At 48.7% G+C, this 69,851-nt stretch overlaps 2 protein-coding genes across 10 annotated transcripts; both read right to left on the bottom strand.

The window, feature by feature from the left end:
- Positions 1 to 204: 204 nt before the first annotated feature.
- ATP5MC2 (ATP synthase membrane subunit c locus 2) lies at positions 205 to 9,808 on the bottom strand. 6 transcript variants are annotated; one of them, XM_045466761.1, is made up of 7 exons: positions 9,683 to 9,808; positions 7,898 to 7,997; positions 7,102 to 7,234; positions 4,324 to 4,393; positions 3,023 to 3,100; positions 2,274 to 2,467; positions 205 to 467 (listed from the first exon to the last, which is right to left on the bottom strand). In XM_045466761.1, exons 1-7 carry the CDS (start codon positions 9,791 to 9,793, stop codon positions 353 to 355), a joined length of 801 nt encoding a protein of 266 aa, XP_045322717.1. In that variant the 5' UTR covers positions 9,794 to 9,808; the 3' UTR covers positions 205 to 352. The 6 variants fall into 6 exon arrangements, with proteins under 6 accessions (XP_045322717.1, XP_045322716.1, XP_045322721.1 ...); XM_045466760.1 differs by having other exon boundaries at positions 3,011 to 3,100; XM_045466765.1 differs by lacking the exon at positions 9,683 to 9,808 and adding an exon at positions 9,288 to 9,295 and having other exon boundaries at positions 3,011 to 3,100.
- Positions 9,809 to 38,670: 28,862 nt separating this feature from the next.
- Positions 38,671 to 57,030, bottom strand: CALCOCO1 (calcium binding and coiled-coil domain 1). 4 transcript variants are annotated; one of them, XM_045466768.1, is made up of 17 exons: positions 56,913 to 57,030; positions 54,559 to 54,735; positions 54,120 to 54,222; positions 52,675 to 52,865; positions 49,579 to 49,737; positions 49,023 to 49,171; positions 47,023 to 47,113; positions 44,141 to 44,296; positions 43,693 to 43,947; positions 43,097 to 43,222; positions 42,506 to 42,601; positions 41,748 to 41,856; positions 41,323 to 41,522; positions 40,793 to 40,899; positions 40,461 to 40,532; positions 40,187 to 40,248; positions 39,692 to 39,808 (listed from the first exon to the last, which is right to left on the bottom strand). In XM_045466768.1, the coding sequence occupies exons 2-16, from the start codon at positions 54,712 to 54,714 to the stop codon at positions 40,206 to 40,208; spliced, it is 2,013 nt and encodes a 670-aa protein (XP_045322724.1). In that variant the 5' UTR covers positions 54,715 to 54,735; positions 56,913 to 57,030; the 3' UTR covers positions 39,692 to 39,808; positions 40,187 to 40,205. The 4 variants fall into 4 exon arrangements, with proteins under 4 accessions (XP_045322722.1, XP_045322723.1, XP_045322724.1 ...); XM_045466766.1 differs by lacking the exon at positions 40,187 to 40,248 and having other exon boundaries at positions 38,671 to 39,808; XM_045466769.1 differs by lacking the exon at positions 40,461 to 40,532.
- Between the last annotated feature and the right edge of the window lie 12,821 nt (positions 57,031 to 69,851).

The following is a 69,851-nucleotide window of genomic DNA, read 5'->3' on the forward strand; positions in this document are numbered from 1 at the left end:
CAAGATAACAGGCCATCCCCGGTGAAAATTATTAAAAAAGGAGTGCTAATTTGAATAAAGCTTTCCTGACACAGAGAATAAAGAACAAGTGAGCCCAGACTCATGGTGAACTTAGAACTGTCACCACCCTCCAGGCCTTACACTCTCACCAAGGCACTCAGCCAACTAAGGAGAACAAATATACACAGGAGACACAAGAAAAGATCTTATTAATACAGTATTTATTTGTCTTCCCTCTGTCAAACCCTGAGCCAACCACTTTCCCCAGGCTGCCTGGGGAGGTATAGGAAAAGGAACATACAGGGCAGACGTGACACGGGAAAAAGACCTATGGGAGGTGGAGACGGCTCCTTCACATGGCGAAGAGGATGAGAAAGGCCACCATCAGGCAAAATAGCCCCATGGCCTCCGAGAGGGCAAAGCCCAGAATGGCGTAGGAGAAGAGCTGCTGCTTCAGAGAGGGGTTCCTGGGAGAAGGGGAGGAGAAAAGACTGAATTTCTAGTCCACACAAAGAAAAAGATAAACATCAAAGGTGGGCTCGGGGAAAATTCATCTCCTCAAGCTCATCTTATGTAATGAGTCTCTCATGGTGGCACCATCAGGCCCCAATTCCTGCTGGATCCATCAAGGGCTCTACAGAGACTGAGTGATGGGAGTGGACAATCCAAAATTCTTTAACATGGCCCAGGTACAAACATAACCTCCTCTAGTGGATCACCCATAGCATAACTCAAGGCCTCTGGGCCTGGACCTTTAACTATCCAGGGCTCAACCAGGATGGAACAGGTATCCAGAGTGGCAGAATCTATCAGAGCAGTGTTCTGAAACTTGAAGGAGCAGAACCCCAATAAAAAAATGTACAAAAGCCGAACTACAATGTTAAAAAAGTGGGGGATTTTAAAGGTTTGGTCTCCTCTTTATTCTTTAGATGGTCTTTGGGCATACTTCAGAACTCTATGGCCTGATGAAACACAACCAGAAAAACCCTCTACAATGGGGTTTTTCTAGTGGTGTTCCATAAAGCCAGGGGACACACTACCTTCTTTCACTTCAAACTAGTTAAAGATTTTGGGCTTTAAGAAATGCGGGGGGAAGGGGGGGTGCCTGTGTGGCTCAATCGGTTGAGTGTCTTGACTCTTGATTTCGGTCATGATCTCACGGTTGGTGGGACTGAACCCTGAGTCCAGCTCTGTGCTGCTGGTGTGGAGCCCACATGGGATTCTATCCCTCTCTGTCCTTCCCCTGCTTGTGTGTGCACATACTCTCTCTCTCAAAATAAACTTAAAAAAAAAAAAAAGCCTACAAATGGTCTGTGGGGTTTAGATTATGAGTCAAAATGGGATAAAGGTAAGTCTTCCAACTTTGAAATTCAATATATAATTTCTATTTCCCTTACTCTGTCACCTCTGGAAGCCTTGATGGATAAGGTAAAGCAACGCCAGCTTTTAACAGAACTGTGGATGCAGAAGCAGTCAGGCTTGTTTCATATACATCCTAAAAAACAAACCTATTTCCTCAAAGGCATTAAGAGAACTTGCAGGTCTCTAGAGGATTAATTTAGTTCTAACAGTGAGTTGCCAGGGGTTGGTGGGGACTAAACAGTCCCAAGTGTCAGGAAGCTGTGGGGCTGGCTGCAAAGGCAGTTTTCTCAGGAGTGATGGGGGGGGGGGGGGGGGTGTCGGGTCGGGAATTCCCAGGGATGGGGAAAAACAGTAAAGAAACCACTATGCTGACTTGAGGCTCTAGATCAGTGGTAGCCAACTTTCTCCGTAAAGAGCTACATAGTAAGTGTTTTAGATGCTGTGGGTCACATACGGTCTCTTTTTCATGACCTTTTAAAAATGTTAAACCTGTTCTTAGCTCAGCTATACAAAAAACAGGTGGTGGCTCGATATGGCCCTCCACCTCAGTTTGCTGACTCCTACTCTAAACCAAAGCTTTTCAATGGAATTTTCCAATATGGTAGCCACTAGTCACACGTGGCCACCTAGCCACATTATAAGTACACAAAATTTAAACTTTGTGTACTTTTAGTTAATTAAATTTTTATTTATTTTTATGTAATGTCTGTGCCCAATATGGGGCTCGAACTCATGACCTGAGATGAAGAGTCACATGTCCTACTGACTGAGCCAGCCAGGTGCCCCTAGTTTACTAAAATTTGAACTCAAATAAGTTCATGTGGCTACTGAATAGGACATATAGCTCAAGATCCCCAGATATTTCTGCCCAGACCTCTGGAAACAGAGAGCCAATGGAGGGCCCAGCTTACCTGGCATAACCAATGATGAGGCTCCCAAACACAGTCCCAATTCCAGCCCCAGAACCAGCCACCCCAACTGTGGCAGCCCCAGCCCCAATGAACTTGGCTGCTGTGTCGATGTCCCTTGAAGCAGCGCTGGTTTGGAAACCGCGGCTAGGAATAAGTGAGGTCAGGGGACGTGGGGCTGCCCAGCTGCTGAGGCTCTGTGAAGAAGATGCAGGTAGAGGATAAAGATTTTAAGAAATCCCTTTTTTCTTTCAGAAAGTTTTGTACCATTTAAACCCTTTATGCTATCACATTCATGGCTTCTCCCCCAAACAGAAAAACTTTTAACTCCCTGGAAAATCCCCTAACATGCTGCCAAGCAGAACTCTTTGATGCAAGAGGTAGACATCGAATACCTTCAAAATTCAGGTGTGCTCTAGAAGTGTAAGACTGAAGACCTAGCCTGTTCTTGGTGCCCTGAAATCATCGTCTTCCTGGAACCAACTGCCACCAAATGAAGTCAGGAAACCAGGTCACATAATGGTAGTTATCAGCAGCACACATGGGCATGCACTGCCGGTGGCAAAAACTGGAACACTAGATCATGTGTGGTATCAACTGTCCTCCACTCTCACCTAAAGCCAATGGCCTTGATCCTTCAGTAACTTTAGTCTGTGATGATCGTCCTCAGCACTCCCCCTACTGGTGCTGCCAGGTAACCCTCTTCCCCCCTCACCCCCAACCACAGGCCCAATTTCCACCTTATAAGGTACCTCATCTGTCAGTATCTCTGGTGGTTTTAGTGCCACTGCAGACAGTGATCGGCTCAACAGCTGAGAGGTGCTCCTGACCTAGGGGGAATGACACAAGGGCAAGAGGGTCAAGGATGGCTGTGGAGGAATTTCAGAACCACCCCAAGTTGTTTCGTGGATGCCCCATTCATTCTCTTGATCTTCGATCATTCTTTTACCTCCAGTAAATTTTAGACTCAAGAACCAAACCAGTTCTCTTGCTTCCTAGGCTTCTCCTTTGTTTTAAGGGAAGAAACGTACTTCCTTTCGGGCTATGAGGTATTACCCACTCTCACCATACCCTTTTACAGGCCTCTAGAACAGGAAGAAATCTAAGCCTCAGAAGCATTTGCTTCACTCAGTGAGAGAGAGATATTTTGGTAATGGCCAACCCATAAGAGGGAAGCCAATGATTAGAGGAGCATTTTTCCCTAGACACATCCTTCAGGAAAATAGGCACAAAGATCCACGTTCAAAATTCACCCCTTCTCGTAGCCTTTTCTGACTAACTCCAAACCAAAGCAGACAACATGGTAGTTAACAGCCAGGGTTTTAATCAGACAGATCTAGATTCTAATCTTAGCTTTACTTCAGCTGTGTGATCTTAGGACAAGTCACTTAAATCTTTCTAAGCCTGCTTTCTCTTCTACCAAATTGGAATGCTGTACCTCAGGGTTGATTTGAGGAATAAATGAGATTATGTATACAAACTGGTAAACTCGGGTGCTCAATCAATGGTACCCCCCCTAATAATAATATCACTCCTTTTCACTTACAGATGTATAAACCAATTGCCTCCACCATCTAATCTATAAATTCTTCCATGCTGTTGCTTGTTAAGTCAAAATATTTTTCCAACGTGTATTTCCGTGTGTTTCAACTTGCCACCCAAATTGAAGCTTCCGGAGGGAACTCCCAGGTATGACTCTGACACTCAGCGCAAGATTCTGAACACAGCGTGTACTCGGTCCAAGTTAGGCTACCTACTTCATGCTTACCATTCCTGGCAGGGTTCCAGTTTACAGGCACACAGAGTTTCAAGATAGGAATAACCTGACCTTACTCGAGATTCTCATTTACAGTCTTCTAACATAGTTGGATGAAAAGAATTAACTGGCCTCCAAGGGATCTGAGACAGGGGTGCCTGGTAAGCATTCACTCTCTGCTGTCAGGCTAACGCGGCAAAGGACCTTCCCTCAACCTAGCTGTGAAGAGCAACGTGTGGCAAGGAAGAAACACGATGCCCCTCTTCAAAAACTTTCCCAGAAAAGGCAAGCACTCACCAAGAAGGGGGAGGAGACGAACTTTGCACAGGTATACATTTTCAGGGGATGAGGGGCTGTGGCAGGAGAGCTGGAATTACAAAAGTAGCGCTGTAAATATTGTCCTTGTTCATCAAAGGGTATCTTTTTTTTTTTTTTTTTTTTTAATTTTTTTTTTTTTTCAACGTTTATTTATTTTTGGGACAGAGAGAGACAGAGCATGAATGGGGGAGGGGCAGAGAGAGAGGGAGACACAGAATTGGAAACAGGCTCCAGGCTCTGAGCCATCAGCCCAGAGCCTGACGCGGGGCTCGAACTCACGGACCGCGAGATCGTGACCTGGCTGAAGTCGGACGCCTAACCGACTGCGCCACCCAGGCGCCCCTCTTTTTTTTTTTTAACATTTGTTTTTGAGAGACAGAGAGAGACAGAGCATGAGTGGGGGAGGAACAGAGAGAAAGGGAGACACAGAATCCGGAACAGGCTCCAGGCTCCGAGCTGTCAGCACAGAGCCTGATGCGGGGCTCGAACCCATGAACTGTGAGATTGTGACCTGAGCCGAAGTCAGACGCTTAACTGACTGTGCCACCCAGGTGCTCCAAAGGATATCCTTAATAGCAGAAAAGGTGCTGTTAAATTTACATGGCCCAAACAGCACAGTAAATGACCTCAAGTCATCAGCAGAGACAGAATTAAAACCCTGAAGTCAAGGGACAGCTGGCTGGCTCAGTCAGTTAAGTGTCTGACTCTTAGGTCATAATCTCACGGTTCATGGGTTTGAGCCCTTGCATCAGGCTCTGCACTGACAGTGCAGAGCCTGCTTGAGAGTTTCTCTCTCTGCCCCAATATCCCCGCGTGCACATGTGCACACACACTCTCTCAGAATAAATAAACTTAAAAAATAAAACCTTAAAGTCAAGATTTCCTCCACACAGCTTCCAAGATTTCCTTATAATCAAGTGACTCCCCCTAGTCTGAACAAGCAGCCACCTGGTCTCAGCTTTAAGATTTGTTATTCATTTCTATAGCTTCACGAGTTGTGGTCAGAGGAAGTTCCCGTGTCTTCTGCCTAAATTTTCCTTACTCTCTCTAAAAGGAACTCTTCTCAAGACTTCACTGTCTGGGACTAAAACTGCTGCCCTTTAAGGACTCTTGGGAGATAGTTGTTGGTGGCCAAGACCCTGGAAGGATCTCCAAAAATCTTTTTACTGAAATCCCTGGAAGTTATTGGACTCCTCAAAAGACTTCCATTTCCTACATTAATTAACAGGGCGAGGCAGACCCAGGAAGAATCCTGCCTTTACTCTAATTAGCCACGACTGTTAACGTATTCATTTGCACCATCACACTAAGAGGCATTCTATTTTGTATGCTGAAGACCTAAAACAGAGCTGACACCCTGTAGGTGCCTAAGTTAGTAGAAATGATCTGAGAGAGGAGTGGGTGGGTTAAAGACCTACAAAAAAGAATTTCTTCAAGGTCCATGTGAACTAGTTACCTGAAGGTAGGGATGGTATATGTATTAAAAAATGCATATTAAAAAAAAAATACATATTCGGGTGCCACTTTAGACCTTCCTGGACAAGCTCTCTGGTGATAAGGCCCAAGTATCCTATATTTCAAACAAGCTTCTCAAGTGATCCTTAGGGACACTGGGAGCACAGTCTTTTTTGTTTTTGTTTTGTAACATTTATTTATTTTTGAGAGAGAGCACAAACAGGGGAGGGGCAGAGAGGGAGACACAGAATCCGAAGCAGGCTCCAGGCTCTGAGCTGTCAGCACAGAGCCCGACGTAGGACTCGAACCCATGAACCACGAGATCATGACCTGAGTCAAAGTCTGATGCTTAACTGACTGAGCGACTCAGGCACCCCAAGAGCACATTCTTAAAATCAGTCCTGAAATGATGGTGGTGGTAGATCCAGGACTTGAAATCTCACACTTAATACTTCTTAATATGCTACAGGTTGAAATACTCAGGATTACTTAAACCTGTTAAAGGACACTTCCTTAAAGGAGTTGTACTCAATATTTTCCCAGGTTACACCTCTGAATCCAGAATCTTAGTCACTTTTGGATTAATCCATGCCTTCAACTCTTGTCCCCTGTCTTAAACTGCCCATAAGTTAACTCTATCCTAATTCTCCTGCAGACTATAAAGGTTTTCTTGGGTCAAAATCCAAAATTTCCCTAATATTTTAAAAAAGAAGGGCTCCTGGGTGGCTCAGCCGTTTAAGGGTCTGACTCTTGATTTCGGCTCAGGTCATGAGCTCGCGGTTGGTGAGATCCAGGCCCACATCAGGCTCTGAGCTGATGGCATGGAGCCTGCTTGAGATTCTCTCTCCCTCTCTCTCAAAAAAATAAATGAAGAGGGCAGGGCAGGGGAGGGGAGGGAAAAGCACCTGGCTGGTTCAGTCAATAGGGCATGTGATTCCTGAGTCCTGAGTTCAAGCCCCAAGTGGGGCATAGAGCTTACTTAAAAAATAATAAACAAATAGTTTTTTCCCCCAAGGCAATTAAACCTCAATATTATCATTTATAAAATATAGCTGGGGGGGTTAAATAACGTGTAAACAGCTGAAAGTAGTGCTGACGTGTTACAAGTCCACAACGAAAGGTGGCAATTAAGGGAGCCCTGCGCAAAGTACAGATGCCTCCACTGGCCACCTAACCAGGCAAGTCTGGACCTGTTAGCTTAGGACACCTCGGACCACAGCCTCATCCAGAATCAGCGGGCCTACATCATCATGAGTTTATTCCTTCGTGTAGATCAGCCGAATTAGGGGGCTGCTGACTTACCCATTCCCTTCCTTAAACCTTCTTTTCCTCTTGAGAGCAGGGCCAGGGGACTCTTGGTAGACCCATGACAGGAAAGCTGGCCGGTTAAGACTATCCCAGGCTGCCCCACACGACTCTCTTGAGCCTGCTGCCTCTAACAGAAAACCTCGCTATTAGCCCACCACTTCTGTTTCCTCCAACTTCACTGGAGTGGAAGGAGGAGAAACTGGGAGACAGCCAATGGTTTCAAGGAAACCGGCCTCTTTCCTGCCATAGGTCTCCCCAGGGCACAGCCTGAACGGAGAGGGTGTTTTGGCTGTTTTGTTCTACCACGTTTACTTTTACAACAGACTATCTGCTCTCTCCATTGCTCGTGGCATCTGAAGTCCTGGGGCCAAGTCTTGCAGTTGCTGGGTAAGAATGGAACGAGTCAGAAAGCGAAGGGAAAGCAATAAAAAGGAGGAGCGAGCCGGAGGTTTGTGACAACTCTGAACAGTCAAGAGGGTGAGACGAGAGCGTCTGCAAGGGTCGGGAGGAAAAGGTGAAAACAAGCCCTCTGGGATTGGACTTTCGCCGGCTCCAAGGCGGTCTTCCCTCCCCCCTCCCACGAGACATCCAAGATGGCGCCAGGCCCGCGCGGTTGGAGGTCACGGCACGCGGAAGGGGCAGCCCTAAGGCGCGGGAGTACCAGGCCCAAGGGAGGGCGTCAGGGCCAGGGTGGGAGCATGCAAGGTAAGGACCTCAAAGGACTCGTGCGCGGTGGGGTGTCCCGCGCGCGTGCGCGGCGCATCGCGGGCGCGAGGGCCCAAGGCCTTACCTGCTCCCAGTGCACAGAAGACAGAGAGGGGCGGGGGGAGGGCGGGAAGAGCGAAAGGAAGGCTCGGCGCAGGCGCGGCCTGAACCAACGAGTCGTTCTTCTAAGGATAGAAAAATCGCAGCGTTGAGGGTCGGCCCAGGCGCCACAGCGCCGCCTGCCAGCTTTGTGGCCGCATTCGGCCAGTCGCTCCACCTGGTGTTTGAGAGGAGAAACTGCAGGCGGAGCCGACCCTCTACAGAAATGAGGACAACTGCAGTGGAAACGGATCTGTAACGTGGCCGGCGGTTTGGTCGGCTCGGCGTTTGGGATCTTGGGACTCACGTCCCCGTACCCAGCATGTGCAGTCACATTGTCAGCCCCGCCCACACCAGAAATTCAGTGTTAAATCACAAACACCGGGTTTGGGGTTCGGTGCCCAAATGTGGCAGAAGGAAAATGAAGTCATGGGACTCCTGTCTTCTGTCGCCCAGGGACCCTGACTTTATGGATGGGAAACCCGTTCCGTGGGCGAATAGTCAGCAAAGTGCCCCAGCTGCCTGTGGCCGCCCCGCCTTTATTTTCCTCTCTGTCTTTCTTATTCTAGCGATCAGCCGTGAGGAAACCAGCGTCATCGAACCAGAAGATAGGGGCTAATGATGATTGTGACTCAGGCGTCCTGACACTAAGCCTTCTCTCCGGAGTCCTGAGACAGTCAAGGAATAGTAGGCACCAGGGACCTGTGGTGAGGCTGTGAGGTCACTGCAGGCATGCCCGGGCCTCTGCCCAGGCTCCATCCGTGGGAGTTAAGCAGTTCCCCATGAGGTGCTCTCATGGAAGCCTCTCCGCTTCTCCCTCGTGCCCTTTTGCTCGTCCTTTCCAAAATAAATTGGCGGGGGGGGGGGGGGGGTGGAGGGGGGGAGCTCCGGCCCTCATCCCTTCTTCTAGGCCTCTTGGTCTCGGGAGACAGGTTCTGAGCAGCCCCCTTGGAAGGAGGGCAGCAGGGCCTACCCACTTTTCCTCATGCCCAAACCCCAGCTACCCAGGCATCGCGCTTGAATGCAGCACGAGAAGGACGGGGAAAGCTCACCAAACCCCCATAAAAAATAAAAAATAAAAAGAGAGCCGCGGCTGTAAATAAAGCCAAATCCGCCACCCTCTGAGGGGCCGTTTGTCCTCCCCTCCTTGGCCCCGTCCTTCCCGCCGCCCCCTCCCGGCTCCCGGGCCCCGCGGCGCCCCGGCCCCGAGCTCCTCCATTTAATCGGATTTGGGAGAAGGGGAGGATAAATCACGGCAGCAGCTTTACGGTCCCGGAGGAGAGGCGAGCCGCAGCCAGGCACACCCCGGCCGGCGATAAAAACCGCCGCTGAAAGCCCACGGAGCAATTTCCCGGGACCCCGAGCGACGCCATTACAGGAATGTAATTTTGCCCGGATGAGGCCCCGAGTTTAATTATCCTCGCGGAGGAATTTCAATGCGGCCAATCCATCTTGCAGGCGGGCGGCAGAGGGATTTATATGGGCCCGTTATTTCACACCGATCCTCCATCTGCATTTTTATGGCCCTGAGCTCCTGAAAGGGAGGGGAAAGAGTGGGGAGAAATCGGAGACGCGGGCGAGGAGAGAAGGGTGGGGGACTTCCCGCCTTTCCTAAATCCACGATTCCAGCTCGGGCGAGGATTCTCCCTGGTTGCCCTGCGATTCCCCGATATCCCTTCCGTTCCAGTTTGTTGACTCGGGGTGGAAAGGGGGTGGGGGTAGGTGAAGAATGGAGCTGGGGATCGTTGGGAGTCAATCAACAGGTATTTACCAAGTACCAATTGGTGCCAGGCACGGTGTCAGATGCTGCGAGCAGAGAGGGAAGCCGGGCCGGCCAGGATCTCCCCTGAAGTCCCCAGACACCCCCCGCCCCCCCGCCCATCCTCAATTCCTTTCAGCTCTCAGTTTCACAGCCTCCCAGGCAAAAAGTCCTCCGTCCTCAGGAGTCACCACCACCGAACGGTTGTTGCAGCTGTTTGTTGAGACAATTCAGACCCTTCTCGGATATCGCCGACAATCCCAAAGCGGGATTGGGACCAAGGGGCCCACGAGGAACCTAAGCTGGCTCCTCCCGTAAACTGTTAGAGCCTGCAATGTTTAATTCTCCCCTACCCTCGTTCAGTGGTGGGCTCTGGATTCACGCAAACCTGGGTTTCCAAGCCACTGTGATCTTGGGCAAGCTGTTTAACCCCTCTAAATCGATTTCCTCCTCTGCAGATTTGGAATAATAATAGTGCTTACCCCAGAGCAAATATTGGGATAATAGATGTGAAGCTTTTAGCAAGGTGCTTGGAACTCAGTAAGAGGTCAATACATGACAGTAATAATAATAATAGTTATTGTTATTGATATTATCATTAGAGTTGGGAGCATTGCAACTCAATTCTGCACTGCTCCCTGGAGACTCGATCGCAAGGTCCCTTCAATGATATCTCCTGAGACTCAACTTATCACTTACAGAACTTTTCCACCCTCATAAATCATGCAAAACAAGTTATTTGACAGGTAGGTGGATGGAGAGATCTGTGGGGAGGGCCAAGTATTCGGACGGCTATTGCTACCAGGCCTGAAGTCAGAAATTCAATCAGTAGGGAAACAGACTATGTAAAAACGGTTGAGCTACTGAGGGAAGAGTGAATTTGAAGACCACAAAAGAGAACGTTAGCGAAGGTCGAGGGATCTTCTTAATCCAGGGCTTGGGAAAGGGTCCTTCCTCCACTTCTGTGAGGGAAAACTAGGATCCAGGAAGGAAAGGGTGTGGAGCCAGACTATCCTTTCCAATCAATCCCTTTCTTTTCCTACCAGACCATGTAACAAGGTTGGCCTGATTGGCCAGTTTTTCTAATGACTGTTAGTGGCACATTCTGACTGGTTAGCAGCCTCCCTGCACAGTGGTGACGAAAAAATGAGATTGATCTTTTCTTTCTTAGGATTGGTTAACAGCCCTCAGGGGGGCCAGAGACTCATTTTAATTGACTCGCTAGGCTAGGAGGGAGGTCCAGCACATCTCACATGGAAATTCTGGGTGTTCTTTTCCACAAAGGTCACCAAGAACGAGTCTTGATTGGCTTATGCATGTTTGCCTTCGGACGGGAAACACAATAGCTCCGAGAAGAAAAATCAAAAGGATCTCGAAAGGCATGCTATAGTTCAGTTTGAAACCCCAAACAGAAAGATGGATTCACAGAGAGAAGCATAAGACGGATAAAAAGAGAGAGAGAGTAGGACACAGAGAAATGCAAAGAAAAAAAAATTGCCAGAGAGAAGAGGAAGTGTTTGAATAATTTATTTTTCACTTCTAGAGGCTAGGATGAGGCTACTTTATGATGCGTGTTGCTAGATGCACATGTCACCAGCACGTGGCACAGAACAGCTGTCTTGGGAGCAGGAGACTGGGAGTCTAGTCCCAGCCTTACCACTAACTAGGTGAATAACTTTGCAAGTTACTTCATCTCTCAAAACTCTAATTTCCTCACTTGGAAAAATCAGGGAGAAAAGTAGGTGGTTTCTGAAGCTCTCTCCAGTGTTAGCTTTCTAGGATATTCTTTCATTCTGTTAAACAGGCACTTTTGTACAAGTTGAAAGGGCTACCTTTGTATTACCAATCAGGACTATTCTTTGTTTTTTTGTTTTATTTTGTTTTGTTTGTTTTTAGTTTATTATTTTTTTAGTAATCTCTACATCCAGTGTGGGGCTCAAACTCACAAGCCCAAGACCAAGAGTTGCATGCTATTCTTGACTGAGAAACCCAGGCGCCCCCAACAAGGACTGTTCTTTTTATTTATTTATTTTTAACCTTTACTTATTTTTGAGAGACAGAGGGAGGCAGAGCACAAAGAGAGAGGGAGACACAGAATCCGAAGCAGGCTCCAGGCTCTGAACTGTCAGCACAGAGCCCGACGCTGTGCTTGAACCCATGAACTGTGAGACAATAACCTGAGCCAAAGTCAAGACGTTTAATCTGTTAAGCCACCCACGCGGCCCCCCCCCCCAACAAGGACTATTCTTAAGTCTTGAACCCTTCTATTTGCGATTGTTAATTTCAAGCTCCGGGGGCCAGTGGGTGCTGACTGATGGATTTCCTATTTTCTCATGCCAAATCAGTTCCCCAGGATAGCAGGTGGTGAGCCATCAGTAAACCTCCCTATTTGTGGAGGAAGAAAACAATAGATGGAAGGAGGGAAAGAATCAGTAGTATCCAGGCTTCTGAGGGAGGGGCCAGTGGGACAGTTGGTGGCAGAAGGACAGGAATTTTGAAGTTCCTTTTTTTTTTTTTTTTTTTAACGTTTATTTATTTTTGAGACAGGGAGAGACACAGCATGAACAGGGGAGGGTCAGAGAGAGGGAGACACAGAATCTGAAGCAGGCTCCAGGCTCCGAGCTGTCAGCACAGAGCCCCACGCGGGGCTAGAACTCACAGACCGCAAGATCATGACCTGAGCCGAAGTTGGCTGCTTAACCGACTGAGCCACCCAGGCGCCCCGAAGTTCCTTTGAATTTGTATGATGAATTTGTACAGGTCCTACATATTTATCTAGAAGCCATGATTAAGTATCTATGTAAACATAGATTTGGTGCTTGCCGTCTGGTGGCTCCTAAGCCAAGGAACACACACAGACAAAACAGAAAATAAAAGTCACTGTGATATAATATGAACAGCTAAGGACACAAACCAGAGATCTGAATCTAAATTTTGTAATACTACTAATTAGTCATATAACTTTGAGAAAAATCACTTCACCTCTCTGGACGTCAGCTTTCTCAGCTGAAACGTGCGTGCGGGAGAGTCCTAGATGATAATTAAGTTCTTTTTTCAGCTTTAAATGTAAATAGCATAGCTTTGTCCTTTCTGGGTTGCCCTTGTCTCCTGTGACTTCAAATAAGCAATCAGTGTTTACTGAGCATCTACTACGTGAAAGGTATTGTGCTTCGTGGTGTGAGTGGGAATAAAACCAATGTGAATGCGAATAAAAACAGTGTGAATGGGAACAAAAATAATGGGAATAAAAATTAAAGAGGGGGTGCCTGGTGGCTCAGTCAGCTAAACGGCCAACTTCGGCTCGGGTCATGATCTCACCGTTTGTGAGTATGAGCCCCACTTTGAGCTTCGTGCTGACAGCTTGGAGCCTGGAGCCCACTTCCAATTCTGTGTCTCTCTCTCTCTCTGCCCCTCCCCTGCTCACACTCTGTCTCTCTCTCTCTCTCTCTCTCTCTCCCAAAACTGCATAAAAGCTAAAAAAAATTTTTTAAGACAAAAAATTGTCTTCATAAATTTATAATCAATAAGAAAGACATATGCACATATAGCTATGATATGCAACAAGATTTAATAGGTTATTTGCGGAACCGATGTTGAGGAGGCAGTATGAGTTCCAGCTAGAATGAGCAAGGGGACACCATGATTAAAATAGGTTTTTTTTCTTTTAAAAAGGTATGAAATATTTGAATCACATGAAAGAATGCAAGTAACATATAGGATTTACTCAACAGACATTTGTTGATCTCCTATGTTCCAGGCACCGTGCTAGGTGCCTGAAACACAGACATGAACAAAATAAGACAAAAATCCTTGTTTTCCATGGGTGCCTGGCTGGCTCAGTCAGTAGAGCCTGTGACTCTTGATCTTGGGGTTGAGTTTGAGCCCCACATTGGGGGTAGAGATTATTTAAAAGAAAAGAAAAATATTACCAATGCCACCGAGAGGCCCCACATACTCCTCTCTTATAGTAGCCCCCGAATTTTATGTTTATCATTGCAAGATTTGTCTTCATATTTTTGCCATATATTGTTTATTTTGGCTCCCCTCTTTTTATTTTGTTACCATGCTAAGAATGATATAATATTGTTTGTAGACTCCCTTTGCTCGCGCTTTTCATTCGACATTATCTTTCTAAGATTCATCCACGTTGATGTAGATAGCTGTAGTTCATCCATTTTCATCGATGTGTAATAACCCACTCATTTTTTGCTCAATTCCCCTGTTGATGAGTATTTAGGTGTGTTTCTAGCTTTTTGCCATTACAAACAATACTGCTCAGAACATTTCTGTACGTGTCTCCTGATATACGTGAGCAAGAGTTTCTGCATAAAGGGAATTGTTAGATTGTACAATATGAACTTTTCCAGATAATGTCAAATTGCTTTCCAGTATTTATGCCCACCAAAGCATCTGAGTTTTGGTTGCCGCCTTATCCTTACCAACTTTGGTATTTAGCTAATCTGTTGGATATAAAATGATATTTCACAGTGGTTTAAATTTATACTTGCCTGATTTTTTTTTTTAATTTTTTTTTTAACGTTTATTTATTTTTGAGACAGGGAGAGACAGCATGAATGGGGGAGGGTCAGAGAGAGAGGGAGACACAGAATTTGAAACAGGCTCCAGGCTCTGAGCTGTCAGCACAGAGCCCGATGCGGGGCTTGAACTCACGGACCACGAGATCATGACCTGAGCTGAAGTCGGATGCTTAACCGACTGAGCCACCCAGGCGCCCCTATACTTGCCTGATTATTAATGAGGTTGAGCATCTTTTCATATATTTATTGACCACTCATGTTTCCTCTTCTGTGAAATGCCTATTCATGTATGTCCTTTGCCCATTTTCCTACTGGGATATTTGTCATCTCCCTATTGATTTTTAGGAATTAACAAAATACGTATAGCCTAGCACTGATCTTTCGTCAGTGGCCGCTATCTACTTTCCAGTTTGTAGAGGGCTTGGCATTTTAGTAAAGGCTTAAAGGATGGATGGTTTCAGTTCCAGCTCAGAGTCCTCATTTAGTTGGATTAATTAATTCTTAATTCATTCATCAAATATTTATTGAATGTGTAGCCAGACATCATGCTGGATCCTGAGCATACAAATATATCCCACATTTGCTCACTCCTTACCACTTCCAAAATCTAGTGGGGTCCAAGCCACTGACAGCTCTTGCTGGACCACTACAATAGGTTCCTAGCTGGTCTCCCGGATTCCGACTGGTTTTGCCCCAATCTACTCTCCACACAGTAAATAACTAAAGTGATCTTTTAAAATGTAGATCAGATAATGCAACTTAAAACCTCCCAATAGTTTTCCAGGGCTCATAGAAAAAATTCCAGGGTTCAGCTTGTTCCTACTGATTCTCAGACATACCAGCTTGTTCCCACTCCAGCCCTTTGCTATTTCCTATGCCCAGAACATTCTTGTCCCCGATCATACACTCTCTCATTTTATTTAGGTCTCCCCTCAAAGAGCACCACCTTATAAGGCCTTTCCTGACCACCCCATCTAAATAGTCACTACTTTCTCTTCTTTAACTCCTTTCTTCCTTTATTTTTCTTTTTAGCACTTATCATAGTATATTATTAATATTCTTCTTTTTTTTTTTCCTGTTAGAAGATAAGCCCCACTGGACCAGGGACCTTCTTTACCACTGTATCCTCAGCATTTGGAATAGTGTCTGGAATACAGTAGGCTCTCAGCAGAAATTTTGTGAATGATTGAACGGTGAATAATATAGAGTCCTTGCCCTTAAAAAGTTTATAGTTTAGGGGTGCCTGGGTGGCTCAGTTGGTTAAGCAGTTAAGCGTTCGACTTCAGATCAGGTCATGACCTCACAGTTTGTGGGTTTGAGCCCCGCGTCGGGCTCTGTGCTGACAGCACAGAGTCTGGAGCCTGCTTCGGATTCTGTGTCTCCCTCTCTCTCTGTCCCTTTCCTGCTTGTGCTCTCTCAAACTAAATAAATAAATGTTAAAAAAAAATTTGTTTAAAAAAAAATTGAGAGTCTATCAGGGAATACAGAGAATTAAAAGGCAAATCATTTCGGGGCACCTGGGTGGCTCAGTCGGTTAAGCATCTGGCTCTTGATTTTGGCTTGGGTCATGATCTCATGGTTCCTGAGACTGAGCCCCAAGTCAGCCTCTGAGCTCTGCTTGGGATTCTCTCTCTCTCTCTCTCTCTCTCTCCCTCTCTGCCCCTCCCCTGCTCAAACACATGTGCATGACCTCTCTCTCTCTCAAAACAAAGAAACAAACTTAAAAAAATAAAGCAAATAATTTCAACGCAGTGTGATAGTATTGTAAGAGGGGTAAGCATTGGACACTATGGAAATGAGGACATGCATCCCAGTCCTGAGGGAGGACATAGGGAGGACATGCATAGGGAGGACATGCATCCCAATCCTGAGTACTAGTAGTCAAGGAAGACTTCCAGGAGGTCACATTTAAGACCCACATGGAGGACCTGCATAGGGAGGGAATAGAAGGATGTTCCATAGAGAAGGAGCAGTAAATATAATGTCTTCGAAGTGAGGGATTACATGGTCTCTTCCACAAAGGGCAAGTAATTCAGTGTGGCCAGAATGAACAGCTTTGAGTGTAGGAGGGCGCAGAGAGGCGAGACTGGTTGTTAATGGCTAGGTCTTGAAGGATCTTGAGCATCAAGCTAAGACATGTGGATTTTATTCAGGAAGCAGCAAGAAATTGTTTTTATTTATTTATTTATTTATTTATTTATTTATTTATTTATTTATTATTTTTAATGTTTGTTTATTTTTGAGACACACACACACACACACACAGCGTGAGTGAGGAGGGGCAGAGAGAGAGAGAGGAAGACACAGAATCCAAAGCAGGCTCCAGGCTCCGAGCTGTCAGCACAGAGCCTGACGCAGGGCTTGAACTCATGAACTGCGGGACCATGACCTCAGCCGAAGTTGGATGCTTAACCGACTGAGCCATCCAGGTGCCCCAATAAGGAGTCATTTAAACAAAAGAGTGAGAAGCTCTTGCATTTGTTTTTATTCTTTTATTTTTATTTTTAAGTAATCTGTACACCCAATGTGGGGCTCCAATTCACAACCCCAAGATCAAAAGTTGAATGCTCCACTGACTGAGCCAGCCAGGCCCCCCCGAAGCTCTTGCATTTTAGATTTGTGCTTTAGAAAGATCATTCTAGCTCTAGTGTGGAGAATGGATGAGAGTGGGAGGACTGGGGGCATAGCATTCAATAGGAGGCTGTTGCCAAAATCCAGGTGGGAGGGTGCCTGGTTGGGTCAGTCGGTGGAGCATGGGATTCTTGATCTTGGGGTTGTGAGTTTGAGACCCACTTTGGGTGTAGAGATTACTTAAAAAGAAAATCTTTATGAAAAAATCCAGATGGGAGATGGTTTGTGGTGATAGTGGGAACGGAGAGAAGTGGGCAGAGCTCAAGAGAGCCAGAAGGAAGAGCGGATAGGATTCACGGCTTGTTGTGGGGATGGAGGAGAAGGGGAGATGAATATGGTACTTGGTTTTCTGGCCTGGGTCATGAATGATGCCATTCTCTGGCTCTCTCCAAAGCCTAGTCCTTTTCCTTTCTAGGAACCGCCTGATGGGCTCTTCAACCTAGGAGCTCTGCTCTCTAAAACCTGGTCCTGTACCCAGTGACCCTGCATGAATCTAACCTCTTCTCTGGGTTCTACTCCCTCCATTTTCAACACACTGAATGAAACAGAAAAGGCACCTGGCTGGCTCAGTCAGGAGAGCATGAGGTCCATGTTGTCATTCCAAGCCCCACGTTGGGGGTAGAGCTTCCTTAACAAAATAAGAATGAGGGACACCTGGGTGGCTCAGTCGGTTAAGTGTCCAATTCTTGATGTCAGCTCAGGGCATGATCTCACGGTTCGTGGGTTCGATACCCGGGTCAGGCTCTGAACTGACAGTGGAGAGCCTGCTTGGGATTCTCTCTCTCTCTCTTTCTCTCTCTCTCTCTCTCTCTCTTTCTCTCTCTCAAAATAAACTTAAAAAATAAAAAAAAAAATATATATATAAATGAAACTGAAACCACCATCTAGATAACCCTGGTTCTGTCCTTACATTTTTAAAAAAAGATTTTTTTTTTTAAATTTTTTTTTTCAACGTTTATTTATTTTTGGGACAGAGAGAGACAGAGCATGAACGGGGGAGGGGCAGAGAGAGAGGGAGACACAGAATCGGAAACAGGCTCCAGGCTCTGAGCCATCAGCCCAGAGCCTGACGCGGGGCTCGAACTCACGGACCGCGAGATCGTGACCTGGCTGAAGTCGGACGCTTAACCGACTGCGCCACCCAGGTGCCCCTAAAAAAAGATTTTATGTTATTTTTAAATGTTTGTTTGAGAAAGACAGAGACAGAGACAGAGTACGAGCAGGGGAGGGGCAGAGAGAGAGGGAGACACAGAATCCCAAGCAGGCTCCAGGCTCTGAGCTGTCAGCACAGTGCCCGACATGGGGCTCGACCTCACAAACTGCGAGATCATGACCTGAGCCAAAGTCAGACACTTACCTGACTGAGCCACCCAGGTGTCCCTAAAGTTTTTATTTTTGTGTAATCTCCACATCCAATGTGGGGCTTGAACTCACAACCCCAAGATCCAGAATTGCATGCCCTACCAACAGAGCCAGGCAGGCGCCCCTGTCCTCACTTTTCCAAACCCTGCCTGAGTCCCGAGGCCTGCCTTGTGTATCAGATTGGGAGTTCCTCTAAGAACAAGGATCTTCCCCAATATTTCTCTATAGAGGGTAAGACAGGGTTGTGGCCCATGGGAGCCACTCACAAGTACTATAGGCCACCTGAAGACTCCCTGACATAAAGGACAGAAGAAAGGAGGGACAGAGAGTAAAATGAATACAAGCTGCTGTGTAAGTCGGCCACAGTGTCTTCAGGCTGGGAATAGCAGAAATCTTGGTGGCTGTGAGAGGACAGAGGCTAGGAAACCAGTGCTTGCTCTTGTAGTCAGCTGGAAAAGTTTCAGGGGAAAGGGGGATCTGGGAAGCTGTAAGAATCAAGAGGGGCAAGTCTAGGGCATTCTGGGCACAAAGGACAGAATGGGAAGGGCAGGAGGAAAAGAGTCAGTGTCATAGTGAGACTAACAGGCTTACCCGTAACATTTGTGGGGCCCAGGGCAAGATAAAAAAAATATATATATGAAGGCCTACATACCAAATGTCTAAATATGTAAAAGTTATAAATCAAAGGTAACAAACTGTTAAATAAAATATGTTCTGCCCTCTTATCTTGACAACTATATCAATACCAAATGGAAGATTTATATTCAGAATTCTGGGACTTTCTGGCCCCTCGTCTGACCTTTAGGGTTCTCTTTCCATTCCAGGCTTTGTCCTGCTACCGGAGGGGCCTCACACAAAAGTGTGTGCTCAGGGCAACCACACATCTGAACTCCATCCACACTCCAGGCCCACAGGGCTAGTGAGTGGTGTTCCCCCAGAAGCTCCTTCTGTGCTTTTAGGAGATTGGACTCAGGAAGAAGTCCTGAAAGTGGGCTCAGGGGTGCTTGGCAAGGGATTCTGGTAACTGGAGGACAGCTCAGAACGGGGGAGTCATGAGATCTGGTCCCCTTGGCCTGAAGTTATCCTCACTCTGGAGGAGGAGAGCTTCTAAAACAGGCCAGGACTAAAGGCATAGACTCTGGGATCCTATAGATTGGGCTCAGATCTCTATTCTGATATTTCCTCTTCTGTGAATCTGGGCGAACTCTCTGAGCTTCAGTCTCCTTACTTATAAAATGGGGATAATAGTAATAATATCTCCCCCCACAGGGTTACTGTGAGAATAAATAAGCTAATCTGTACCAAACATCTGGTATTTAATAACAACCACTCATTCACATTGTTTTCCTTCCACATGCCCCATGCTTTCCTCAAAGCAACCATGGAGGCTGGGGAAAAGATAGGAAGTTTTTCTCAGGCAAGGCTGTCTGCGAGGAGGGGGTCTGGGAAAAAAGGAGGTTACGAAGGAAAGAGTCATAATCTAGGCAGTAATAATCCCATCTCAGGCTAGGACCATGTGGGAGAAAGAGGAAGAGTAAGTTGTCTTGGATGCAGATAAATGAGAAATAGTAATGGTGTAATTGCTTTCACAATCTGTTTGTTTTGTTGGCAGTCGCAGCCGTTTACTTGGTTTTCAGGTTAAGATAGGGGAAGAAGGTGTGAATGATCTGACATAATAGAAAATGCAAACATTATTATTATTATTATTTTTTGGTGACCAGAAACACAATCAGAGAAACACATGGTTGTGAGCACATATGGGTTCTGCCTTTCAAAGTCGGAGTCTGACCTCCTTATTAAGTTGATCTTGTGTTGTTCTGGAACATGTATAGATTCTTACCACGTGCTGTCACTCTTGCTGTTCCTGCAGCTGGGCCTCCCTCTTTCTCCTCAACCATTCCAAATTCTAGTCTTTATTTCAAGTCCACTCTTTTCATATTAGGCCTCTCTCCCCACCACCCTCCCCACATTCCCTTGAGCTCTTCCAAATCCATATCGCCTAGAACGCATTGACACTCTTGATATGTTTACTGTCTTGTATTGTTCTTACTCTTTCCTGTGTGCAAAGTCTTATCTCCCCAATTAGAGCTTAAGCTGATTAAGGGAAGGAACTGTTTCTATTTTTCTAGCATTTCCCATTTGTCTGTGTCTGTGTACTCATTCAGTATCACTGATTGTGTTCCCATGTGCCGGAACTGTGTTGGGTGCTGGGGATATAAAAATGTTTCTCTCTTGGGGCGCCTGGGTGGCTTGGTCGGTTGAGCGTCTGACTTTGGCTCAGGTCATGATCTCGCGGTTTGTGAGTTCGAGCCCCGCATTGGGCTCTGTGCTGACAGCTAAGAGCCTGGAGCCTGCTTGGGATTCTGTGTCTCCCTCTCTCTCTGCTCCTCCCCTGCTCATGCTCTGTCTCTCTCTGTCTCAAAAATAAATAAAACATTAAAAAAAATAAAAATAAATGTTTCTCTCTCTCTCTATACACACACACACACACACACACACACACACACACACACACACACATATAGATACAGATATATATATATAGAGAGAGGAACTAATAATGTAATGACTCATGGTTTGATAACTGCTTCTAAATGTGTTGCACACATGATAGACCATCAATATAGGTTTGATAGATTGAGGGACCATACTTCTTTTCAACTAGACATTCAACAAATGAACAAATGCATTAAATAACCGAATCCCCTGATACAGCTGTTCCAGGTGTACCCTCCTATGTGAATCTGGCTCTGGCAGACTTAAAGGTGTGAGACTGGTTTGGGGGGAGAAATGATCTTTAGGGTTATCAAAACAGATAATCTTTCAAAGGTGGTGTTCACTGCTTCCCTTAAGGCCTCGTGGTTAAATCACAAAGCATTTTACAGGCATTGGTGAATACCTTTGCATCATTCAGGTTGGTGAGTTATGAGAACTATGTCCACCATCATAATGAAAACAGTTATTATGAAATACTTATTATGTGCTAGATGTAGTGCTGATTTCTTCACATGCATTATCTAAACCCTAACAATAATTCCATGAAGTAGGTAGGAATGATTATTATCTCCACTTTGCACGAGAGGAAACTGAGACACAACTACTAAGCAGAAAAGATAGGACTTGAATCCAAGAAGTCTGATTTTACACTGTGCTGTCTACATGTGAATAGGGAAAGTGGAGAACTGAGTTCTTAAGCTGACCCTGCCGCTTGCTTGCTGTGTGACCGGCACAAGTCATTTCAGCTAACTGATCATCAGTGCCTTTTGCTCACAGAGCTAAAGAGTGATAACACTGGTCTTAAAGCCTATTCTTTTGAATTCAAGTCCTGTGCTCTTTCTACCAGCCTCGACTGCCCAAATCTTGTGGTGATCCCTTAACTCTCATCTTTTACCTCCTTGTGGTATCAGGGGCAGCTTGTGGTACTGTCATTCATGAGATGGGTATCCTTTTTTCATAAATTGTATATGAAGATCTTAAAAAATATTTTTTTAAACATGTCTATTTATTTTTGAGAGAGACAGAGAGTGAGAAGGGGAGGGGCAGAATCTGAAGCAGGCTCCAGGCTCCGAGCTGTCAGCACAGAGCCGGAAGCAGGGCTCGAACTCACGGACTGTGAGATCGTGACCTGATCAGAAGTCAGATGCTCAACCGACTGAGCCACCCAGGTGCCCCTATATGAAGATCTCGATGGCTTCATGAAAGGCTTGGCTGATGGGGAGCATAGCGAGAGCTGCAGAAGGAACCCTGAACCCAAATTCTGTGACTCCATCCCTTAATTGTTAGGTTTAAGTGAAAACATTTTCCAGTATACAGGATGCTTGCGATCAAGGAAGCGTTCAGACAGCACATAGGAAAAACTAAGCTATGATCGAAGGGCAGGTGGTCAGCCCCCTTCAGTCCAGGCTTCAGTCAGTCGAAGCCGTGGAGCTTAATCTACGTGGGCAGGAGATTGAGACCAGGTAGCATGGAAGAGCAGGCACAAATGCACTTCTCTGAGGAGCCTGCACACAGAAACCGAAGCTGCCGAAAAGCTCCATTTTGTCCCTCCATAGATGGGATTTTGTCTCCTACGTATGCAGACAAAGGATGATAATTATCTGAACAAGTGTGCGTGGTTAGCTGGCATCAGTCAGTATTCTAAGCTGGTGTGCTTAAATAAAAATTGGTTTGCTGTACCCCTCATGTTATTATTTGGCTCAGCTCTCCCTCCTTAATCACCCTTGTTTGGGTACCAAGGGTAGCTGTGGGTTCTGTTCTCACTGGGGCATCTGGTTGGGGTGCCTGCTAATGTCCTTTCCTAGGCTTCTTTAACACCAGGTAACCTGGCAGGATGGCCTTTATGTCCCTGCTCTCACCACCTTCCCTAGCCTCTAATCTCATCTTGTCATTTTCCACAATCATTTGCATGGTTCTCCTGTATGCTTTTTTTTTTTTTTTTTTTTTTGCAATTTTCTTCTTCATCTCTGCATAAAATTCTACAGAGATCAGGGAGAAAAATCTACTAAAAAATTCTCCTTCCCTCCCCACCTCTCTCTCTCTCTCTCTCTCTCTCTCTCTCTCTCACACACACACACACACACACACACTCAATGCACAGTGGCAGACAGACGTAAGCTCTCCTCTGACCTTACTTACCATGCCCCCAAATATCAAATCAAGATCATTTCTAAAACAAAAAACAAAACCCCAAACTCCCCAAACAAAACAAAGAAATGGTAGGGGGGAACCCTTAAAAAATCACTCCCCTTCTAGGAGATGAGTCCACTCTTTTAGAGGGTCCACCTTAAGTTACTAAAGGACTGATTTTTATTTTATTTTTTTTAGGTTAAAAAAATTATTACTATTAAAAAAATTTTTAAACATTTATTCATTTTTGAGAGACAGAGAGACAGAGCACTAGCGGAGAAGGGGAGAGAGAGGGAGACAAAGCATCTAAAGCAGGCTCCAGGCTCTGAGCTGTCAGCACACAGCCCAATGCAGGGCTCAAACTCACAAACTGTGAGATCATGACCTGAGCCGAAGTCGGATGTTTAACCAACTGAGCCACCCAGGCGTCCCCCTCCCCCGCTTTTTTAGATTTTTAAAATTATTTTAAAGTAATCTCTATGAACCCAAAGTGGGGCTCAAACGCACAACTCCGAGATCAAAAGTTTCATCCTGCACAGACAGTCCCTAAAAGACTGAATTTTTGAAGAAGCTACTTCTAAGTCAGGCTGCAGCTGAGGGCCTGGTGACCTGTGGTTTGGGGTCCTACTTCGTGGGTATGTTATTTGTTTGTAAAGGTGTTTTCCTTAAGCAGAGTAGCTTTTTTTTTTTTTTTTTTTTTTTAACTTAAATGTTTATTTATGTTTGAGAGAGAGACAGAGTGAGAGCAGGGTAGGGGCAGAGAGAGAGAGAGAGAGAGAGAGAGAGGGAGACAGATTCCTAAGTAGCCTCCAGGCTTCCAGCTGTCAGCACAGAGCCTGACACCGGCTCCAACCCACGAACTTCTGGACCTGGGCCCTAGTTGAAGTCAGACGCTCAATCGACTGAGCCACCCAGGCACTCCAGAGAGTAGCTTTGATTTTAGGTTGGAATTCTAAGGGTGGGGGGCGGGGGGGGGGCGGGGAAAGGCCCTTGGGGGGATAAGGAAAAAGTTCTGTTCTGACCACTAGGGTAAGGGATTCAGAAATAAGTCGCCGTCTCTGCCTTTCTGGGAAACCCCAGGCTTTGGGGGCAGACTCTGGGTCAGATGGGGTGAATCAGAGGAAGGGACCAGGGAACAGTTAAACTCAGTTTATAAACAAACACACAAACAATTGCAAATGAATTCACGCCGGGACAACCGTCAACTTCAAATGCAGAACAGAACTGGGAAGGGAGTCGAGGGCGAGAGGGCAGAATTTAGAGAAAATCTGGGAAAGCTTCTCGGAGAAAGCGTGTGCAGAGACGTTGCCTGGGAACCGCAGCTGAAGGCTAGGCACAACCCAGCCGCCTTCCCCGGGGTCTCTGCCTCGAAAGGCTCTCGCTCAGGCAGCGGGCGAGGTGCTGTCTCGGCAGGCCGGGCTCCCTGGGTCCTTCCACCACCTGACCCCGCCGGCTCTCGCCTCCTTCCTCGCCATTCCCGCGGCTCCTTCCTCCACACACGCTCCTCCCGGCTGCCCCTCGATAATCTCCTGACATCTCTTCAAATCCAATTATCGAATTAATTGACGTGCTAACCGAGAGGCAAACAGAAAGGGGCGGCAAACACCGGGCGGTTCAGATTTATCCTCCGGCCTCCACAAGCCCCGGCCGGGCGAGATTTACTGGGCCTCGAACACGGCGACAGTTCAAACCTTTGATTAATCATGTTTTTCTCCCGGCCCCATAATTTAGTTGCTCTTTTTCCCTCCCTGCCTTTTTTTATCAGTGGAAACAGAGACGGAGTCCTCATCAGCTTCAATTACAAATATTAAGCCCCCGGACAGCACTTTGACAGAGAGGCGGCCAGCCCCCCCTCCGTCCCGCCCCCCTAAATCATCCCCGAATTAACATCACAATCGGCGGCTGGCGTGCGTTCAGATTTAAATGGTGGCATATTGTTCGCGGACGGTCTAGTTCAGACCGGTGGGTTCGCAGCTCCCGGCGGCAGCCCCCGCCTCCCCCCCCCCCCCCCCCCGCCCCGCAGTCTCCCTCCGGCCTCCCCGGAGGCTGTGACTCAGGAACCACGGGAGGCTCCGGCGCCTAGTCTCCAGCAGGGGAGGCTGCAGGCGGGGGTGCGCTGGGGTGGGGGCGAGAGGGCTGGGGAGAGGGGTAGTGTGTGGAGGGCGGGTCACGCGGAGGGAGAGGAACTGCAGAAGCGGGGTGACGGGGGAACCGGGTTTATGCATGAAGGTGCAGAAACCGCGCGTTTGGGAACGCCACCACGCCGCCCTTTGGGGGTAGGTTATGGCCGCCTTGAGCCCACGCAGGGTCTGCAGGGCCCCCCTTGGGTCATGGTGCAGTGGCCAGGAGGTAGGGCGTTCTCTTGTTCTTTGAGTGTTGCTGTAATGAAGGAAGAACGGGTGGCAAGATTTGTTTCCTGAGCCTATTAGGGAAAATTTGCTCTACACCACTGTCGGAAGTCTTGAAGATAGGTCTCAGAAAGGACTTACTTAGTGGGAAGACTGATCGTGAGGTTGAAATACCTCATGGGGATTTTTCGGGTTAGAAGACCCCGGAAGTAGCCAGAATTCTCTGAAGGCGTTTGGGGAAAAAGATACAACTGTTTAGCTCTGTCCCACTAAAGCGGAGGAGGAGAGGGAGAGTCATTCCCCTGACCACATTAATCCTTTAGGAATAAAGGAGATCGGGAAGAAAAATGTCAATCCAGGAGTCTAGGTTTCCAGATATTTTCTTATCCACCTGCCTCTTCAGTCTTGCCTACATCAATCTCCAGGACTCCATGTCTGCCTAGCAACATCACAACCAATCAAGATGCAATTAAGCCTGGCCGCTCGGCTCATCCTTTACTAGGATTGGCTGCTCATAGTGTGCGCATCCCAAGTTTTCATTGGCTGACGGCCACCTGTATGGAAATGAGAATTACACGGGACTCTCAGCCTCTCCCTGCAGTGTGGACCTGTGGCTTACTGCGTTGAAACCTGCAAGCTCAGAGCGAGAACTCCTGGGCTCGTTTCTTTGCCTCTCTGCCTTCTCTTCCCCCAGAGAGATCTCCCGAACTTTTCCTTTTTCCCTCGGCGCCTCTGCCTGAGGCCTAGTCTGAAAGAAATCCTACCAAATAACGCAGAAATAATGCGGATTTGTATGCGGTTTGCATCTTCTTTGCATTCTCTCGGTTCAATGGCAAGATTTTGCCCCTTCCGTCCAAAGCTGCCACAGTTCCTGCTCCTTTCTCTCTTCCTTGTCCATCTCAGGGGCGGCTTCTCCTTGTGGAGTCCCTCAATTCTTGCCCTTTTTTGCCCCAAACCCTCCCTTAGGGCTCAGCTCCACCAATTCCCAGTTGCCCCCTCCTCCCACTCAGGATGCAGGATTCTCGCACAACAGTCTGAAGAACGGTTTAGGAGGGAGTTAGACAGGGAAAGGACCCCCCCCCCACACAACACACACACACACACACGCACGCACGCACACACACGCACGCACACACACACCCCTCCATCCTCGCTCCCCATCCATTTTCTCCGAGGGAGCCGAGTTTGACAGCGAATTCATTCCGAGCGGGGAGGGTGATTTATTCTTCAAATATACCGACAAGTGCGGGCATGATGGAGCCCATTAAAATGTTGGGAGATTGTTTTTATGATTGAAGTCTGTATTACTCCAACCATAAAGAAAGAGAGCAAGGAGTCATTAGCATTTTCATGATGGTGTATTTCTGCTTGTCTCCGCGCCATCACTCATCTTTACTGCCCGTCCCTTTGCTCTCGCTCTGCTACAACGAGGAGAGACTGCAGCCTGAGTTGGGGTTGGGGGTGGGGGAGGCGGGGGCCAGAGATGCCCCAGCCGCTCTGCCCTTCACGCCAAATCCTCACCCTCCTTGGGACGCAGATCAGGGGGTGAGAGGCCAGACACGGAGGATGTGCCTCAGCTTTCTCATGTGGGCTCCTCGTGCCCCTGAAGGATGAGAGAAGGGGTCCTGACAAATGGTGCTTGGAGATCCAGGCAGACCGGTTGGGGAAGAGGATGCACCCCTTCCTTTCTTTGGCTCTTCCCTTCCCGGCCTGCACACCACTTAGCGTTCATAGGGGAAAAATCAGGAATTCTTGGCTGAGTGGCCTGGGCTGGAGACATCAAATAGAAGAGGCCAAGAGGGAGGAGACCCCAAGTCCCAGACCTTGCTCTGGGATGGGTCTAAGCCTCCTGTCTCCACCCTAGTTCCGCAGCTCCTACTCCTTCCTAATTTCCCAAGTCCTTGATTATTTTTACCCAGCCATTTACAAGACTCTCCAGTACCCCAAGGAACAAATTCATATCCTCCATGAAAATGAGGAGATCAAAATAATTACTGCCAAGGTGAGAGCTTGAAGAGGGTTGACTATGAGTAAAGTGGTGTCTCCAGGTGAACAAGGACTGTTGGAATCACCTATCTTTTTTTTTTTTTTTTTTAATTTCTCTTTAGTATTTATTTAGTTTTGAGAGAAAGAGACAGAGCATGAGCAGGGGAAGGGCAGAGAGAGAGGGAGACACAGAATGTAAAGTAGGCTCCAGGCTCTGAGCTGTTAGCACAGAGCCTGATGTGGGGCTTGAACTCACCAACTGGAGATCCTGACCTGAGCCAAAGTCACTGAGCCACCCAGGCGCCCCTGATGAGATTCTTAAATAAAGAAACATTCTTTCCAGGTTGGGAATGACCACCCTGCATATCCAGTTGCCCCAAATTGTATGGTGGCACTTGAGGGAGTTGGTTGGGATAAAGGCTAGTTAAGAGGTATGGGGACATGGATGTGTTAGCTAGCAAGATGTTGTCAGTGATAACGATTAGTGGACTACTTTCTTCCTGATCCAGAACTTTCTCACTGATGTCTCACAACAACTTGAAAGGTGGGTTTCATGACCACCATTTCACAAATGGGGAAACCAAGGGTCAGGTGAAAGTTGTAGGGTGTCCAAGGTCACTGAGCCAGTAAACAGAAGATTCAAGGTCTGAACCATGGGCTGTTTTCATTAACTGATGCTGCCTGAGAAGGAGTTTAGGGTCTGGAAAGTGGAAGCCAGGATGACCCCCTGGGTCAGAATGGGGGGACAGAACACCCCATTTACTCAGAGGGAAGTGGAGACCATCTAGTAAGTACTTACCAGGAATATACATACATTCCTTGGCCACTGGTCTGGGTAGTTGGGTACCAGTTGGCATTGCTGGGATTAACTCCTCTCTAATCGTTCGGATAACATTAATTGAACACCTATTATGTGTCATTTTTGATTGGCCACACCTCCCCCCCAGGCCTCCCCCTACTCCATTGAGATAGGAACCAAATAGGGCTCTGGTTTCCTGGGCAGGGGTGGAGGCCCAGGCAGCTGGACCGAGGTGGAACAAAGTGGGGTGTGGAGGTGAGAGCCCCCCTACAGCCTGCACAGTGCCCAGAGGCGGCTACAGCAGCGGCCCCAGATTTACAGCTGCCCTGGTGCTGGTGCCATAAAAGCAAACGATCCTTCTCTGTACTAATTTCTGTGTAATTAGATCTCTCCTGGCATGGAAAGTGGGGAGTGGGGGCAGCCAGGAGGGGAGGGTGCCAAGGACTCTCCACAGAGGTGGGAGGAGGGGCCACAGGATACACATGGCTTATTGTGGGTCTGGTTGGGCACTGTGATGAGATGGGGAATGCAATGCCTCACACTTGTTAGGTAAGGAGGGAGATGGGGCCTGATGTGACCACCCCTTTGTGCCCAGGATGGGGGGAAGATAAGCCTGGGATCGGGTACAAAGATCCTGAAGCGAGAAGAATAACTCCTGGCTCGTCAATGTACACATGGCAGGTATTGAAACCCTCAGAGGAGCTGCACACAGATCTCTCCACAGGCAGCTAGATACCAAAGTCCCTCAGGCCGGAACAGCAAAGAACTCCTGCAGATGCATCGTATTTACATCCACATTTAGAAAACAATAGATACTTTATATCTCCACACTTACCTGCTGACAGCAGATACACATCTCTCTCCATCAAATGCTAAAATTACAGCATAGGCTCTAAAGAGGACTCAACAAATGTTTGTTCCCTTCTTTGCCCCCACCCATTGCTTGCCCACCTCTTGGAGACAGAATTAAAGGATATAAAAAGCCCTTTCTTTAAGGTTTTCTTTAGGATACTCGAAGGTGGATCTCATTAAGCTAGGAGAAAAGAAAAAAAAAAAAAAAAAGGATTGCAGAAGAAATCAAGAGGAATGTGGGGCGAGAGAAGGAAAGATCCTGGGGTCTTGCCTTTCCTTAGGAAGAACAAAGTCTGAGAGAGGAAAAGAATACAGTTGTTATTATTTCTATGTCCCCTCCCCCCACCGCCTCCACTCCATGGTGACAAACAATGACCGCGGGTAGGGCAGTAATGCCATTTGGAACAACGCTGCTACCAGCTAAGTATTACTTGTGCGTTGGAGTGTGTTTGTGGAGGGGCCTCGGAGGGCCTCTTCTCCAATGTCCCTTTGCAGCCTCAATTTCTGTCACAGTGAGCTTGCCAGGGAGTCGGCGGCTTCTGCTTCAATCCTCCCGCTGAAATGGAGCTCTTTACTTCATAAACAGTTTGCCCCGTCACTGGACTGCTGTCGGGATCAGAATATTCGTTCGTGGAATTGAAATCCGTCTTCTTCTTCATTTCAGAATATACTATTTCTAACTACCTGTCATAGCTCCTTGAGTTATTCTAATGCTTTAAGACCAGTTCAATCAAAGCATTAATCGGCCCCCACAACAGCAATAACAATTAGATACCCATTGGAAAATCAGGAGATTCTGATCTCCACAGATGATTGTCATGTACTTATCTTAAGCCCTTGTTCTAATGGGTAATTCCTGATTAACCTGAGTAATGAAAATGTATCACAATAAAGAAAGATTTGTCATGCCTTGTTATCACTTCATAAGGCCATCCTTCTAGATACCTGCCATAACACCAGGATATTTCTGTCCCAATAAAACATGATCATGATGTGCTTGGCTAATAAAAAGGAAAAAAAGCCGTGTATTAAAAATATGTTTAAAATGATTTGCATGAGTGATGTAAATATAAACCACCACCATCATCATTGTCAACATCATCCTCAGTTTATTTGCCTTTTGAAATCTCTGCTTGACCTTGGGGGTGGGAGTAGATAAAGGGAGAGGGAGGCAGAAAATTAGCATCTATTAAATGCCAGGCACTGTGCTAAATACTCACAGTAACCCTGCAAGATAGATATTATTATGCCCTTATAGGTGAGGAAATTAGGCTCAAAGAAGTTCAGTAACTTGCCTGAGGTCATGCGGATGGTGGGGGGGGGGGGCATCAGAATTTTAATTCAGGGATGTCTGATTCCAAAGCGCCCATTTCCCCCCGCTACCCCTGGACTTGTTAATTTCACCTTGATGCCAGCAGCGCCCCACCGAATGGATCTGTACTGCTGTTGTGACACTAGTGAGGACACATGGTGGGCTCAAAGACCTCACCCAACTGGACACCCAGACTGCCCACCGGGGGGCCAGGAGTTCAGGACCTGAACTTTGTGGCTTCTGTGCCCGGTCACATTTCTGCCTTCACCTGGGGGCGCCCACACATTATCACGGGGAGCGCTAATACGCCCTGTCACTGTGGTACGGTGAGACATTCATATAACGCAGTGTCACATTCTACCCACACGGGGACTCACACAGGCTGGCCGTACCTTCTCGTCTCCCAGGTGGTGATGTGCGTAGCCAGCAGGGGTCGCCGGCACACCAGGAATTACTATTTGCTGGGTCGGTCTCCTCCTGCCCTACAACATGGAACTGTTCCTCCTCCCCTGCTCTTCTCCTAAAATCTCCTAAAATCTCTGGCTAATCCCTCCCCTTCCCAGCTTTCCCCGCCTGGGCAACACCCCCAACCCCCACCCTCTCCCCGACCCTATAGATTTCTAATGACGGGCTAAGTAGTTGCTCATTAGGCAGCACCCTAATCTGCCCAATCCCCACCTGCCCCAGGGACCAGGGATTCTGGCTGTCAATCCTGCCTTAGGAATGGCCAGGGAGCTGGTAAGAAGCCTGGAGTGCCCAACCTTCTGGTTCATCCTTGCTCGTTAGGACTCCCCCTCCTCTCAGGGCCTCCCCAATACCCATTGTTTCTCAGCATCCTTCCCTCCAGCCTGTCCTGACCATCCTTTTATTGTCCCAGTGTTCACGTAAGCATTTGTCCCAGACATCCTCAGACCCCCAGGGTCCCTTAGCTCCCTCATCTTGGGAGGGCCTAAGAATGAAGGAGGAGGCAAATCTCTTATGGAGTGATCTGTGGTCAGTGGTTTTGGATGAGAAATCATGGTTTGGGGAGGATATGGGAGGGACCCAGGTACTCTGGCTCACAATGGAAAGAGGGCCAGGTGTCTGTTCCCTGCAGGATGGGGGTCCAGGCACAGGCTGTAGAGGCAGCTGTGGTCGCCTTCTGGGAGTGGCATCTCTTTGCTCTTTTCTGCCTCCCCCCTCCCCTGCTGTAGCAACAGTGCCCCAGCTTTCCCAGGTCCCCACCTCCCTGCAGCCCCCTCCCCCAACTCCTGGAGCCTAGTGATTGGCGGCTGCCTGCTGCAGGGCCGGCTGGGTTTATAGCTTTGCGGCAGCTGGGGAGAAAGCAAGGCCAGAGACAGAAAAATGGAAACCGACCAAGAAATGGAGAACGATGATGAAAGAGTAAAAGAGAGGAAGACAGAAACAGAGGCAGAGACCCCCTCAAGAATAACAGACACCCAAATCTAAATGACGAGAGGGACGGACTGAAGCAGAAATGGACACAAAGAAAATTATAGAGATGCTGATAAAGATAAAGAAAATGTGATAAAGATGGGGGAGGGGGGAGAAAAAGCACAGACAGAAAAACATTTGGGTAAGTCCTGAGAGTAGGGATGTTCAGGGCTTTCCAGGTAGGCAGGAATTCCTTGGTAGTACGTAGAGGGTGGGATGAACATCTAGGGACTCCCAGAAATTCTGTGATACGGAAGAGACCGGAGGGTCTTGCAGCAAAACCAATTCTCCCCACATCCGTGCTCCCATTCATCCACTCTAGCCTCTTCCATAGCCACACCCTCCTGGAGTTTTAAGATTATTACAGAAATGTCCTCCTTGAGAACAGTCTGGTGATCTAGTGTGGAAGAATTTTGTACCACTTTCTACGAAATGAGTAGGGAAAACTGAGGTCTGACACTTGGGAGAAATTTTAATATTAGAGTCATCCTTTGTTGTACGTGGATTAATTTGTAAGGTTGTTGGCTCTGTCATGGCACCTCAATTGGCGCACACCACATTTACCCTGTATTACAGTTATTCCTCTATATATCCTTTTTGCTAAAATATAAGCTCCTTAACAGCAAGATCTGTGTCTGCCCTTCTTTGTGGCTCCCACAGTGCCTTGTTCTTATTTATTGTGTGAACCAGTGAATGGCCCCTGGAGATGTTGAAGCAGAGGTTGGATGACTACCAATGAGGGATGTCGTCCAGGGAATTTCTGCACTGAATGAGAAGCTGCAAATATATCTCTAAGCGCCCTTTTGCTTTTGAGGTCCTATCACTGCCCATATATCATATGAACCCGAGTTCGCTCTTCTCCAAATATGCAGGGGTAAGATGCAAAACAGAAAACCCCAAATTATAAAGTACCTCCTGTGTGCCTGGCTCTGTGCAAGGCATTTTACACGTCTGATTTCATATAATCCTCATGATAACTTTCCCAGGGAGCAGTTCTCCACATCTTGCAGATAAGGGCTCAGAGACATGAAGTGTTTTTGCTCCAGGTCACATGGCTAGGAAGTATGACAAATTAAATCTGGAGAACCTACGTGACGGCCACAACGCCATGATTTGAGAAACAGGGGAAACAGAAGAGGGAAGACATGGCTTCTAAATTTAGGGTTTGGGAGAGAGAGATTCTGGATTCTAAGCCTGGAAAAAAATGCACTTTTGTGAGGTAGAAAAGGTCATGTCTACGCTCACCTGATTATCAATAGACCTGGAGAAAGAAAAAAAATGGTGGGAACAGGAATGGCGATCTGGAGATGGGTACTAAGCACTGGGATCCCTTGGGATCCCTAGGTTATGGCCTTGGGAACATGGGGCAAAGGGGTGTGTCTAGAATGCAGTCTTGGAAGTTTCTGGCATACATCTTCCTTCTGGTAGGGATGTTGGGAGTCTGGAGATGTTTCATTCTGGGGCAGGGCTTTGGTTAGCACGGTGCAGTAAAAATTTAATACGTAATTTTGAATTTTGAATTTTAAGTTATCTAGTAGCCACATTTAAAAAAGTCAAAAGAACGAGGTGAGGATCGCCTGGCTGACTCAGTCCAGACAGCACGTGACTCTTGATCTCTGGGTCATGAGTTTGAGCCCACATTGGGCATAGAGATTACTTGAAAATAAACATCTTTTTTTTTTAATGTTTATTTTTGAGAGAGAGAGAGAGAGAGAGAGAATAAATGGGGGAGGTACAGAGAGACTGGGACAGAGGATCAGAAGTGGGCTCCAAGCAGACCACAGAGAACCCAACCATGGGTCTTGAACTCAGAAACTGTGAGATCACGACCTGAGCAGAAGTCGAACACTCAACCCACTGAGTCACCTAGGTGCCCCCAAAATAAAAATCTTTTAACAGAGAGAGAGAGAGAGAGAGAGAGAGACAGAGTACAAGCAGGGGGGGGGGGGGTGAGGAGGGGCAGAGAGAGAGGGAGACGCAGAATCTGAAACAGGCTCCAGGCTCTGAGCTGTCAGCACAGAGCCCAACGCGGGGTTCGAACTCACGAACCGTGAGATCATGACCCCGAGCCGAGATCAGACACTTTACCAACTGAGCCACCCAGGTGCCCCCTTAATAATAATAAAAAAAAGAACCAGGTGAAACTAACTTTAACAACATATTTTATGTAATGCTATATATCCAAGTTATTATCATTTAAGCATGCAGTCAACATAAAATTATTTTAAATTGTTTTTTAATTTTTGGTACAAAGTCTTGAAATCTGTTATGCAATTTATACTCACAGCATCTCAGTTTGGATTAGCCACAGTTCAAGTGCTCAGGAGTCACTAGGGCTGATGACTACCATAGCGGACAGTGCAGGCTTAGAGTGTGCCTCACACCTGGCTGGTCAAAATCAAGTACGAATTCTTTGATGGTGGATCCAGACATCTTGGCTCCTGCCGTTCATTTTTCTTACACCTTGACTCAGGAGTCCCTGTTTTTATGTGAGTCTGGAGACATACTCCCAAATCCCATGGGTTAGAATTGTGTATCTATTACAGGTTCTGTGAAGTCTGGCGGTACAGTAACTTCCACCTACAACACTTTCCTCAAGCTCTCATCAAGCCACCAGTGACCTGCCAATCCAGTGGTTTCCAGGAGTCATTTCCTTGACCTTTCTGCTGCACCTGCCACACCTTTCTCCCTCTGACTGATCCTTCCCAGTCTTTTCCGTGACTTTGCGTTCTCTGAACTTCTCTTCCATGTGGATGGTCACCTGGATTCTGCCCTTGGCCCTCTTGCCCTCTCACTGTACATGCAGGGACACCTGGGTGATCTTTCTTCACTCTCGTCACCTTGACTTTCAAGGATCTTAAGTCTCTGTCTTCAGTTCCAAACTCTCTTAAACTCCAGACTTAAATATCTATCCAACTGCCTACTGGATCTCTCTCTTCTTTGGAAGATTGCAAACACATTGGAAATGTGTCAACAAGTCAAAATTGCACCGGTCATATTTCCCTCGATGTATTTCTCCATTTATATTATTTATTTGGTGAATGGCATTGCTGGTTATCTGTTCATTGAAACTAGAAATCTGGGATCAACTTGACTCCGTCTGTTCACTTCCATTAATTCTGCATCCTAAAAAATTCTGCCTCTTTTCCTCTTGACATGGCTTAAGTGCAGTGTTCACCATTTTTGCCTGGGTTATTACAATAGGTTCCTAACTGATTGCTCTGGAATTTCATGATCTGGCAATAGAGTGTAAGCTTGTCCTGTAAGGACAGGCATTCTTATGTTTTTGGTTTTCGTTTTCTGTTTTGTTTTTTTTTTTTAGAGTTTATTTATTTATTTTGACAGAGTGTGAGTGCAAGAAGTGCAGAGAGAGAGAAAGAGAGAGAGAGAATCCCAGGCAGGCTCCACACTGTCAGTGCAGAGCCCAACGCAGGGCTTGAGCTCACGAACCGTGAAATCATGACCTGAGCTGAAATCAAGAGTCGGACGCTTAACAGACTGAGCCACCCAGGCCCCTCTTATTTATTTTTTTTAAGTTTCTTTATTTTGAGAGAGAGAGAGAGAGAAAGGGAGGGGCAGAGGGAGAGAGAGAATCCCAAGCAGGCTCCCCACTGTCAGCACAGAGCCTGATGTGGGGCTCGAACTCATGAACTGTGAGATCATGACCTGAGCCAAAACCAAGAGTTGGATGCTTAACCGGCTGAGCCATCCAGGCGCTCCTCTTATGTCTTGTTCGTGCTATTTCCCAGTGCCTAGAACAGCACCGGGCACATAGTAGGCACTCGATGAATATTTGTTGAGTGAATGTGTGAGTATCTTTTAGTCCATCTTTCCAGTCTCACTTCACACAGTGCACAATCCTCACTCAGCAGCCCCGAGTATTTAGACTTCTAAGCCAGTTATGTCTTTGCACGTTCTGTTCCTTCTGTCTCTTTAAGATTCAGCCTCTACATGGTCACCCATGGGAAGCTTTGCGTCCCCCAGTCTTGGTTAATTATCCTTCCTCTGTGGCCCCGTAGCATGCTGTGCATACCTCTAAAGTAGTACTTATCTTGCTTAGGAAGATTTGTTGCTTTGACTATAAGCTCTGTGAGGGCAGTTTTTTTTTTTTTTTTCAAAGTTTTTATTTTATTTTTGGGACAGAGAGAGACAGAGCATGAACGGGGGAGGGGCAGAGAGAGAGGGAGACACAGAATCGGAAACAGGCTCCAGGCTCTGAGCCATCAGCCCAGAGCCCGACGCGGGGCTCGAACTCCCGGACCGCGAGATCGTGACCTGAGCTGAAGTCGGACGCTTAACCGACTGCGCCACCCAGGCGCCCCTGTGAGGGCAGTTTTTAACAGGGTTTTTGACTATTCCATCCCGATTCTCTATGCCCAGAACCTGACCCATAAAGAACACTACAGAAAGTTCTCTGAATTAATGCATGACATGTCTTTGTCCCAAAGGATGTCACACTTTATTTCTTCAGGCTACCTCAGCACACTTCGATGGCATTGGTGATGTTTTCCTAAAGCTGGTTAGTAAAGTCCAATAATGTTCACTTTATTGTTCTTTATCTCTTGTATGTGGACATATATATATATATATATATACCCTTTTGTATGTATGAAATATTTTTCGGGAAATATTTTATTAAAATAATTAAAAAAGTTATTTTTGAAGGCCTGGCAAAAATAACTTTTCTTTTTTCCACGTACAAACGCAGAACCTACCCTCCAGCTGCTTAGAGTTGAGAAAGAAGAAAGGCTTGTAAACGTGCTGTAGTGTTTTTTATGAAAAACACCCCCCGGGGGATAACTGCAAGAAGTCAAGTAAGACTTCCTGGAGGAGGTGTCCCCTGAGCTGTGGGGCAAGCATGTGCTCAGAGGTATGCAAAAATGGTAGAGTGGTTCCATGAAGCTGGACGCCAGGGTTCCTTAGGGTGGGATGGGAAATGGAAAGGCAAGTTGGAGTCAGATGGTGAAGACCCTGGCTGGCACACTTAATGGTCTGCACTTCGTGTTCCTGTAGGCAACACGCAGCCACCGAGGTTCTGGAAGCAGGGAGCGATGTTTGGATTCGTCATCTCCCACCAGATACTGACACCCCAGTGCCTGTGTGCTGCTACTTGGTCTGACTCTTCCTCTCACACTAGGGCCTGGAGCCCATTCAGATCCAACACCGTGTGCATAGATGCTGGGAAGCAGGGCAGAAGAGACCATCCATTCCAGAAGGGAAACAACGAGAAAGGCTGAGTTGCCAAATACCACCGAGTGGGTAGGAGAATGAGCTCGGGTTGGAACGCAGGTGTCTTCCCTCCCGGCCCAGGCAGTCAATGATCTTCCCTGAGCTCCCCGCGTCAGGGGCCATGCACCGGATCCTGGGGTAGGCAAATTATGAGTAGGGATGAGAAATGGCTCTAAACTTCCCAGCCTGAAGGGGCAGATAGCACACAAGAAGACCTATGAAGGGCAGAGGGAAGAACTCTAGATATCCAGGTAGAGGAGTCTGGTGAGGAACTGTTGGGGGAGGGGGGGGGCGGGCTTCATGGAGGCATGGGTTTGGGAAGGTGGGGCAGAACTGGGCTGGGGATAATGGGAGATGAGAATGACCCCTGTGAAGTCCTGGAGGTGGGAAAGAACAAAACCTATGCCACAGTCCTCATAAGGGCTATTATTTAGTCTGGCAGCCTGTGTCAATGGCCTCGTGCAGATACCCGTGTGGCTCCTCTGGGTGTGTGTGTGTGTGGCTCGGCAGGGGCTGTGGGGTGGGAGCAGGGGTTCTGGGCCCCCGTTTCTGTCTCCTATCCTCCCCTTTTGCACTAGGTGGGGCATACTTCTGGAAGCCAGGATGTCTGGGTTCCAGATTCTTCCCTCCTCAACCTCCCCCAGACATAAATCACAAGTGATTTCATTAAATGCACCTCCTGCTGGGGATGTTGGCTCATAATTCCTCTCTGATTAACCCCCACTACCCCGGCAAGTTTATAGGCCAAGCGAGGGAGGGGGCAAGGGGGAGGGAAAAAGGAGGGATGGGGGGAATCCCAGGCGGGTGATGGATGCCTCTGTCAGCCCAGCTCGTATTTATTAATAGTCTTAATACGGGAAGCAATAAAGGAAGAGAGGGATTCTATTAATTAAATCATTGTTATAATTAACTTTCATTAAAGGAGGATCAATAAAGAGGAGTTGAGATGGAGAGAGGAGAGATCCATTATCTCTAATTTCCTTGGAAGGGATTCAGGGAATGAGATGGGGTTGCTAGGAGACGGCGACAGGAGGGAAGAAGGAAGGATGGAAGGATGTCATCCAGGTGGGGCTGGAAGGGGGGTGGATTGGTGGGGGGTTCAGGTGGGTGGAGAGAGGGATTGGTACAGGTTGCCCACCCAGGGGCCCTGAAGGCAGAGGAGGGTGACTGATAAGGGAGCTACTGGGCTGGGGAACAAGCGGGCTGTAGGCATGGCTTGTGCTGGGCACTGCTGAGAGCCTTGGTGAGCACGCAGCTCCTTAATAAATGCTTTACGACGCGGTGTGTGTGTCTAGCCTGTGAAGCTGGTTAGAGTGGATGAATGTGTTTTTGTGACTGTGGAGTCAGTGTGCGCATACGGGTACGTGAGGATGGCAACAGAGAGAGGGGGGCGGCAGGGACGGAAGGAAAATCAAATAGACTTCGGAGGGATGGAGTTGAGGGCATTTTTTTTACCTAAGTGGCTCCCCAAAGATGTGAACTCCTGACACGGGTAATGCCCATCTTTGGCCCACGGTACAGTGATGGCTGCTATGGAGGTTGAAGGTCTGTGCAGTGGGAACTTCCCCTGCCTTCTGAGACATGCACCTGGGCCCAGAAGCTTGGGTTCCACCCTGCTCACCCCAGGACTGAAATCCTGAAGTCCTGTCTCACGTGGACCCATATGTTGCTCCCTCGCCCACCACAGTCTTCTCCAAGCCAGCTGCCCCACCACAACACGAGACAAAGATCCCTCCCTCCTCCTCTGCCGGCCAAGAGGCATAGCGAGGAGACGCTGCTGGGCACCCTCCCCAAGAAGGCAGGGGGGAGTCCCCTCCGTCCCAACTCCCCTCCACTATGGTCTATGAGCCAGCTGTCTGGACCTGTGTTGCTCTAGTCACACCTCATGGTAAGAACACATTTTATTAGAATCGTTATACATATCATATAAATATATTTGTCCAAACTACAGATCGGGGGAGGGATAATGAGGGAAAGCTCTTATTGCTGGGGGGGGGGGGGAACCTGGAGAGGGAGGAGGGCTGAGAAACGGGGACACCTGGGACCCTGTGTTCTCCCCATCCCTCACAGAAGGCACAAATGCATTATTTCTTTCCATGTGAGGACACTGGGGGGTGGTGGCAGGGTGGAGCAGGAGGTAAGAGTACAGAAAACCTCAAAAATACAAAAGAAACATCCAAATTTCATATCTAATGATGTGGAAAAGGCTGGGGTGGGGGTGCAGAAAGCAATGTGGGGGAGGGGGGGCGGGGAACAGAAAGAACCACTGAAGCTCAGAACTGAAAGAGACCTGAAGAGGCCGTGATGTCCATGCTGCTGCCTCCATGCAGGCCCCAGAGAAAACTCAGATAAACCAACAAAGACCCCCAATAAGAGAGGGTGGGGTGCCCCGGGGAATTGGCTTTGGGGCATCAGAGAGTGTGTGTGAGTGTGTGTGTGTATGAGTGTGTGTGTGTGGCTGGTGTCCGTGACAGAAGCAACCTGCCCCTGGGGAAGTTCTCCTCCATCCTGGTTCCTCCAAAACCGCTTTTAGGGGGTGAGGTCAGCCACTGCTTCCAAAAAGGACCCCTGCTTGGACAAAAGAACCAGGCAGGAGAGGATGCCGGTGAGAGCTTGGGATGAAAATGGCTCAAAGGCAGGGGCGGTTCTTAGGGAACAGAATATCATGGAGCCCAGAATATCATGGAGCCCAGAATATCATGGAGCCCAGAATATCATGGAGCCCAGAATATCATGCCCAGTCTGTGCATGAGTGTGTGTGTGTGTGTGTGTGTGTGTGTGTGTGTGTGTGTGCACGCGCGTGTGTGTGAGTGCATCTGTGCATGTACTGGGGAGGGGTGAGATCACTCAAAGGTAAAGGGGTCCTGGGTGCTGAAAAAGAAGTGTCCATCCATGTGGTCCTCCAGGGCATCCTTATCACTCTCAGCCGGAAAGCGCTCCTTACAAATAGGGCACTCCTTCCACGGGGGGGTGGCAGGGCCCCCGGTGCTGGCCTCTGACAAGGGACCCACTGCAAAGCCACTGAAGGAGACAGAGGGGAAGGAGAGGGTCAGTGTGCTCCGATGCCTTCTTGCCTTGTGGACCTCAGGGACAGGGACCCATGCGCCTGGCCTTCCAGATTACCCTGTTCCTGGCAGCTCTCTCTCCTAGTCTCACCCCCAGCATCGTTCTCCCCACACTACTGGAGCCTTAGTTTCCCAGCTCTCCAGGCCCTCTCTTCTTTAGTCCCCGCTGGTCGCCGCAGTAGTGCACAGCCCATCCCCCACCCCTGCGCTCCTCCCTCCATCTCCGTCTGCTGCCTAATGAGGCTGAAAATGAGTCTGACATCGTCCTTCATCTTCCTGCTCCAGCCGAGAAGGATGACAGCATCGCCCCCTCCCTGCCCTGAGCCCATCTCACATCGAGGCAAAGCTGGGGGCTAGATGATAAAATCTCTCTTCCCCCTGCCTTCCCCTCTTGACCTGCAAAAGAAAAGGGAAGGCAGAAGGGGTGATCTGATACCTGATTCCCCCACCCCTGCAGCTGCATTGCCCAAAGGGTCTCCCAGGAAAGTCAGGGAAGAAGGACAACATCTCAGGGGTGGTCAGATGCTGGATCCCAGTCTTCTCTCTGTTCCCATCCCTGGGGGCACTGGTCACCTCCCCTCCTCCCCAGATGGAGCCTAGGTACCTACCTGGTGGTTGGGGAAGGGGGAGGGGCAGGAGAGAGGGGATGCAGGGCAATTTGGGCTCCACGGAAGATGGTGCTAGAACGACACAGAAGCCAGTTAAAGGCAGGGCCTCTGAGTGCACGTGTGCATTGATAAGATGGGGGGAGGAATTACCTGATGGCACCTGGGACTTGGGGTGGTGGGTGGTTTTCTGTGTCAACCACTCCTATGTCTCCTCTTCTTGGCTGGGGCCAAGAAGAGGGAGCTTGGGGGAAGGGCACGGGGACTGTTCACCCGGATGCCCTTTCCACTGGCATGCTCCCACCTCCCTCGTGTTCTCCCCCTTTTACACTCACCTGGCCACGTCATAGAAGGCATTGCCCAGCTCAGGAAGCAGCAGGTGGGCCTCCTCACCTCCACTCTGAACAGCTGCCATGAGGACTGACTTCTCATCCTCGGCCTCCTGGGTACCAAAGAGATAGGGATGGGTTTGGGGGTAGCGTCCCAAAATAGGGGAGCAGCATGCTGGGCGAGGTAAGAGCAGTCCAGGCCCAGACGGTAGACTGTGGGCTGTAGTAAGAGTGAGGCAGGACAGGAGTTTTGATGGGGGCTAGTGGGTAAGAAGAGGAGGAGTATGGGGGGCAGGGGCTGGCAGCATTGGGGTTACTGGGTCAGACTGGATTTTGGGGCGGTGGCCCTGAAGAGAGGCTGGGCCTGCCTCCTCTCTCCCAAGGGGGAAGCAGAGCCCTGTACGGCTGAGATTAACACTTCCTTTTCCGGACACTGGGCCATTGGGTGTGGCCGTACCTGCCCCTTCCTCCTTAACCCTGCTCTGTCTCCCACCACCGCCCCCGTCCACACACACACAGCTCCACACACAGCTCACCGAGTCAGAGCTACTCTCTTCAGCTGGCCCTGAGAGGTGGGGAGCGATGGGAGCCGGCTGGCTGATGACGACCAGGGGAGAAGACTCTCGTGGCCCAGCAGGAGAAGAGCCTGTGTCTCCACGCTCACACAGGCCATAGGGAGGGACCCTCATGTCTTCTGGGGACTCGTCCTCTGAGTCTGTCAGAGCCGCTGGGCAGCCTGTCGGTGAGGGAGAGGACAGAGAAGGATGAATTGTTAGAGGCTTGGCTCAGCTATCTCCCTTTGGATGAGGGATATGGTTAAACTAGACAGGGGCCAGGGTCTGGGAAGGAAAAAGGCAAAACACAGAGGGCAGAGGCAGCTCCCAGAGGGGTCACATGCAGCTTTCCCCAACGGGGGAAACAGGCGGGGGAAGAGGTGTCACAAGACTGGGGGTGTACAGACTCGGGCCCACAGCCGCCTCCTCGTCCTCTGTGACAGCATCCTCGTTCCACTTCTCGTCTGCCACCTTCTCCAGGCGGGCCTCCAGCTTTCTCATGTACTCTAGCAGTTCCTGGAGTTGGGAGCAAAGAGGTGAGGGAGGCTGGGAAGACGCCAACCCCGCTGCCTGCAGAGCCTTCCTTGACCCAAGAGGAACTCTGAGCTCCTCGGGACTGGATGCCTTCCCCAAAGTGGGCTGTGGTGGGGGAGGGGTGGGGTGGGGAGGCAGCTCAAAGGAGAGCCTCACTCCCACCCCCACCCCCAGGAGCCCTCCTTCACCTCTTACATCCCTCCCTCGCTCCCACAGTCCTCCCCTGTTCTGCCAAGTCGACCAGTGAGAGGAGCCACGGTCCCATTTTTAGCCTCCGGGCCCTCTTAGAGTTAGCAGTTCTTTTTTTAAAAAAAATTTTTTTTTTCAACGTTTATTTATTTTTGGGACAGAGAGAGACAGAGCATGAACGGGGGAGGGGCAGAGAGAGAGGGAGACACAGAATCGGAAACAGGCTCCAGGCTCTGAGCCATCAGCCCAGAGCCCGACGCGGGGCTCGAACTCACAGACGGCGAGATCGTGAACTGGCTGAAGTCGGACGCTTAACCGACTGCGCCACCCAGGCACCCCAGAGTTAGCAGTTCTTAAGCCAAGGGATGACAAGAAGACATGAGGTTTCCCCCCCTGAATCCTCAGCTCTGGCATCCAAGGGGCCCGAGTCCTAGGTTCTCACCTGCTTCTCCTCCTGCAACTGTTCCTTCTCCTTCTGGAGCACGCGCAGGGCTGACCGCAGCTCTGTGAGCTCCCGCTTGCTCTCCGACAACTGTACCTGAGGGAATGTGGAGCCTAGAACGTACCTCCAAGAACCTAGGCTCTGCGACCTGGAACCACCCACCTAGAATCATGCTCCTCTGTGCCCCTGTCCCTCTCTTGCCCTGACACACACAGGGGAAGCCCCAACACTCTTCTTCGATGAGTCGCTTGTCTTGACCACAGGAGACAGTCGCCTGGGTCCCAGTCTCTGCCTCTCCAGTGTGGGCCTGGGTGATTGCCTTTGGCTGGGGTACAGAGGCCCTGGTCACAGCCGGGGCATTCTAGAATTCCCTTACATCATTGCTATGAGGCCCAGAGTATTTGCCATGAGAAGAGAAAGGGACATTGCACATTTCAACCCAATGAGACCTGGGATGTGTGCAAGTAAGATGTCATTCAACATGTAAGTGAGTACCCAGCACTTCTGAGCCGACACCCAGGACAGAGAGAAGGGCCACTGATGTCTCAGGAGGTGACAGGACCAGGACTCATGGGTGGCTGGGCGTCTCACCAGGCTAGAATCCTTTTCCCGGGCTAGTTCAGTCTTGAACACTTGATTCTGGGTCTTCTCCTCCTGAACTGCCTTTTCCAGTCGAAGTATCTCTGCACTTAGCTTCAGGATCTTATCTTTCTCTGCCTGGGATGCAGCCGAAAAGGAACGTGGGAGGGGAAAGGTGAAGGAAAAGGGACGCCACTGGCATCAGCCCCATCCCTCGCTGTGTCCTTTCCTTTATTTCAATGAGTATTTTGGGAGCAATTTCCCCTTCTTGGCTTCCTCATTCCTGATACTTCTCAATGAAGGAAGGGACATGCCAGCAAGGTGCCTTGCTGATCAGAAATGGGCATCACGACAGGGCCCGGTGCCTAGGGCAGTAAACGTTTCTGAATCAAGGTGGCAACCAAGGAAGGTGCTACGAAGATCAGGACTGGGACACCCTACTTACGGATGGGTCATACTTGGGACAGTGAATTGTACCTCCCTCAGAGCCCCTCCCCACTCCTGAGTCCTCTAAGCTTCTCATCCCTGTCTCCCTTCCCAGGGGATCTGACTCCATGGAGGTGGGGGCAGTGGCTGTGAGCCTGCCAGGTCCCCCCCCGTCCCTCTACCTCCATACTCTGCAGCAGCCCCGCCCGCTCCTTGCTCCATTGGCTTTTTTCCTCCTTCAGGTGCAGGCTGAGCTCAGCCAGCCTGCCATTGACTCCAGCCACTTCCAGGCGGCTGCGGTGTAGCTCCGCCATGGTGCGGTCCCTGGCTCCCGCTGTGCTGGCCAACTCCTCCCCAAGAAGGGTGGCTTTCTGCTGGCTTGAGGCTGCGAGCTCCTGGGCTCCTCGAAGCTGCTCCTTTAGGGGCTCCAGCTCAGCCTCAGGAGAAAGAAGGAGATGGAGATTAGGGCTCCCAGTGAGTCATTCTCGAACCAGGAAGGTAACTAGGGTCCCTTTGACCCCGCACCGCAACAAGGCTCACGATTTATATTGTTCAATCTTTAGCCATGTCTTTTCCCTAGCTAGCCCTTGGTACTTCCTCTACTTCCCGCTGCCTAGGGGCTTCACTCACCACACGCTGCTGGGCCTGGCCTAGGGTGTCCTTCATCTGGGCCACCTTGTCCTTCAGTCGCTGGGCCTGGGCACTCTGCTCCTCCTGCCGGCCCTTTGCTTCCTGCAGCTCCAGATTTAAGCGGCGGTTCTCCTGTTGTGCCACTTGGAGCTCAGCCTGATGGGAGGCGGAAAATAGGTAAGGAAAGGGGTATATGTATTTGGGGTGGCTGGCAGGGGCTGAACCACTGCGATGAGAGAGATCAAGGTTCCGCTTCCCAGATTTAACACAAACTCAAGCATTCAGCTCTCGTCAGCCCTTCTTGGGGTCTCAGCTCAAAGCGACTCAGGCCTGAACATCCAGTCTCCAGCTCCCATAATGAGGTACCGGCCTCACAGCCTTGATGGGGTCTTACACGAATCTAGGTATCCCATGTACCATTTCTGCTTCTCCGCTCTTCCTTTCATTATTATTAATTTTTTAAAGAAGGTTTTATTGATTTTTTTAGGTAACCTCTACGCCTAACATGGGGCTTGAACTCACAACCCCAAGATCAAGAGTCGCTTGCTCCGCCAACTGAGCCAGTCAGGCGCCCCTCTGCTCTTCCTTTTAGATCAAAACTCAGTCTGGATGTCCATGAGGCCCTCAAACTCAGCATATTCTACTTCCCAGTCCACTCCTTTCCACTCTTATTTCTGCCCATGCTACTAACTACTTCCTAAGTCACTCAGGCTGGATCCCTTGGTGCCGGGCTTGGCTCTGTTCTTTCCTTAGTGACCCCAAGAAAAGCCTTTTGCTTCTCCATCTTCTGTCTTGTTCACAGCCATTTTCTCTTTTCTACTATCACAGCAACCATGTTGACTCAGGATCTGGTCATTTCTGACTTGGATTATTGAATAATCTCATAACTAGTTCATCTCCCAGGAAGAAATCACATTAATCTTCTGTTAAGTCCCGCCTAAGTACATGTCACCCCCTTGAAAATCACGGATGCCTCTCATTTGCTTACAGAAGAAAGACTAACTCCAGATCCTCTCCAGTCTGACCTGGGCCTCATCTCAAACCCTCCACCCACACTTTCAAGTGCCCTGAGTGTTCTGGACTCTCAGCCTTTGCACGCGTCTTTCTCAGTTCCCAGAATGGCCTCCCTCTCATCTCTGTCTACTCAAATCCTACCTACTCTTTACTGCTGAACAAATGGCTTTCAAACACCCTTCCACGGAAGCCTAGGGTTTGGAGGAAGCTGCTGAGAGATTCTGCGAATATGTGATGTGAGCTCCTTCTAAATAATTCAAAAAATATGTGAGAAAAACAACATACAAGCTCACAAGTTAACACAACGGGGATCATCAATCCACTGACATGTGCTTCTGAGTTAATTCACTTTTTTTTCAGGTTAATTAATTTTTTTGTACAAACCTCAGAATAAAGTTCCTATTGGATTTTCTTTTTGTTTGAAAAGCAAACTGAGATGGCATGGTGGACAGTTTAAAAATTGCTGTCATTTGCACTTACTTATTTGGAGACTCAAAGTGTCTTAGTATTGTACAACCAAAACTCAATACGGAAACATATTAGCTGCTGATGCTGACAGAATAGTTATCTGTAACCTCTGATTTCTTTTTTTTTTTTTTTTAATTTTTTTTTTTTCAACGTTTATTTTTATTTTTGGGACAGAGAGAGACAGAGCATGAACGGGGGAGGGGCAGAGAGAGAGGGAGACACAGAATCGGAAACAGGCTCCAGGCTCTGAGCCATCAGCCCAGAGCCCGACGCGGGGCTCGAACTCACGGACCGCGAGATCGTGACCTGGCTGAAGCCGGACGCTTAACCGACTGCGCCACCCAGGCGCCCCTGTAACCTCTGATTTCAAGGTTTGGCATCCATCAGAATTACCTGATTACTTTTGTTACCTTATAAGTTAACATTGTACATTTGAATTTTTAAAATTGGGGTGCATGGGTGGCTCAGTGGGTTGAGCATCTGACTTTGGCTCAGGTCATGAGCTCATGGCTTGTGAGTTTGAGCCCCACATCAGGCTCTGTGCTGACAGCTCAGAGCCAGTATCCTGCTTCGGATTCTGTCTCCATCTCTCTCTGCCCCTCCCCCACTCGTGCTCGGTCTCTCCCTCTCTCAAAAATAAATAAACACTGGGGTGCCTGGGTGGCTCGGTCGGTTAGGCATCCGACTTCGGCTCAGGTCATGATCTCACGGTCCGTGAGTTCGAGCCCCGCATCGGGCTCTGTGCTGACAGCTCAGAGCCTGGAGCCTGTTTCAGATTCTGTGTCTCCCTCTCTCTGACCCTCCCCTGTTCATGCTCTGTCTGTCTCTGTCTCAAAAATAAATAAACGTTAAAAAAAATAATAATAAATATTAAAGAAAATAAATACTTGAATTTATAAAAAATAAATTTATAGTAATAAACTATTGGTTTTATCTATTCAATGAGGTTCCACCTAAGATGTAAAACTTTATTGTGGGGTGGAAAGGAGAGCTAAAAAAGCTGGAAAATACTAGGCTACTTTGTGCCCCTCTTTTGCTTTTTTTTTTTTTCTCAGTACACTCTATGCCCAACGTGGGGCTTGAACTCACACACTGAGATCAAGAGTCACACGCTGTACTGACTGAGCCAGCCAGGCATCCCTGCCCCCTTCTAATGACCCTAATAAGACGTGCTTTTGTCCACTTCTGTGGAGCATCTTAACACTTTATTATTCTTCCCTGGTGATGCTGAATATATTCCACTTTGACTAATCCTGACTTGGGTATACATTTTGTTTCCTAGGAGAGCGTGTGTACAATGTCCTCTTTACATTTTTTATCGGCTTTGGTGCCCGGCACTCAAAAGGGCCTCAACGCAGTGGAAGAACAATTGAGAAAGCAAACTGACTCTGAGCCCCTACCTCGCTCTGCTCCTTGTCGGCCTGCGCTTCTTTCAGTTGACCAAGAAGCTTCTCCTGTTCCCGAGTCAGGGCCTTCACGGTGTCTCTCACCCTGTACGTGGGGACATGGAACATCAGATAACCCGGCTGGTCACCACAGAAGATACGAAGGACGTGGACTTTTGTCTTTAGCACTTTTTCTGGTGCCCCTCTGGGCCCACACCTCCTATTGTCTCTGGGATGCCCAAATCCCCAGACTGAGGTGATCTTGCTGGAAGCCCTGAGTATCCAAGATTCCTGGTTCTAGAGCACAATCTAGAAATAAACAGTTTGTTCTCTTCATGTGTCATTTTTTTTTTTTTAATTTTTTTTTTTTTTAACGTTTATTTATTTTTGGGACAGAGAGAGACAGAGCATGAACCGGGGAGGGGCAGAGAGAGAGGGAGACACAGAATCGGAAACAGGCTCCAGGCTCTGAGCCATCAGCCCAGAGCCCGACGCGGGGCTCTAACTCACGGACCGCGAGATCGTGACCTGAGCTGAAGTCAGACGCTTAACCGACTGAGCCACCCAGGCGCCCCTCTTCATGTGTCATTTTAAGGAATGTTCTGCTGATGCCTTCCTAGTTGTTTGCATTCAATCAAGAGACCAGAAGCCAGTCTTTTTTTAGACAAGGGACAGCCACGATCAATTATAAACTTTGGATCTAGATCAGAAGTTGGAAGACTTTTTCTGTAAAGGGCCTGATAATAAATACTTCAGGCTTTGCAGGCCATGAGGATTCTGTGGCAACTATTCAATTCTGCCACTGTAGTGTGAAAGCACCACAGACGTGTAAATGAATAAGAACGGCTGTTCCAATAAAACTTTATTTATGAACACTGACATTTGCATTTCAGATAATTTTCACATCACAAAATATTTTTCTTCTTTCGTTTAACCGTGAATTCATCACTAAACCATTTAAACTCACAGACTGTACAAAAACAGGTGGCCAGGCTAGATCTGGCACATGGGCCATAGGTTTACTGACCCCTGGGCTAGACAGTCCCTAATCTTTTCCAGATGCTCAGTCTGATCCCTGCTTTTCTATTCCATGATTTAGAACCTAGACATTTACTATCTCCGTACGGCAAGACTAACATATCCTACACTGGAGAAGCCTCAGGGAGTAACTCACTTTTTTACTCTGGACCTTGGCTAGAATGCCTCTTTCCTTTAAGGAGTTTAAAAATATACATAAAATCTACTGGTGCCGAATGAAAGAGACTTAATTACCCGATTTGATGAAAGAAAGAACTAGAGTGTTTCTCCTGGCGAAAACGTGACGGACAGACACGGAAGTGGTCAGTGTTTGTGCCATTTGGTAAAAACGACAGTTGTCAGGTAGAAGAAAGAAATTCATCCTGTGCAACCCCAGAGGTCTAAACCAGCACTGATGGAGGCAAGTTACAGAAGGGAGGTGTTTAGTTCAATACAAGAGATACAAAAGTGACAGCTGTCTGATATTGAAAGAGGCTGCCTTCTGAGGTAGTGACCCTCTCAATTACCTGACAGTCCTCTGAGGGCTAAGATTCTATGACTTATGCCTTTTTTTTTTTTCAGAGGAGAGATCCCGTAACATTCCTGGATCACCGGTTCAGACATTTCCTAACAGTGAGAACGGAGTCTCATCTTCTTTGCTGTGATAAAATCTGAAATCCATCCTCTCTTATCTTGTCTTGACTGCTCTATCCACTCTTTTCTTCCAAATCCTCCACTCCTAGCTCCTGCTTAGCCTTTGTTGCAGCATAAATAGTAACTATGATTACTTCTGAAGGCGAGGAATACAGAATAGGCTTAGGAAAGACGGAAGAGAGCTAGGCAGGAAAGGAAAGCCGGGGAAGTGGAATACCCTGAGTCTGAAAGGGGGAAGAACCACACCAGACAGAGTGCAGGTTTGCCCGTCTGAAACAGGAGGCCGGAGTCTGGGGGTGACAGGAAATGAAGGGAAGTGATGGGGGTAGAGGGGGCGCCCTCACCTGTCCAGCTCCACCTCCTTTGTCAGCACTTTCTCACTGATGGCCTGGATGTCATCTTCTAGCTCCAGGATGCGTGCCACATGGTCTCCCTGTTGCCGGCTCAGGATGTCCCTCTCTTCTGTGAGCTCCCCGTGGGACCGGGAAAGCCCCTGGAATCAAGGTTCCCCCCAGAAGAATGAAGTTGAGACTCACCTCTCAAAGCACAGAACAAGGGCTTGGGAGGAGCACACGGGAGTTAGCCTGTTCTCACCTTCCTACCCTGTCACCTTCCTTGAAAAAGAAACTGCCAGAGAGCATTCCCTTACTGGCGAATATGGCCACATCCCCCCGTCCCCCAGCACTCCTGTGTGCAAAGAACTGAGTGTCATTACATTTGGGGATGTGTCTCCTGTCATGTCAAGTTTAATCCTACTTGTTACCCCTTAAAGCTATGTTTTTGATACCGGAACCATCTTAAAAGCCCACTAACATCTTTCCTTTCCCATCTTCGCTGGGTTCAGACTTTGGACCCTGGGTGAGCAGCCAGGCCCCGTGCCCCACCTGGCCCAACTCCCACCTTGTACTGCTCCATCAGCTCCGCATGCTCCTGCCTGGCTGTTGCCAGAGCCGTCTCGAGCTCCTGTACTTGACTCCTCAGCTCCGTCACCTGTCCCTCCAGCTGCAGCTTCAGCTGCATCAGGTCATTTCTCTCTTGCTGGCTCTCATCCAGCTGGTTCTACAGGGAGCAGGATGAGGAGGGGGGTGTGCTCGTGAAAGTCCCGTCCCCATCACGCTGCAGGTGCATTCGGGGCCGGGAGGTTACATCGGTACAAGCTATAAAGAGCTGAGTAAGGGGAGGCTTGTGTGTTACTGAATCCTGCCCACCACCAGTCAGGCGCACCAGCTCTCGACGCTCTTGGAAGAAGTCTTTCTCGATCCACATAGACAAAAGGAATGGCTCCCTGAATTTTACCTTCTCTATTCTGGAACCCAACAGAGGTAGGTTTAAATCTCCAATATAATTTTTGCTAGCTCTGTTACTTGTTTTTTAAAAAAAATATTTACTTATTTTTGAGAGAGACAGAATGCGAGTGGGAGAGGGGCAGAGAGAGGGAGACACAGAATCTGAAGCAGATACCAGGCTCTGACCTGTCAGCACAGAGCCTGACGCAGGACTCAAACCCACGACCTGTGAGATCATGACCTGAGCCAAAGTCAGGCACTCAACCAACTGAGCCACCCAGGTGCCCTGCTAGCTATGTCACTTTGAATGTGTTACATAACTTCTCTGAGTCTCTGTCCTCATTTGGAAAGTGATCTCTTAGCCTAGATTTTTGAAAGGTAATTATAATGAGAATAACAAATGCAAAAACAGAACATGGAAAATATCCAGATGGCCAACAAACACAGGAAAAGGTGCTCAACATCACTCACCATCAGGGAAATGCAAATCAAAACCACAATGAGATACCACCTCACACCTGTCAGAGTGGCTAATATCAAAAACACAAGGAACAACAAGTGTTGGCGGGGATGTGGAGAAAAAGGAGTCCTGGGGCGCCTGGGTGACGCAGTCGGTTGAGCGTCCGACTTCAGCCAGGTCACGATCTCGCGGTCCATGAGTTCGAGCCCCACGTCAGGCTCTGGGCTGATGGCTCAGAGCCTGGAGCCTGTTTCCGATTCTGTGTCTCCCTCTCTCTGCCCCTCCCCCATTCATGCTCTGTCTCTCTGTCCCAAAAAAAATAAATAAACGTTGAAAAAAAAAAATTAAAAAAAAAAAAAGGAGTCGTTGTGCACCAATGGTGGGAATGCAAACTGGTGCAGCCACTGTGGAAAATGGTGTGGAGATTCCTCACAAAGTTAAAAATAGAACTACCCTACGGTCCAGTAATTGCACTACTGGGTATTTACCCCAAAATATGAAAACACTAGGGGCGCTCGGGTGGCTCAGTCACTTAAGCATCCGACTTCGGCTCAGGTCATGATCTCCCAGTCTGTGGGTTTGGGCCCCGTGTCGGGCTCTGTGCTGACAGCTCAGAGCCTGTAGCATGTTTCAGATTCTGCGTCTCCCTCTCTCTCTGCCCCTCCCTGCCTCGTGCTCTCTCTCTCTCAAAAATAAACAGCAAAAAAAATTTTTTTAAATATATGAAACACTAATTCAAAGGGATACATGCACCCCAATGTTCATAGCAGCATTATCTACAATAGCCAAATTACGGAAGCAGCCCAAGGGTCCATCGACTGAAGAACAAATAAAGAAGATGTGGTACATATATACACAATGGAATATTACTCAGCCATGAAAAGGAATGAAATCTTGCCATTTGTAACAACACGGATGAAGCTAGAGAGTGTAATGCTAAGTGAAATCAGTCAGAGAGAGACCAATACCCTATGATTTTACTTAAATGTGGAATTTAAGAAACAAAACAAATGAGCAAAGGAAAAAAAGGGATATAAGCCAAGAAACAGACTCTCTACTATAGAGAATAAACTGATGGTTACCAGAGGGGAGGTAGGTAAGGGGATGGGTGAAATGGGCGATAAAGATTAAAGAATACACTTATGATGAGTACTGATTAATATATATGGAACTGCAGAATCACTCTATTGTACATCTGAAACTACCAAAACACTGTACGTTAACTATATTAGAATCAAAATAAAAACTTAATACAAAAAAAAAACCCAGAACACAGGGTAGGAGCTCACACATCTCTGACTTATGTAAGATATAGACATCTTCCTATTCTTGTGTTGATCCCGTGTGTTTAGAGGGTTCTAGAAGGCAAGAGTTTATCTAAATCACAGATCAGGTACCCATTCTCACCCTCTGAGCACTTCCTCAAGTCTGTCCTCTTGTCTGGGGAATGTACTTCCTCCCCAGTTTCCCTATCCCTGATCTTCCTTCAGGAAGTCCTTGCCAACATCTGCCCCCACTCTCTAACTCTTCTCTATTTGGTCTATTTGGTCCCATAGAAAAATACAAGCCACATATATAGTTTTTTGAACTTCCTAGTAAATACTCAAAAAAGTAACAAGAAACAGGTGAAATTAGTTTTAATGGTATTTTATCCAACTCAGCGTATCCAAAGTATCATCATTTCAACATGTGACCAATATAAAAAACCACTGAGATCTTTCACTTTTTTTTTAACACTAAGTCTTCAAAATCCTTTGTGTATGTTCCCCATACAGTACATCTCAATTTGGACCAGTCACATTTCAACTGTTCAAGAGCTTTCTGTATTGGACCGTGCAGGTGTGGGGCCCTACCACCTGCTCTCACTGCTCACCTGTCCTGGAAGTGGGTCTCATACTCCCCTTCCTCTGAACATTCCTTCCCTGGAGTGGCCTCCCTCTACCCTTTGGATCATCCTCTAGGGCCCAGGACAGGATGTAGCACTCGGGAGAAGGAATGTTTGAAAAGTACTTATGAAATCTTGAGTGACATGGGCCTGTGGGTAGCTTGCTTTCCTGCCCTACATGTTTGTGTCCATGTTAGATCAAGACTTTCTTAATGGCAAGACTGTGTAAGTCCTGGTGAGGTACTCAGTTGAGGCCACAGCCCAGGGGAAGGTAAAGTGAGAAGCAGTCCCTTGCCATGCAGCCCTCCCCCTCCCCTGCCCCTCCCACTCTGCTGCCTGGGAGCAGCTCTGTTGCTCTGTCTCACCTGCAGCACAGTGGCCTTGGGGACGACCAGCAGGATGTCAGAGCCGCCATCGGCCTCCTCTAGGGTCACCAGTTCGTCCATGGGCCTTGGCTCTCGGAACTGGAAAGGGGGGCTCTGCCCACATACCCGGCCCTGGCGGTTCACATACCGGAACTGGTAGAGCTGGGCTCCAGGTTTGGGCAGGTAGCTGGCTGTGGGAAGAGGAATGGACCCAGGACCCTAATATGATCCCAGGCCCTCAAGTGCCTGGCAGTCTTCCTTTTCCTTGATGTGTCTTTTTTTTTTTTTTTTTTTTTTTAAATTTTTTTTTTTTCAACGTTTATTTATTTTTGGGACAGAGAGAGACAGAGCATGAACGGGGGAGGGGCAGAGAGAGAGGGAGACACAGAATCGGAAACAGGCTCCAGGCTCTGAGCCATCAGCCCAGAGCCTGACGCGGGGCTCGAACTCCCGGACCGCGAGATCGTGACCTGGCTGAAGTCGGACGCTTAACCGACTGCGCCACCCAGGCGCCCCTATGATGTGTCTTTTAAAAAAAATTTTATATATACAGAGAGAGAGTGAGCACCAGATGGGGAGAGAGGGAGCAGGCTCCATGCCCAGCACAGAATCCTATGTGGGGCTTGATCCCACGACCCCGGGATCATGACCTGATCTGAAATCGAGAGTCGGATGCTCATTGACTGAGCCACCCAGGCGCCCCCACCTTGATGTGTCTTATCACCCACTGTCCTTGGTTCCAGTCCCTCGTTCCCTGTTCCACATACTGTTTTCTTTCCTCTTTACCTCCCATGGGCTATTTCTGTTCCCTGAGATACTCTTCTCCCTCCTTTCTGCCTAGGTCTGTCCTTCCTCTCTTTCCCAAGCCTACCTTCCCTAATAATAATAATAATAATAATAATAATAATAATAATAATGTTAGTTATCACTTACTGAGTGGCCACCCTGAACCAGGCACTATGCTAACCCTTTACCTGTATCACTTTAAACCTTCATATTGTCCCTATAAGCCATGCATCCCCTTTTCCTGTTAAGATAACAGAGACAGGGAAATTAAGTAATTTGTCCAAGGTCTAATAGCTTGTATTAGAGTTGAGATTTGAGCCTAGGCCTTTCAGAATCTAAGGACTACCTTCTTCTCAATTTATGACACTACCTTTCCCTCCTTCCTACCCCTAGTTCCCTGAGAGGACTTCCTCTTTTTTGGGGGTAGGTGGCAGGATTACTGGCCCTTGACAGGTCCTTCTATCTCTAAGTCCCTGATTCTGTAATAATCCCACAATTCTATGTCTGCTGAGCCCTATTGGATATAGTTCTTATTTTATTTATTTGTACTTATTTTTTCTTGTTGCCTGTGCCTAACTTTGGTTTCTGAGCCCACTATCTTCCTCCAAACCTCTATCCCCTAGGTTCCTTCCTCCCAGACCTTCCATGTTCCCTCATACCTTGGAACTGGACACTGGCGTGGACAGGGGAACCATCAGTTGCACTGTCAGGCACCGAAGACCACACAAAAGTGTGGTAATCCCGAACACAGGCAGCCTCCACCTGTGAAGGCCCATGGTGGGAGAGGGGTATGGTGATGGAACTGTGAGCTAGGGATGGCAGAAAGGGCTGAGGGACTGAATGGGGGCGAGGATGCTGTTACAGTGACAAGGATGATGACAGACCGGGAAAGTGGAGGGATCCTTTGTGGCAGGAGAGGGCAGGGCTAAGATGGGGAGGAGATGAGCCTTGGCTTACACAGATGGCTTCTGTCACCTGTGACATCTCTGCCCTTCTTCTCTATCAACATGCGGTTGAGAACCCAAGGACTAAGTCATTCCCCTGATTCCAACCAACCCATGGCTCACAAATCTGAGCCAAAAGGGGTTTCAGGGATACCTTGAAGATGCCAATCCAGTCGCTGGCGCTGGGCACGGCGCCTGGGGGAAGGGTATAGTGACATTCCACCTTGGTGTTGGGGATGTAGGTCCGGGCTACATTCAGAAAGTTGACTCCACCCCGGGAAGGTGCCCGGCTTAGTGATGATTCTTCCATCTTGCCCTCAAGGTATCTGCCCTCCTATGAAATAAAGGGTTAATATCCTAAAACCTCTCCCATCCATCTCCTCTTCTCCCCAACTCCATCCCCACACATTCACAGCTCCTGCCACTACACTCAGAGATGGAGGCATATTTCGTTCCTAGCCCCTAAGGGCTACAGGACCCTCTAGAGGTATCACTTTTAGTCTCCAGGACACAGGTCTGACCTTCTGAGTCAGTCCCCATCCTGTCTCACATCGTACCCTCTCTGAGTCACAGACTCTTCCTAGAGTTAAGATCTCTCTCATTTCTGCTCCCCTTTCATAGTCCCATTGACCACGTCTCAGTATCCCAGGCTCTACCCGCTCAGTTCCTCCTTTCCCACCTCTTAACATACTTGAACATTCCAAATTCTTCAGCCTCCACCTCCCCATCCCATCCCGCTTATCTTTTTGGCTCTTGAATTCAAAATCCAACTGACGTGTGGGGCCCCCTCATTCCGAGCAGGTCTCCTTGCCCACTCCAGCTGTACCCAGGAGTAGCTTATGACACCTGAACACTCTCTGAAAGTAATGACTGAGTCTTAAAAGCAGGAATATGGCTGGAGGTGGGGACCAACAGCCCGATCCTCAGGCCCCCGAGGTCTCAGTTCTCTCCCCTCTCCAAGTTGTCTACCCTCATGAATTAAAAAAAAAAAAAAAAAAAAAAAAAAAAAAGCTTCTGCTCTCATTCAAAGACAAAGGGAAAGGGAGGATATAAGGAAAGACAGGTTTTGCCTCTCAACTTCAGGAAGTCAAGAATTCTGGAGGCGGCTGCTTCAAGGGTGGGGTGAAACATTCAGCAGGAACGTGGTGGTGTGGGGAAACGGAATGTGGGAGCCTGGAGCGAGGAAAAGTCCCACCCCTGGATAGGGGATAGATTGGAAGGTGGGAAGTAAGGGGCCCTAAGAAGGGGAAATATATATATGATGTTGAAAGAAGGGAGGATTAATTCAAAAATAACCTAACGTTCTTTTCTTCAGGTCTCGCCAGGAACAGAACTAGAAACCTACTGGTTTGACTATGTTAACCCAGCTGTAGTGTTTTCTCTCTGCCCCCTTTAGCCTCAATTCCAAGTGCATGGATGTGTAGTTGGAGGCATTCTATAAGATGGGATTGACAGGGAGGGGTGTTCCAAGTTAGGGTGGGGAGAGTTAATTAGGAAACATGGGGATGGAGTGAGGAACAACAACAATAATCAACACAACTCCTCAGCCCAGGGCTGTGAGATGGCTCTCATCATCGCTCCTCTCCATCCCACTAATCTTATCCTGTGTCAACCACAGAGGATGGTGTCCAATCAGCCATGGCCAATAGTCATGGGCACACCCCCAAACATCACAAACCCACGCGAGGCTGAAGTCTGGGGCTAGCAACTTTAAAAACAACAGGAATTCAGTAGAGAAGGAAAGGTGGGCCAGCTCTACAAAAAGAAGCAACTTCTCCTTCCAAAATGCGGATTGAACTGGGGACAAGAGGTTTCTTTGGGATTTCATCGCTGAAAAATCCCTCGTTAAAATTCGTCCATGTTTTCTCCAAATACAATTCTTCCGGCTTTTAAAATGGGGGATGCATCATCCCCCACACATCTAAGCCTGTGGAATCCCAAATACTCCCCACAAATAAAATCCTTAACAGCTGGAAACATTCACCAGACCTGAAACAAAGCTCTGGGCACCTAAAGTGTATGTGTGTAGCTAGATTCAAGCGTTCGCGCGGGTGGGGGGACTCCCACCCCTCAACTCTGTAGGCCTCTAAGAGTTCCTTAACATTCTGCCACTTGTAAGGCTTCCCTCCCGGGACTCGGCGTAGTAAAAGGCCTTTGGATTGGGGCCGGGAGGGTAAGGAGAAAGGGAAGGTTTGTGAGGCTCAAGTCTTGCGTGGGAGAGAATGAGTAAATAATTCAGTGTCTCCCAACTACCTTAGGCGTAACAAGCTTTATAGAGAAGAACTGAGGGGAAGGGGAGAACAGTGAGGGGACGCACCCCTGATCAGAACCCCCTCGAGACCAAGAACTCTCAAAACAGAAGGGGTGGCTTTTTCAGTACGGAAAGTGTTAAAACCCAAACGCTCCTGCATCCCCCTTCCACAATTCCCTTAGATTATCCTTTCACAGACTGGAAATTGGGGGTGACCCCCGCATTAGATCGCCCCCAAATTAGGCCAAGTTTCTTACCCCACACACGGATCAGCTGTTCCCTCACCTTCCACCAACAACAAAAACAGCACTCCGACTCCTGGAGGGGGAGGGAGAAAAGTGGACGTGAGGACTTCTGGGGTTTGTGGTTTCTCTGCCCTCTTTTGTCGGCGAGCCGGCTTGGATATGGAACTACACATCCCAGGAAGCTGTGCAAGAGGAGGGCGGAGCAGAGGGCGGTCGCGGCGGCGGCCTCACCACGGCATCCTGGGAGGCGTAGTTCCCACTTCCATGACTGCAAACGAGGGTGTGGCCACCAAAGGACTTCACGGCCCATGATTCCTTAGGAGGGGCCCGGCTGTATTGGTGGTGACTGCTGGTCAGTAACGTGCGTTGTGGGTTAGGGGGTGGGGAGGAGTTGGGGCTCTAACGTCTCCTGGTTTATGCTTCACAGGGTACGACGCGTTGCGTTGCACCCTCATGTTTGCTTTTCACGACGGTCTGTGGGATAGATAGTATGGTTATCCACACTTTGCGGATGAAGAAACCAAAGCCCAGAATGTTTAAGGAACCGGTCTAAAGTATCAAAGCTATGCGATGGTAGAATTCCAGGGCTTCAAGACTCCAAGTGAAGTGCTCTTGCCGCTACATCACGGGCTGCCTACTATTTAGGGACAGGGAGCTACTGGCTGTGGTGGCAGTTTCTTCTTTGCTGTAACCTCGGGGACAGCCCCTGTAAAACCTGTGTACTGTGCACCGCTATTTCCCCCCTCATCCTCGCCCCCCCCCCCCCACTTGAGGATTTCAGGGCCAGGGGGCCTGTCAATACTCACACACCTGGATTGGGCTCTCCTAAGAGTGGTCTGTGGGTCTAGGAAGAAGACCCATTGGCTGAGGTGGTGGTAATGGGGAGGGGAAGGAAGGATGAAGTTGAAAGGGGAGGCTGACATAATTCAGGACTGGTCAGAACTCACAAACAAGCCACTTAGAGGGGGCCGGTTTGCCCAAGCCTTTTAATGAATTAATATAACAATACATGTTATTGCTTCTGTTTTTATTTAGGAGAGGTGAAAGAGTAACACTCCTCCCACAACCTAAGTCAAATTAAAGACTTGGGCATCCTTCTGCCTCCCCCTTCCCGCACCGTCCAGGAGCCTCCAGGTAGTCTGAGGCATTCAAAATGATCTCTCTCCGGGTCTCGGTGTTCAGGGATTACAGTCTAAGGATTGATTTGCTTTTCCAGAGTGCCTGCTTTAATACTCTGCTCACTAAGTTACGGAGCCTCTGCCTTTTCCAAGTTTTTTGGTAGTATTTTGCTTTTATGGCTGAATAGGGTGTCTGGTGGCTGCCCTTGGGTGCCTTTCATCTGAAGATCTCCAAGCACTTAACAATAAGTCACTGGGCTTCACAAACATTAAGGTGACATGTCTGTGTCATTAGTCAGGATTTATGAGTTAGGGAATAGCTGCTGGCTGAGGAGCTGGCTCAAGGTCCTGGGGTGGGTTAAGAGTGGGGTGATGCAGGTCTCCAGTGTTCTTGGTTTTTGTCTTCCACCAAGAATAAAGGCTTGGAAAAAAAAACTCAGTCTCAGTGGAGCTAAAAAAATAACATTTTCCACTTTTTTTTTTTTTGGGTGCTTATAATGTGTTTTTGCCAAGAATTTTTCCATTTAATATAACAGGCTTATATAGAAAGCCCTAGTATTATTCTCATTTTATATATGATAAGGATTGAGGCACAATTAAGATGACTTACCTGACATAATCTAACTGGTAAGTGGTGGAATCAGGATTCAAACACAAGCGGAGTATACTAGGCTCCCACCCCAGAAACTGCTGGCATGTGATACTAACTCCCATTGTTCTAAGGAACAGTGCTATTAATTAATCAAGGGAGCATTTATGTGCAAGACACAGGGGATGTGAAACAGGTTCACTCAACAGATACGTGTTTGAGATACTATGCTAGGTATTCTTTTGTGGAAAGAATGAATATAAAATATAGATATTTGAAGGATGGATTGGATTTGGATAGCCTGGCAGGACAAGGTCTAAGAAGGCTAAGCTTATTCCAGCCTGAAGCAAAGATTCAGAAGTGGGTATTTGTAATGTTTACTGGAGCCCAGGCGGTCATATAAGAACAGCATATAAATTTCAGCTTTCTTTTTTTCCAGACTCAGATTATTGGCAATGACTGTCTGAAGTGTGTTGAGAAGGATTCTGAGGAAAGAGTGCTAGGATTGACTAGTAATGTCTATCATGTACCCTAGCTGGAAGATGACAGTTATAATAGATTGACTTATTGTTTGAAATTATTTACTTTCTCCTTCCTTGCCCATTGCTATGGGACTTGAAGTACCTCCTGTAGAAGAGTATACATGTCTCATTTCATCGACTTTGGACTTGATCATGTTTCATATTTTGGCAATGGGATGTGAACAGAGATAACCGATGCCGTGTTTGTGCATGTGAGTTTCCACTTTCTTCTCTGCCACTAGCATGGGTATATTCCACGTGAGAATTATTCCTTTTGCCTGGGTCCTGAAATGAGAAGCCCCATGGAGCAGAGCTGTAGCCTGCCCACAGCCTGCATGACCATAAGTCAGAAATAAACCTTTGTTGCTGTGAGCCACTGAGAGTTTGGGTTTGGTTGTTAATGCAGCAAAGCTGACCAATAGTCATAACTATATAAAGGTATCAAGTTTGAAAGGTAAGTTTAAGTCAGAGTGTGGAGAATCTTGAATGCCAGGTGAGGCAGAGACTGACATGTATTTATCAGAATCTCTTTCTTTTTCTTGGACACACAGCTGGACCACATTTTTCAGTTTCCTTTTAAGTAATGTGTTCCATTTCCAGGCTTGGCCCATGAAGTCTCCCAAGGGAGATCCTTCATTTTTGTTTCCTTTGTGGTTTGATGTATATGACCTTAAGCACAGTGACTTTGAAGGCCAAATGTTAAAGATGGTAGGGCCACATGGAAGGAAGATAGAAGGAACCTAATTCCCCGAATCACCACTTGGCAGCAAACTCCCTGCTCATCGGGAGCATGTGTTTGGACTTCAGTTGTCCAATAAATCAATTTCTATTTGTTATAACACTAACATTTTGGGCTTTATGTTTTATAGTAGTTAATGTTTTCCTAACCAATACATCAGGTTAAAAGGTTTGAATTTGATTCCCATCAGGAATAGGAAGTTAGTCACAGAGGATTTTTTAAATGTTTATTTATTTTTGCGAGGGAGAGAGTGCGGACGGGGGAGGGGCGGAGAGAGGGGGAGACACAGAATCCCAAGCAGGCTCCAGGCTCTGAGCTGTCAGCACAGAACCTGACGTGGGGCTTCAACTCAAGAACCTTGAGATCATGACCTGAGCCATCATGCCCTGAGCCAAAGTCTGATGCTTAATTGACTGAGCCACCCAGGCTCCCCAGATGATTTTTTTTAAAGAAGGAAATTAATACTGTAAAGACCAGTGGAAGTGACAAGAGTTGAGGAATAGTTTCTTTTTTTACACTTTTTTTTAACCTTTATTTATTATTATTATTATTATTTTTTAATTTTTTTAATGTTTGTTTATTTTTGAGACAGAGAGAGACAGAGCATGAATGGGAGAGGGTCAGAGAGAGAGGGAGACACAGAATCTGAAGCAGGCTCCAGGCTCTGAGCTGTCAGCACAGAGCCCGACGCGGGGCTTGAACTCACGGACCGTGAGATCATGACCTGAGCCGACGTCGGACACTTAACCGACTGAGCCACCCAGGCGCCCCAACCTTTATTTATTATTGAGAGACAGAGGAAGACAGAGCATGAGCATGGGAGGGGCAGAGAGAGGGGGAGACACAGAATCCGAAGCAGGTTCCAGGCTCCGAGCTGTCAACACAGAGTCCGATGTGGGGCTCGAACTCACAAACCACGAGATCATGACCTGAGCATAAGTCAGACGCTTAACCGACTGAGCTACCCAGGCGCCCCATGAAGAATACTTTCTGAGTGAGGTTGTGAGGTCTTGGGACTGTTGGTGGTGTTAGAATATAAGTGAACTCCTGCCGGGGGCTGGGGGAAGATTGGCATGACTTTGACAGTCTCTCTAGAGGCTGTGGAAGGAGCTGCTGCAAAATGAATCCTATCTTCCGGAAGATTAAAGCCTCTTTTCTCTTTCGTAAAAGTCCTGACGCCAGTACTGCTTCATTTAGCCCAGCGCCTGGTACATAATAAATGGTGAATGGAAGCTGGTCTTAGACTCTTGGACTCTTGGAAGGCTTTCAGGAGCTACCACGAGCTGAGTGCCTAAGGTGTGGAGAGGGCTCTTTCAACACACTGAACCATCAAAACAACCATGGAAGGTGCTGGCAAATTGGACAGATGAAGAAACTGAAGCTCTAAGAGTAACTTGCTCAAGGTGTCTTGGAACAGTCTTACTCTGATACCCATACCTTTTCCAATATAACAGGATGCTTTCTCAGAAAATCACAACGGCTAGTATTTACTGAGTGCCCGCCATGTGCCAGGAGCTCTGCTGGGTGCCTTACAAACATACAGAAGCAGCTGGTGTATCAGATATTGTAGGCTGTTACTAGTGTTTCCAAACTGCGGACTCTGTGGGAAGTGGGTGTCACAGTCGGCTCAGGCTGCCATCACAAAATATCATAGACGGGGTGGCACAAACGACAGGAATTTATTTCTCACATTTCTAGATGTTGGGAAGAAAGCCCCAAATCAAGGTGCTGGCTGATTGGGGTCCTGATGAGGACGCTCTTCTTGGCTTGTGGACACTTGTGTCCTGTCAAGGAGGGCACAGAAAAAGCAACATCTCTGGTCTCTGCTTGTAAGGGCACCAATTTCATCACGATGGCCCCACCCTCAGACCTCATCTAACCCTCATTACCTCCCCAAAGCCCATCTCCAAATCCCATCACCTTGTGTTTTAGGGCTTCAGCATATGAATTCTGGGTGGACACAGTCAGTCCACAACAGTAAGGAAAACGTTTAGATAATTTCAGGGCAAAGTTTGATTCTTTTAGACTTTTCTTTAGGGCCTCTGCCCCATTTTCTTTTGTCTTCTTAGTTCTTTGGCTCCATTTTCCTCAGACTGGGTGGAAGGGTGGTTTAGGCTTCTCACTAATACTCAGGTCTCACAGCTCCTGCTCCACGGATCCACAGACCCACTCTAATCTCACAGTGTTCGGATTGCCTTGGTCCTTCCTCTGGTAGGGAGCAAGATATGTCTCTGAGTACTCCTCCCTCTGTTTATTCATCAGAGTTTTAAAAAATCTGTTTTTATTTTTATTATTTTTAATTCATTATTTACTATTTTTTAAAGTTTATTTACTTATTTTTGAGTGAGAGAGAGCATGAGCAGGGGAAGGGCAGAGAGAGAGAGAGAATCCCAAGCAGGTTCTGCATGGTCAGCGCAGAACCCAACGTGGGCTCGATCTCGTCACTCGCAAGAGACCTGAGCCCACATCAAGAGTTGAGCCTTTAACTGACTGAGCCACCCAGGTGCCCCTTAATTTTTAAATTTTATTATCTTTATTTCTTTATTATTTATTTTTTAAGTATGCTCCACGCCCAATGTGGGGCTCGATCTCACCACCCTGAGATCAAGAGTCGCATGCTCTACTGACTGAGCCAGCCAGGCGCCTGTATTCAACAGATTTTTAAATAAGCATTATGTGTCACCTGTTGGAATAATAGCCAATGACATTTGCAGCTCTCTGCTACCAAAGGCTTTTATTCTTGGACTCCTTTGATCCTCACAACCAATCCAATGAAGTGGTATTGTAATAATAGTAATACATATGATTACTATGTGATTTAAATCATTGAAGAAACCAAGGTTCAGAAATATTTAATTTAATTTAAAGACCAGGAAGTACTTCAGACCTCCTGTATCCAGAAGTAGAGGACCAACCTCCCCCAACCCAATCCCACCCAGAGCCACCCTAAAACCTTCCACCAAGGTCCCCATCTCAAGGACGAAACACTGTCAGTGTAGTCAGGAACTTGGGATCAGCCGTGACTCTTGCTTCTCCCCGGGGTAGAGATGGGACAAGGGACTCCAGTGCAGGTATTAAGTGACTTAAATGACAATTTGCTTCAAAAGCTAAAAGTTGAACTTTTTAAGGGTCACACATCCACAGGCATCAAAATGACTGCACAAGTCAAAAGGTCCTGCCTTCCTCTCCCTCACCGTCCCCACACCCTGTACTTCTGGATACAGAAGGTCTGAAGTACTTCCTGGCCTTCAGAAAGCCATTCCTTGTACCTTGGAGCTCAGCCTTCCAGCCATCTTTCTTTTTCTTTTTTTTTTCCTTTCTTTTTTTTTTTTTTCAATATATGAAGTTTATTGTCAAATTGGTTTCCATACAACACCCAGTGCTCATCCCAAAAGGTGCCCTCCTCAATACCCATCACCCACCCTCCCCTCCCTCTTTTTCTTTTTTTTTTTACTTTAAATTTAAGTTAAATTTTAAGTAGGCTCCACACCCAACATAGTGCTTGAACTCATGACCCCGAGATTAAGAGTCTCATGCTCTACTGACTGAGCCAGCCATGTGCCCCCCTCCAGCCATCTTTCTGTAGCTCCAAACTTGGTCCTAAAGAAAATGAAGGGTGGTTCAGAAATTTAGGTGCTGGGAAAAACAGAGGAGCCAAACATAGGTAAGATATGTAAAGACTGTGTGTGTGTGTGTGTGTGTGTGTGTGTGTGTGTGTGTGTAAATACCGTCAGGAGCAGGTTGGGATTGTAAAGACAATAGATGTTCATTTGCATTGTGCATAACATTTGCACTCTAATTAGCACACATAAAGATGCGTGGAACCCCCCCCCCCAAGTCTCAGCCCCTCTCCTAACTGAAGAATCATCTTTCTCCTCTTTTCTAGTTATACCCCAAACGTCCTAGTTCCTGTTGTTTAAAGTTGGGCTGGCTATACTTTTTTTTTTTTTAATATAGAAGGTTTTTTTTTTTTTTAAGTTTATTTATTTATTTTGAGACTGAGAGCGTGAGCAGGGAAGGGGCAGAGAGAAAGGGAGAGAGAGAATCCTAAGCAGGCTCTGTGCTGCCAGCCCAGGGCCCAACTAGGTCTCCATCTCGCAAACTAAGAGATTATGACCTGAGCCAAAATCAAGAGTCCCATGTCCAACTGACTGAGCCACCCAGGTGCCCCTGGGTTGGTTATACTCAAAAAGAAACAATGGGTTGGCTTCCTCCTGTCAGTACTGGGTGACTTCCCTTTGTATCTGGGTCAGAGTTGTGGAGGAGGGAGTGGCTGTTGAGGGGCCAAGATGGGGACAGAGATTAGCTTAGTCTGGTCTCAGGGGATGTCCTTGTCTTTATCTATCTGAGACCTTCTTTCTGTCTCTTTCCACTCACAGATTGCATGGCATTTTGGAGGGTGGAGTGTCTGGGCAACTGGCCCACTACTTCCCGCCCCAATCTGGCCCTGGGCACAAGCCACATGGTGCTGGCCATCAGACTGGCCTCTTGCCCGCCCATTATAGCCTCAGCTGCCAGGCTGGCACAGGTATTAAAAAGAACTTCTACTAGGTTCTGCCCTCCCCCCAGTTCTGTTCCCGAGGCCAAAGTGGTGGAGAGTCACATGAAGGGAGTATGCTCCTGCGAGGGAAATCAATGCCCACACCAACCCCTGGATGCTGGAAAGGGGTGCCCGTGCCTTGGGGAGGACTGCTGAGGCATGAGGCTATCGTCCATGGAGGAGGAACACCTCAGCGTGCACTGGGGCTCCGGCAGTGTTGGGAGGAGGCAGCAGTGGTTGCGATGGTGTGAAGGCAGGAAGACTCCCTACTAGATCCTAAGGGATGTTTCTTCCTCTGCCTCCATGCATGTGCAAAGCCTGCGGACTTGTGCACGTTTCCTACTGTGGTTGAATCCCCAGGTGGGAGTGTGGGCGGGGCGCCGAGACCGTGGGGGAGGGGCCTTAGCTGTACCCCCCTCCACCCCCCCCACCCCCACCCCCACCCCCGCAGTGCCTAGGTAGGCCTGGAGTGAATACTGCCGGTCAGGCCATCTGAATGTGTCCTGTGTGGGCGTGACAGCCGTGAGACTCAGGGCACAGGAGCATAAGCATGGCTGAGGCATGGGAACTTTCAGTCCCATGGCAGGGACCCCTGTATCTGCTCTATGGGGCACCCGAGCACTAGACACGTGGGCCCCGGCTGCGAAGACATGTGCCCTCCTCCCGGAGAGCAGCGGCCCAGTCCAGGAGTTGGCCGCATCGGTGCGCGAGCAGTGAGGGGTGGTCTTCCTGAGTGGTATGTCCTTAGGGGGTGCCGGTCATGCCTTGCCTTGACATGTGACTTGTATGTTCAAGCATGTGAATCCCCCCGGAGAAATGTTGGGTGCTGAGGGGGCGGGAGGTCTGAAAAAGATGGAGAATTTATGAGCTGCTTTTGTCGGGAGACAGTCGTAATGAAGAAAATTCAATTTTCTGCAGCTCGGAGAGTCAATATGTTAAATCTCGGAGAAGCCGTGGAGTGACAGCGGAATGGCAAAGTCAATGGGACGTGTGTGGGGGGAAAGCTGTCTATCTGTGTCTACAGTGAGTCTGCCTCCTCTTTGTACCCTTGAACTGCAGCTGGGGGACAGGATGGAGCCAGATACCTGAGTTCCTGGAACCACCCCTTTCTCCCTTCCTCCCTCACCCCAGCGGCCATCTTCTCTTGCCTCTTGGTTATAAGGAGATAGGCTGCTCTCTCCCAGCCCAACCCTACAGTAGCAACACCTCAGGAAAGTCCTTCTCATGGTCTAACCAGTGCTCCCTCTTGCTGCAGTGGCTAATTTCAGGAGGGCTGTTTACAGCCCAGAGTGATTGGTAGGCAAATCCTCTTTTCTTCCTAACTTTTCATTCCCACTCTCCCCTTAGCTCCTCTACGGCTGGCCTCCTGTTTCGCAGCAAGTTTCAACTTTTCCCTAACCAGTTTTCACCTCCTCCCTCTCAGCATCCCGGTCTATGAGGCAGGAGTGTGGGGGCTGGGGTGGGGGGATGGGGAGAGGGAAGCTGGGGATTCCTCTGTGAGCCACAGTGTCACCAGGAGCGGTGATTAGCCGAGCTGCTGGCTGTGTAATTGGTGTGTGCCCGCGTCCCCGGGGGTCTGGTGTGTTAACAGCGGGTCCCTGCGGTGAGTAACGAGATCGTGCCTATGGCTGGTTGCACACGCTAATTAATTAGTTCTCCTCTGGTGTCGAGGAATGAGGAGGATCTGGGGGAGGTGGTGGTGGGGGTGTCTCAGAGCCCAAGAGCTGAGCTCTTCAGAGGCCAGAGGTCACTTAAGATTCTGCCAGAATGGGGGCGTTCAGGTTGGTGTGCAAGGTTAGCGGTCAGAGATCTGGGAGCCCTGACCGAAGAGAGGGTATGCGTGTGCCGCAGGGTACAGTGTGGCCTGGGCTTTTGGTGGTGGGTGTCCCGAGCTGGGCTGGGTGGAGGTGGATGGAGGGGAGGACACCCCGCTCAGCTTAGGGAGGACTCCAGGCTCAGGGCCTGTGTTAGAGCGTATTCTCTCCAGGTGGCCCGGAGGGGAAGGGAAGAGAATGGGGAACAGACATTTCAGATGGATCCAGCCTTATTCCTGTCCCCTCTACCCTGGCTCACCTCGCTGAACCCAGCTTCCCCACCGGCCATGTCACGCTCACTGTGTGCACAGAGCTCCAAAGTGCTCTTTGGCCATTCTCACCTCAACAATCACGGCTTTCCTCAGACTCCTTCAGCCCCTGGGTCGATCTTGGAGCCCAGAAGCCTCCTTGGAAGCCTGGGACTCGGAAGGAACCTAGATATTCGGGACATATCTTGGAGAATGCGGACAAGTGGCGCGGGGAGTGGGGGGGGAATGGGAGGGTTGGGGGAGGACCCCACGATTTCCCCGGACAGTATGATGGCTTATAGCAGCAGGAAAGATTCAAGCGAGGGAAGAGGAAGAACTGCCCGTGAGCGAGCAGCCCGTGCTATTTTTCTGCAGCACAAATCCTGTGCCTCCTACACGGAGGGATCAGGATGAAAAGGCACCCACAGAGGGAGGGCCTCTCCCCTCGAGGGTCGGATTCGGCAAGGTGGGGTGGGGGAAGGGGAGACAAAACAGAGGAAACAGGCCGAGCAGAAGATGAGACTGCGGCGGGGAATCTTTGGCTTCCATGTGGAGGCGCGAGTCCCGTTCCTGCACACGGTAATTGCTAAATTACCCGCCATCTGCTCGGCTCTCAGACATAAATTATCTGCGAGGAGCAAAGACGCAGAGGCTGCGCACTCTCCTTTCTCTCCCCCAAACCCGCGCTAGGAGCCGAGGGGGAGCCTTCCCTCCAGCCGGAGTGGAGGCGGCGGTGGTGGGACGACCCGATGGGCAACAGTCACTAGTAGCCTCTGTCCTCTCCTGGGAGGGGGTGGCTTTGGAGTGCCGGAGTAACCAGGCCCGCCGAGGTCCCACAGAGGCCCAGAGGCCGCCAGGGGTCCGGGGCAGGGCGGAACTGTGGGCTGGCCAGGCCCCGCCCCCGAGGCCGCTCAGGAGGGGGCGGGGCTCGCCTCGGTGGGCGGGGCTTCCCCCAGGTGTGACTGACTGGCCTCGAAGGTTTCCCCCCCAGTCGCCCAGTTCCTCCGCGCACCCCCGCCCATCACTTTGCTGATGAGGAGAGGTCTCTTCAGCTCTCGTTAACACCCGTCCGGGTCTGCCGGAAGGAAGGGGGCAGGGAGGGCAGGCAGAGGGCATGAGGGGAGACAAGGGGGCAAACTTCCTTTCATTCGGCTCTGAACCCCGCTCTTCCTTCCCGGATTCTGAAGGGGGGCGGGCAGAGGTGTGAAAGCGGATGTACAGATGACTTGAAATGGGGCAACGTGGTAGGATGCAGCAGGTTGGAGAGATGGAGACATGGGAAAGTGGAGCCCGCTGCGGGGTGGAGGGTGGGGGGGAGGTTGTCTGGGGAGATGAACCAGGAGGGGAGGGAGGCAGCCCGGGTGGGGTGTCGGGTTGTCAAGGTGGCTGGGGACAGAGTGGGAGGTGGGCAGCGGAGGGGGTCAGAGAGATGGGGGTGGTGGAGGAATCAGGATGGGGCAATGCCAGATGGAAACTCAGAGATGGTCAGGGTGGTGGGTTGTCCGGAACGAGGGCTGGAGGAGGATCTGAGCGAGAGAAGGGGAAGACAGACAGCAGTAATGAGGCAGGTCAGAGCCCGGGAGGAATGTAGGCAGTAAAGGCTGTGGCAGGGGAAGCAAGGGTGTTTGTGGGTGTGGTGGGTGTTTGTAAGACCTCCAGAGCCACTTCCCACCCAGGTTGGGGCCTGACTCTGGAGGGGAGCCGAGGAGACCACCTGAGCCGGGGAGGCAGAGGTGCGACCCCTCCCCCAGCAGCCCAAGGCACCTGCAGGGTGTGCCCATGGGGGTGGGGGCAGGCTGGGCCGCTTCCCAGCTCTGAGCGCAGAAGCTAGTGGGGTTTCTTCCGAGCGATTGTTTAGTATTCATGGGGCGACGCAATCTCTCCCACATCTGCTTAGCACAGCAAGTCCTGTCATATAACTGTCTCCCGCACTGTCTGTCCATAAAGAATGTCTCGGAATTGGTGTAATTCAGAGAAATTAATGACGACTTTCCGCGGGACGGCTCCCTGGGGGATGATTAACACTTCATCGTCCATCTGATGCGCGGGGCCCAGCGCTCCATCGCGAACATTTGGGCCGTGGCCAGCCGCATTAAAGGTTATTACGGAAAACGCGACCTGCAAACGGGCGAGAGGCATGATGGACCAGGAGGGGCGGGGGCTGGGGTGGGGGCAGGGGAGTCGGATGGAGCCGGCCAAGTCGGAGATCAAGTTTCCCGAGGTGTGCGCACCTGGGGGGTCTGAGGCGGAAGGAGACTGGGTTTCCCTTTCAGCGACAGTGGGATTGGGAGGGTGTTGGGGAGGTACTCACCACAGGGGCTGGGAAAAGGGATGGGGTGGCTTTCCATGAGGACACATTGCTGATGGAAGCTTTCCCTGTCTTTTAGTCCCACGGAATTATTGGGTAAATTTTATTAACTCCACCTTGCAGGTGATGAAACCGAGGTTCAGAGCGGTTGCATAAAGCGCTCACGGTAACACAGCTAATACATTAAGAGGCAAAGGCATGATATGAACTCAGTTCTTACTCTTTCCACCACACCAGGGGGCAGAAGGTCTTACTCTCTCAAGTGTCTGTCTCACCTTCAGGCCTGGGCGTGGGGGACTGGGCTCTGGATCCTTAGAAGAGAGAAACAGCATCATGTGTGTACACGTGCACAAGAGTGTTTGATGAGTGTATGAGTATGTGTAAGTTTGTGCGTGTATGCCTATCGGTAAATGTGTGAGTCTGTGACTTTGGGTTGCATACATGCGAGCATGTTTGTGACCCATGGGCGTGTACATACATGTATTTCGAGAGTATGTGTCTGTGTCTATGTATGAGTGTGAACATCTGTGTGTATCTGCATGTGTGCAGGTGTGTGTGTGTGTGTGTGTGTGTGTGTGTGTGTGTTTGTGTGTGTGTGTGCTGTCCCAGGGAAGCCTGAAGATTCATAGCTGAAGATGTCTTTGATTTGGTTTGTCCACACTTCTAGCAGGTTTTAGGCCATGGGAAGTGGGGTGAGGTGGGAGGCCAGAAGAGGAGGACTGTCTGTGCTGGGGGTGTAGGGGATTGGGTAGCCTGAGCTATGGGTGTCTCTGCCCTGCCAGGCACAGGGGGACGGTGTCAGGGTCCTGGGCCTGAGGCTGGGTGGAGACTGAGTCCTGAGTCCTCAAGGCTTGCATCGGAAGTGCTTAGAGGCCCTGCTCTGACCAGAGAGGGCCATAATGAGGTGGTGCCAGGGTGAGAGTGTGCCCGGACCGTGGAGAGTGCAGGACTAACTGTAGGCTCCATCCATTCTGCCTTAGGTCAATAGTGCCCCAGAAGTTTTTGTGTGCCACCTTCGGACTCTGGGATGACCTGAGTCACCGTGAAAACTTCTCTCTAGTCCATGCTGGACAG

Source organism: Leopardus geoffroyi, chromosome B4 (genome assembly GCF_018350155.1).
Source record: "Leopardus geoffroyi isolate Oge1 chromosome B4, O.geoffroyi_Oge1_pat1.0, whole genome shotgun sequence".
NCBI lineage: Eukaryota > Metazoa > Chordata > Mammalia > Carnivora > Felidae > Leopardus > Leopardus geoffroyi.

What these genes read in the sequence shown, in the direction of transcription:
- ATP5MC2 (XM_045466760.1), bottom strand. Translation starts at nt 9,793, where the DNA reads ATGGGCGGGGGGGCGGGGGGTGTCTGGGGACTTCAGGGGAGATCCTGG. An exon ending in AGGTTTAAGGAAGGGAATGG is followed by an intron (nt 4,394 to 7,101) that starts GTAAGTCAGCAG and finishes TTGTAATTCCAG; the next exon opens with CTCTCCTGCCACAGCCCCTC. An exon ending in CTCATCATTGGTTATGCCAG is followed by an intron (nt 468 to 2,273) that starts GTAAGCTGGGCC and finishes CCCTTCTCCCAG; the next exon opens with GAACCCCTCTCTGAAGCAGC.
- CALCOCO1 (XM_045466766.1), bottom strand. Translation starts at nt 54,714, where the DNA reads ATGGAAGAATCATCACTAAGCCGGGCACCTTCCCGGGGTGGAGTCAAC. An exon ending in GGCTGCTGCAGAGTATGGAG is followed by an intron (nt 43,223 to 43,692) that starts GTAGAGGGACGG and finishes GCTGCATCCCAG; the next exon opens with GCAGAGAAAGATAAGATCCT. An exon ending in AAGAGAGTAGCTCTGACTCG is followed by an intron (nt 40,900 to 41,322) that starts GTGAGCTGTGTG and finishes TTTGGTACCCAG; the next exon opens with GAGGCCGAGGATGAGAAGTC.